Genomic DNA, 72089 nt, shown 5'->3' with positions numbered 1-72089 from the left:
CAACCCTTTCCCCCAACTCCTAGCTTCTCATCCTAGCAAAATGAATTCGGATGTTAATTAAATTCAATTCAGGACATAATAGGGAAGCTAAAAATTTGTATAAAACGATAAAAGTTCCAGTCCCGAGACCCCTCCGGATTCTTCCACCCTTCACCGTTGTTCGCAACGGCCTTGCAACTATTGTAGCGACACAATAGTTGCAACTCGGAACGGTCTCTGCTACTTCTGCAATTTGTTGTTGTTTTCCAATCACAATTCTCGTCGTTATTGCTATCGCAACTAATGTTGTTGTGTTTTATTTCGGTTCTTCCGCCAAAATGGTCGTTTCTGGCGTTTCTCAGAAATATGACGTCATAGTTCGAATATTTAAAAATTTGAAACACCAGAATATTCTAGCCTTCACCGTTAGGCTAATCGTTCCAATAACACTGCTAATCCTTCAAAACTGCTAATTCGGAAGGCTAGCTGCTAAAGTTTCGAATCTGCATTTTCGTCCATTCTGGTCGAATCTCACATAAGCAAACAATTGTCATGTGAAGAAAAAAAAACAAAACCGGGTTTTTTAACGCAGCTTAACGGACTTAGGGTTTTTGTATAAAATCTGACATAAAAAAAATCAAAAGCTTATGTAAAGCCATTTCGGCGGGCTTAAGGAAGTATGAATTTTGAAAATTGGCAAGCCATGAAAAACATCGTGGAGGATTTGGAAAAAAGCTACCTAGTTGAACCAACTAACTCAAATGGGGCAGCCCCACCCATACTTCTAAGGAAAACAGACGAATCCCACAAATTAGTAACTGATTACAGAGGACTGAACAATCAGATCGAAAAGAAAAGCTGGCCTCTACCAAGGATAAGGGATGTCATTGACTCAATGTATGGTATCATGTTCTTTTCCAACAATGATTTGACTTTTGGTTATTTTCAAATGGCCCTAGGTGACGACTCTCAAAATCTTACTGCCTTTATAATGGCGATCGGTCTCCATAAGTGGAAAAGACTACCGATGGGTCCAGCTTCAGCGCCAGAAGCGTTTCAAAACTAAATAGAGTAAATACTAATTGGTTTATTATACGAAATTGCTTTGGTGTACCTGAACGATAATATAAGATTCGGTAGAACATCGGATGAAAGAAGCTGGGTTAAAAATAAAAGGATCGAAATGCAGGTTCTTTTAAAAGAAAAAATATTTTCTTGGACATATTGTGTCAAAAAATGGCGTAGAAGTTAATCCGAAAAAGATAAAAGCAATGAAACACATGAAGAATCATCACAATATCAATTAACTGCGGGCGGTATTAAAATTCATTGGATTCTACTGAAAATTTATGGAAGGGCTAGACAAGACAGCGGAACTACTTTAGAAAATTCTTAATCAGAGCGAAAAACTCTTTGTTAATGAAACTTGCAAAAAAGCATTGAAGGATCTGAAAGAAAAAAAGCAGCAAGCACTAATACTGGGATATCCGAATGATGAAGCTATGTATACCCTGACAACCGATATTTCACTAACTGCGATAGGGTCCATATTGACACAAAGTCAGCAAGACATAGATCGAGTTATTGCGTACCCAAAACAAAGGACAATGATATTACTCCACATCCAAAAGACAACTATACGCAATCGTACATTTCACGCACTATTTCTGTAACTATGTGCCGGGTCAAAAATTCATAATAATTACTTATCACAGAGCCTTAACTTGGCTTTATAGCTTCAAGGAGCCAGACGGTGTGATAGCTAGATGGTTGGAAAAACTAGGGCAGTTTCAATTCCAAATCAAGCACGAAACGGGAAAAAACTCTTCATTCAAACTGCTGATAAATGTTTTTTTTTCATCACTGAGGATATGGATAATCAAATAGGAAAAACAACAGATACTTTGAAAAACATCTGGGAACAAGCCCTTAAAACTCCTGATTTGTAATAACAAACGGTTCAACAGAAATCTAATGAAATAAGAACAGCAAAAAGCTGGCTGCAAAACAAGAAGAGTTCAGAAAAAAGGCAAAAGAGTGGCTCCTCAAAGACTTTCTGGAAATTTTGAAAATATTTTGAAACTTTGCTAATTGAAAACGACTTACTATAAAAAAACGACCAAAAACAGTACATCGCAGTTGTGACTCCAGTGTTCATGGAATAAATCTCGTTTTGCTACATAAAGTTTGTTGTCATTTTGGTTACAGCGTACTCGAGAAAAATTTTGATAGCCTGGAATAAGTCGGGATAATAAAGATTGGGTTAATAGCTGTGAGAAACAAATAGCAAAAAAAAACCAACCAGAAACATAAACATCCACTGCTGACATGGAAACCAAGCCATCCATTTTGGTAAGTAGCGTTGGATATCATGGGTCCACTACCGAGTAGGATTCAAGTATTTTCTTTTAATCGGAGATCAATTCTAAAAGTGGTACGAAGCGGTACCACTTCAAAACCAAGAGGCAAGACAGTAACTAAGACATTGGTCGGTAGTTGCATTTCACGTTTGGGCTACCCAGCCAATCTGCACAGCGACAAGGAATCAAACTGAATATGTCTTGTCGGGGTATATGGGAGAAAACTAATATGACTTGGCCAAATATCTTCCAACAGTTATGATGGCTTATAGATCTTCAATTCATGCAGTGACAAAATACAGTCCGTATTACTTGATTTTTAATCACCATTGCTCCTTGCCAATAGGTTGCATCTACGAACCATCACAAACTAAAGTCTTTGCAAAGCCAAGCGACTACGTCAGAAACCTAAGGCAGGAACTCCAAACAAGCCACGAACTGGTGCGGGACACAATGAACGTCGCATAAGAACGTCAAAAGACATTTTACTTTAGAAAACAATGCGGAACTAAATTTATCGTGAATTACAAAGAACTACTTTTTAACCCAACCCATAGCAGGGGACAGACAAATGAATTTAGGTCGTTCTGTAACAGACCAGACGTATTCAAAGAGATTTTAGATGATCTAGTTTTTGTGATTGAAGACCAAAAAACCAAGAAACAACAAAAGTTATGATAGGTTAAAGGCTTTTCATGAAAGAAAAAAAGTGAACGCTCAGGAAGCGGGAGGAAAAATTAATCGCACCAAAAACCATGCAACAAAAGAAACAGAAGAACAAAAAAACAATTTTGTAGTTGTGGAGTTCCCTAACGCCAACTCAAAAGTAGAAGATCCTAGTTGGTCTAACCCGAGAAGAGAAGCAATTACATCAGTAAGGATAACTCCGATCAGTTCAGTACTCCGACGGAAAAACTGGACATCAAAGAGCCGATTGCCACATCAGCATTTACGGATACTCAACCTAGTAGACCCACCGACGAACCAAGGAGAAGCGTAGGAAGCCTAACCCCCAAACTATCGTTAACAGGAAAAACAAAACAGGATCAGAATAAAAAGCAGCTATCACTGTAAAGAATGTTGATAATGAAACACTGAATGGAACGGGAGGTAATAAACGGTACAATACTAGAAAACCGAGTGAGCGGTCAGCGCCTAAACTTTTTGGGGACTACTTGTTTTTATGAAAAACCATGATGATGATAATGTTTTTGTTTAGGTAATTTACTCGTGAAAACAAAATACATAATATCTTCAGGGAACAAAGAAGAGTTCTCCGGTGGTTTAATCATCATATTTTTATGCTTAGGAAAACTAAATGGCGAAACTTAAATAGCATATAATTTTGAAAACATTATTGAGACTGAAAGATTATCCTTGAGCAATCATAGTAATTGCACTCAAACAAAAGGGAAACCAGAAACGCTTAAAAGCGGGAGCTAATGATTAAACCGGCAGCATCAGAAGTACGGCTAAAGTAATGAAAGTTTTTAGCGTCCTATTCAATGACGGCACATAAGAAAAGGAGCTGGTGGGATGATGCAACATAACTGCATGAATATTTCAAGCTTATTTCTACTTTCTATCCAATGAGTGAATCAGAGTGTGAGAAACTATGGCATACAAAAAAAAAGTTTCAAATACCAGGCTTTGAAAACGAGGAAATCACTATAGCTCGCGAGAAACTGGATAATATCTTAGCATCAGAGACTTCAAAGAGTTTCAAATTAAAATTATCAAACTTTTTACGAGGAAAGGGAACAACAGAGGTGTCAAATATGTATATCCAGTAGGGTGTACTTCGCCTGCTGATAAAAAAAAAATTTTGGGCTCAGTCCTAGTCATTGGTGAACTAACCCTTAGGACCTTGCATGCACAAGTAAACATCGCAATTACTGGTAGTGTGTTGGTTTTTGAGGACCCAACAGCCAAAATGGGGTAACAGGAGTTTCAAACTTGATTCGGTAACGTAGGTGAGCGACGTGAAAACAACTGGAAGATAAGTTTTTTCACCAGCAAAAACTTCAAACTCAAGGAGCGCTTTGCTCCTGGCAACAAAAAAATTTAATTACCTATCAGCGCAAGTTGAAAGTTCCGTTAAAAAGAAGTTTTTTGATATTGAAGTTTCTGGGCTTCAAATCATAGTTCAGGGAGTACTCGAGAATAAAACGAACCACCTTTCTGTATTTTTACAGCTGAGGAAACTACGTTTGATTTGTCGGCAAGTTTTGAGGGATTATCCACTACAGAAGTAAAACAATAAGCTAGATACGTTTTTCACCTGGGACTTTTTAACAAATGAAAACACACTGCGTATTCTGGAAAAAGGCGAATGTGACACTATTTGGCGTTCAACAAAAAAACCAGAAACAGGAAATTTTTTGATGTAGAAAAAAATTGCCTCGAGGTTATCACTAGGTTATCATCAATGTGCAACAATACAGGTCGATTTTGCCAAAATATCATTCTGCACAGAAGGCGTACCGGTGGAATTTACAAATGTTGGCAGTGAGTCGCACAAAAGAATTATGGACCCTATCAGTAGAGTAATTTATCGCAATTATTCTTTCACGCTGTGCAATAGAGTCTATCTTAATGCTTTTGAATTAAATAATGGGTCCTAGGTATCATATGCAGAACAACAAAAATTGATTTGCTCGCCAAAAATAGTTAGAGAAACCGCCAAAAATATGCAACTTTGAGCTCCTTTGATAATACCGGTGGTGGATAAAGATTTGAGAGACAGTCAGTTGTTATCCCATACAGCAACTCAGGTAGCAGCTGAGAATCTCTCAAATTGAGGTTAACAACGGGATAGAGAAATTCCTGCTAATGGAGGGAGCCATTAAAGGCTACAAATTAAAAATTAAAGCTCTCGAAATAAAGAGGGAGTCACTGGAGAGCGAGTATAAGATGAAAATTTCTGAAAATCAGAGGGAGAGGAGGAAGCTTCACGCTAACTTGAAAGCAGAAATGTTCGCAAAAGAACTACTCTGGAAGAGACAGCGTCTACATGACGCACAAAGTCTTTTTCCGCCCCTCCCAGCCTCTTTGATATTTTATTGTTGCCAGAACTGGTGCCGTCTGAAACAGTGGATATGCATTTTAAGAGTCTTCGCCTTCTATGCCCGCCTAATAAAAGTCCAAAAAAAGATGTGTTGCGCCAAAAAATGGACGCTTAAACTGGAAGTTTGTCTTTTTGACAAATTGTTGATATGCTCCATAAATATAGTTCCTTATAACTTGCTAAAACTTGGTAAAATGTATCATGGGTAACTAACTGATTTGCAAAAAAAACATCATTATTGCTCCATTTTTTGTGGAACACTCCATTTTCAACGAGGGGAAGATTGTAGGGAAACGGAATTTTTCTTGTTAGCAAATTGTAAAGATCAAAACTTGAACTAGGATCATTACTAATTTATGATGTCTGAGAACTGTCAACGTATCAAATCTCTTTGACAATCACGCAAACGCTTTCACAGGCAGAAGAAAAATGCACTTTATTTAGTGTCAAATAAGGCTGAACGATGTTGCAAAAATCCGTGATCTGGGTAAAACCATATTTTACTCAGATTAACGATAGAAACGGTGCAACCCGGGAACATCAAAAACTTTGATCATTCTGAGCAATCAGTTGGTTAATAAATCCTTGCTTGATAAACCTTTTCAGTACTAAATTCTGCTAATTGTCTTATAAGTCTGCGAGATCAACTTGGAGTATAAATATTAAAACATTTATAAGTAGTTCGATCTTTCAAATTAACTCACACTCAATCCTTGGTATATTCCCAGAAATCACGTGTTGGGCTGATCCTACACCCATTTCCTCGATCAATTAGTTTCCATAACCTTATCATATTACTCCCAGTTAGATGTACTCCTAAACACTCTAAAAACAGTGACTTGGATAACCCTACGCTTGTACTGAATTGAGGGACAGCTCCTATATTTCAGTTTATTCAAAGTATTTGTTGGTTTTTGATACCATCTGCAGGTTACCCCCTTATCCTGCAACATATTTAGAGCAAAGAGAGTTGGCGGCATAGAAAACACGAGTAGTTAACTGTTCTAACAAAGTCATCCACATACCTGAGAACTAATTTTACCTGTGGAGTATTCTTCTCCTTGTTCTAAGCGCGACAGCAGCTTTCACAATAACAGACTATCTCAGTTATTGATGCGTATACGTCATCGGATGTTTTCACGCATTTAAGATGGTACCATTTTCGCTTCTCTCACATTCAACCCCTTTTGTTCGATTTTTGATTTTCGCCCATTGCTACACCATCAGATTGAACATACCGTGATTCATTACACTTGAAATATAGGATACTGACCGCCATTTTAATTGCTTCCTTCAGGGGAACACTAGAACTTTTCACATCACGAAGAGATTTTATAGTACCATCCGGATCAAGAGCAGTTTTTGGAATGTTTCTCTGACATCTTTAGTGTTAGTTCCGATGTAGGCTCTATCAACTTTGTCGAAAAACTTTGCTTGTATTTTGTTGAAATTCTTATACGAACTGCCCGGAAGCGATAAAACTGGTCGTAGGGGCGTCCCAGCCTTGTGTATCTTAACTAAATTGTACAAACGGCGGGCTGCCCCCATTGATCTCATCTCAGAGTAAAACTGATCATTTATATCATCCCTTTTGTTCCTGGCAAGAAATTCTTTGTTGAGTTCGTTTTCAATTTTTAGTATCACCTCATCAGTGGTTGCTTCTTTTTTCTAAAATTGAGAAAATTGCAACAAAAATCCCATTCAAGAGGTACAGCCAGCAACCCAATATCTCTGAGATGTTTCCTCGTTTTTTGAACGATTTTGTTTCTACAGGTTTGTCTTACTTTTTTTTCGATATGCCTTTGCCGCGGCTTCTATTTCACATAAAATATAACCCAACATTTTTTGGTTTTTCTTTTTGAGAGTAAGATGTCGATATCAGCTAAAAGTTAAATTTGTCTCTATTTGGATGCTTTGGACCCATATGCAGCTTTTCATTAACCATTCAGGCAAATTAATGTTGTCAAATACCTTAACTGATTGGTCATTTCTCCCCAATGCGGCTTATCTTGTCTATTGGACAATTTTTCTGATTTTTAAATGGGTTTCTGATCTTGTTTTTAAGATTGCATCAATTTGGCGCATCCCCAAACGGAAAAAAGGTTGCCCACAATTGTTCGAGAATTTTTTTTTCACCACCATCTTTCACCACCATCTTCTCATACCTTTTCCTGTCTTCATTAGCCCTAGACGTTTCAGTCGTTAGTAGTTTCAGTTGAAAGTTATGCATAGCTTGGTCCGAGGACCCTAAAATTCAAAAATACAGTATTATTTCGGTTTTTATACTTTCTCAGAAACTTCAGTCTATGCACAAATATTTGAGTTTTTAAATGATTTTTAAATAGTCTAAAACAGTTTTTCGATTAAGGTTTCTCTGTAAAACTTATTTGAGCCAGACAGCAGGCAAAGTTTGTGTGGTCATTGTTTTGTAGGCCATGAGTAATAAAAATCACGGGGCACAAAGCAAAACAATTCACACTCACCTCAGCCCTGTTTTCAAAGCGCAGATTCTTCCTCTGCCTTCAGCTTCAGCTCGCATCTTGCTTTTACCTTACTCCTTGTCTGTGATGATCTCTGTTGGTTGCCCCTGAAACAGTCAATCAGTCCACCAATCTTTTTTGTGCGCCTCTACCATTAGCAAAGACTTTAGCTCCATTTTTGCACTCTTATGCAGCTTCAAAAATTCCTTGAGATGATTCGAATCGTTCTCTTTGCTCCTGGAGAGAAACCGTTTTGTGGTAGGAAAAAAGAGCACTCCAGTGTCGAAAAACTGTCTATGAATATTGGGCGTTTCTTCTCGTCTGCAATAGACAACCGCGAATATCTACTATTTCTTCGACATCAAATACCCTGTCAGCTTTTTGACACAGGCTGGGCAAAATTAGTTAGTTCTGTGGCTTTTGATGGTGTTGTTCACCACGTCGTGCCACACCACTTTTTTTTGCTTTCAATGGACTCTCGTCCAGTAACCGTCAAAGGTTTGCTCTGGTTAAGTGAGTTGTTGTTGAGAAGTTAGCCAGGAATTGCTGTATCAATGCTCTTCTACTGCTTTTTCTCACTTCTATTGAAATCGTAGGTGCTCTGGAACAGGGAGCTAGCAGCTAGAATATGAAACTTTTCGGCAAGTCAAACAAAAGTCTGCCATAATCTACGAATCGATAAAAATTGCTGTAAAAAATTGCTCTTCATACAAAACCTTAAAAGTCTAAATACTGGCCCTTTACCGGGGAATTAGCTTGAAAATTAAGCTCTTCGCTGTTTGTTTTTATTTGCAATTTACAATTAAAATTGAAGGAATTTTTGATCAGCGGAAAGTTTCAACTGTTATCAGGATGTGCATCGTCAGGTAAATTTCATTTTTTTTCAGGATGTGCATCATTAGTTTTTTCAAAATAAACTAATCTAATGGACGACAAATCATCAAATAACAATTTTTTTCTCAACAATAATTAAGATAAGTCTCGATTTCAAAACGACCCCTGTTAAAAATTAGCCAATCACAGTTGAACTCTAAAATTATTGTTCAGCTAGAATACTTTCAACCTTTTAAACTAATTAAAAGATTTTAAATTTAAAATCTTTTAATTAGTTTAAAAGGTTGAAAGTATTCCACATTTGAAGCCAAAACATAACAAGCAAAAATGTTTTTGGACTGCAAAATTTTCATTCAGTTTCTGGAAAAAGAAATCATTTTGTTATTTGCTGATTAGTTAATCTCTCTGAAGCTTTCGGTTTTTTTGGCCATAACCATTTACAGCAAAAAAACCAAGTTTTTCCTAGTTTCATAAAATTTGCCACTAACGACCTAAAACGGAAAACAGTAGTCAATAATACTTAATCTCACTTCTTCATTGTTGTCCCACAGGACAATTTTTTAGGACATCTCTTTTCAACTTGTCCATTTATCATCTTAACAAGCAACTGACTAAAACCGGCCAAATATTGCACTGACAAAATTCTCTTCTATAAAATAATATATCAACGTTTTATGTTTTTTTCCAAAAGCACATATCAAAATCTTATGCTGAACAATAGAGCCTATTTTTTCAAATAGGAAACATGCTAGATGAGAAGACAAAGAACTCTATAGCTCTGGCCAGAAAAAGAAAGGCCTTTTGCTTGGCATTATTGAAGAAAGGCCTTATGTTAAAAATTTTGGAGTAATTCTAGACCAATTCTTGAAACAACAAGAGGGGTTTAAAATGATTTTGAGAAAAAGCGCTGGTTCAATAAGTTTATCATTTATATTTTTAAAAATGAGGTGGGCAATTAGGACTTTTTGCAGTGGTTGCGCAAAATTCAATGCATCTTCTGATGTAAACTTACAGCCTGAAGTTTCATACTAACAATTTTTCTTGGCCGTAACATACATATACTACTATTAGCTCTTGAGAAAACTAAATTTGAATAAAATAACAAAAACATTAATAGTAGAAAAAAAAACTATTCTTTGTCAACTACGTAAATGAGCAATACATTGATAACTTTGTAAATAAAAACAGGCACTGTTTTGGAAACGATTACATGATGATAAACTTATTTTGATGATGCCCTTACTTTTAAAAGATTAAAAATAGCATTTATAAATTCTATTGATTGAATAAAAAAATTCAACATTGGCAATCTATGGAAAAGTTTTGACGGTTTTCAAATAATTTCACGGACTTCTACAATTTTGTTTTCAAAGGCTATTTTTAGTAGTTTTTCTTGTTTTCTCATGTTTATTATTAAACACAATTCAAAAAATACAACATTACTTACCAAGGTGAACTTGTTTTCAATTGGCAAAAAAAATGTTTTTTTTTTCCTATTTTGACTAATTCAGTTTGACGACCTCTATCGAAATTGCATTTTCAAATTCTTTTTTACGCAATTAACACTACTGTCTCAAGTTAATTGGACACCTGAAAGATCAAAAAACCAGTATCATCCTCAAAAAAATTCTGCAACTCAAATAATAATACCTTAGGATACTTTTTGCATTGGTTCGCTTTTTTCACATCTTATGGCGAACCGACGCAAAATAACTGTTCTTGATGTCACCGGACAATTTTGAAAGCCCTTTTCTGAGTTTAAGAGTTCAATCTATAGCGTCTCTCATCGGACAGCTGCTTTTTCTGTTCTTAAAAGGATGAAAATCTTTAGAATTTACTATAGTATAGTTCGGTAAAAAAAACACTTTATTTGCCAGTTGAAAGAATATTTGAATGCATGTACAAGTAAAAGTCATCTTGTTATAATTTTGGTTGTCAGGTACAACAAAATATTAGAAATTTTTAGCATTTAGTCGATAGAATCATAACCTCCCGCATTTTTTTTAAAACAAATTTAAATATTTCCATAAATTTTTCCGTAAGTTGCCAACGTGGGATTTTCTTTAAGAATAAGTAATAGTTAATAGGTAAGAGTTCTTTAATAGGTAACAGCTAATACTTCTTAAACATTGTTTTTGCTTTTCTCAAGTAGGAGTAATCTTAAATTTGATCTGTCATCATTGTATCTGTTCCAAATTGTAACTGGTTTCTTAAAATTGAGTTTTCAATGTAATGCCATTGAATCTTTCGACAAAAAAACATATTTTTTGTGCCCGGGTTGACCTCAATAGACCGAAAATGCTAATTATACAATTTCATACACTTAGTCTTTGGAAAAATGCTAGTCATACAAATTTCATACATTTTTGCAAAATGAGTTTAATCGAATTTCAGGTATAGTTGTTTTGGTATAGTTCTTTTGGTATCGAAATTGGTCTCTTCATAAAAAAAAGGGAAAAAAATGGTATGAAAAAAATGCTAGTCATACAATTTCCATATTTGGAAATTGTGTGACTAGCATTTTTTTGATGACGACGACAAAAATTTTTCAAAGTATATTTGAAATTGCCCCCAAAAATTTTTTTGTGTTTTTTTTCTAACGAAAAATGATTTTCGTATTCAAACAAACATTTTTTGAAAAAAAAATTTTTGCATGCAAAATTTAATTTTTTGTGTGTATAACGTAGTCCTGGATATAATAATATTGGATTTTTTTTCTTTTTCTCTTCATAACTTTTTTCAAAAACGCTTAAAACTCCTCTTTCTTTTGTATGAAATGTTTTTGTATGCCTTGATCAATGTCTGGTAATTTAAAAATTCAAATTTTAGAAATAATCATCTTTGAAAATTATTGCCAAAATTTAAAAGTTCATTACTTTTGTTATATTATTTGTGTGAGACAGAAGTAACAAATATCAGGCTGTTTCCAATGCATTTTTAATGCGAGACGACCAAACCTTTGGTTACTACGTTTGAGTAATCAAGGTTTATGTCATTTGTGTTCGGTTACGAACACAACCAAAAAATTTTGAGAAACTAAAATGTAAAAAATCAAAATTTTTGGTTTATGGAAAAATGCTAGTCATACAATTTCCATATATGAAAAATACTAATCATAGACCTTTCATGCAATTTTCTGTACGTATGGAATTGTATGGAAAGTGTATGACTAGCATTTTTCCATATATGGAAATTGTATGACTAGTAATTTTGGTCATCCCGGGTGTTCATATTTGAGCGATTGTTCTAAAATTAATTTGTTTGTAAGCTGGTTAAAGCTAGAGGTGCTGTACATCTACAAAAACAGCAGCAACAAAAAATGTACAACAAAAAACTTTTTGATAGAGAAAAGAATCTTTAACCCTAAAAAACGAAACTATAACAAAAAAAAACATCTTTCCATGTTGGTTTTATTATTTTGTATTAGTTTTGATCAGTGCAACCAATTTCTTCGGTTTTAGGCTCATGGTGTGCAGAGACTTGAGTTGAGTCAGAAAGTTCTGGAAAGATAGGGAATGGTCTCAGTTAAATTAAATAATCTCCGTTTCTTGTCACGTTGATTAACTGCTTCTTGTTCGGTTTGTCTTTGCAGGGGAACCTTCCATTGGTCTCAAATTTGAAGGGCGAAAAGTTTCGTAGAGCAAAAAATTTTGAAATTGAAAAATTTTTGAAGGAGAAAAAGTTTTGAAGGGCAAAAACTTTTTAAGCACAATAAAATACTATTTTAAATTTTTTTCGCAAGAGTTTGCACGTCTTTAACAAATCTCTGAAAGATCCAAAGAGACTAACAAAAAAAATTTCAATCGAAAGAAAGAGCATAAAAACAGCAACTTCAAGCTTTGCTTCGACTGCGTTCGACATACGCTCTGACTAGTTCAGCACAGTCAGGCTATGTTTCGACCAGCCAGACGTGTTTCTACTGTGCAAGATATGTTTTTGACGGCAACCTGGGTCGAGGTGCTCAAAAATCGGGATGTTTCCACCATCTCGATCGAAAGTCGAGTAAGTTTCGGCCCAAAACATTAAGTCAAAACAGTCTCAAATTCGTTCGAGTTTAAAGTCGGAGTTCATCCCAACAACTTATGCTCACCTCTCGAACACTGACTTGCAGTCGCCCAATCAGCTTTCTTTTAAAGTCAAAGACGGTTTTGGCCACCAAGTTCTACGGCGACTCAATTGATTGACTTGTGAGCAACCAACCCCCTTACCCACTGAATTTGATTGTATCCGTATTAATTCCATATATGATGACCTGTATTCTTCAACTCGTCCCGTAATGGATAATATCCAGCAAGGAGTTGAACAAAAGTTTTAAAACCTGAACTCAGCTTGTTTCGGTGACTTATGTCGAGATCGTGTAAAATGTAATGACCTTTCTTTTTATTAGGGAACTATAATATATGCTCCATAACCAATATACATAAATTTACAAACTATTTATTATAGATCCAGCACTGACTATAATTCGTTATAACTCGATTGCACCATAATCTACTGAAGACAACTGCAACTAAAAATTAAGATGAAAACTAAGAATAATTCTGTTTAAAAACTGCAAACTGCATCTACTGATTACGCGTGGTGTTGTGAACTATAATTAATACGATAGTAAAGTTTATTTCAAACTAAATGGAACGAAAAAACTCATTAATATTGCTGTCCAAGAACAGCCACTTCAATGAGCTATTGATTTTTCAGTGATTTGCTCAAAACTTACAAATACAACTCATAATCAAATAACTAAGTAGTTATAAACGACAAATCATCTAAATTGTATTTTGTAATAAGTGTTTTCTATTTTTTTTTCATTTCAACAATTTTCTGTGAAAAATCGTTTTAATATGCTGTTCGTGTTTGTCACTTGTAATTGATCTTCGATATTTTGAAATACTATCAAATTATTTCTTGGCGATTGGAAAAAAGTTACCACGAATTTCAAGATTTTTCTGTTACTTTCGTTTAAATACTACATTTTTTCATGATAGCAGAAATTTAGTCATCTTGTACATTCATCTTTACTTTTGTCTCGTAGGACTTGTGCAAATAGACAGACCAGTAGATGACCATCATGGTGAAAAAAGAGAGCGGGAAAAAGTATCGAGAAAATCTGTCGATGGCCCCTACATTGAATCGTTTCTTCTCGCTTTGATTGAATATTTTGTTGGAGAGTGCCTGTTTCAGTTTGGTGTAGGGAGTGCTGCCACGTCCGGGGAAGTTGCTGTAGCTGCCGTCCAGGGCTCTGGATCGGTTGGAAGGGGCACCCGCAAGTTGCATGTGGGGGGCTTGGGCGCTGTTGGAAGGGTGCCACGAACTGGGAACTGGTGGTCCGCCCATCATGAAATCCTAAGGCAGTTACGATTTCAAGAAGTTACAATTTCAACATCGACAAGTCCAAATATTTATACTTCAATTTATAAATCGCCTAATCGGCTGTTTTGATAGCTTCTTTGATAGACAAAAATTTTAGTTATTCGAGCTCATTTTCAATTTACATTCGTGAATGTGCATTTTCATATAAAATATATAATTGAGATTAATAAAAATTAGCCGCTGTCAAAGAGATCATTTTTAGTCGAAGATGATATGTGTCACATACGGATGGTTTTACAGCAAAATAAAGCAGAATGCTATATTTTTAAATACTAATGCTTCTTCAGGACGCCAATGATAAATTTCCAGGACTAATGTTTTTTTATTCGGAAAGTTTATAAATAACCGGATTGCAAAGCTTGTGAACGAGAGCATAAAAGCACCCACCCTATGTTTCATTGAGGACTTCTTAATCTTGGGTGGGGACTGGGGCTTGTCCAGATAACACACGGCTGCGAACTCGATGAGACTGGCAAAGACGAATAAGAAGCAGGAGGCGAAGTATACGTCAATGGCCTTCATGTAGGATATCTTTGGCATGTTTGCATTCGTTGATGAGATTAGAGTGAGGAGGGTGAGGACAGTGGTGATTCCTAGGGCGGCTCTGGCGGGGACGGAGGAGCGTCCGACCCAGAAGGACACCCAGGAGACCATGACTATGAGGGTGGAGGGGATGTACATCTGGATGATAAAGTAGAGTGTGTTCCTGCCGAAGACGAACTTGGCACCCAGTGTCGACCAGTTGCCTAGAACAAGAGGAAAAAAAACTGTTCTTTTTTAGTTCCCTTCTTCGTTACAAATTTTTTTAGCTTAGTTTTGCGCAAGATATTATAGATTTTTCTGGAAGTATGCTTGATCTTGCGATGCGCGGGCTGTGGCATAATGCTGTCGTCGGACTTGCTGATTGGTGAATTTTAAGAAACACTAGGAAACGGTGCGGGGATTTTTTTATTGTTTTTTGGTGGGTAATTGATTTTCCGAGCTCTCCCACATCACTATACAGACCCTGTTTTGAACAAAATTTCTGCGCCGAAGGCAAATTTTTGAAGAAAAAGCCAAAAAAGCGTTTTAAGTCCTTTTTTTTAGTAAAGTGGAACCAGTTTAAAACTAGCATTTATATCCAATCAGGGGCGGATCTAGGTTTTTCTCGAGGGAGGGGGGCGGATTTTCAAAAATTTTGACGACCTTTTTTTAAGTCGACCAAATTGATTTTCTGAGCTCTGCCAAAGCAGTAAAAAGACGCTGTTTTGGCCAAATTTTCTGCGCCGTGGGGCAATTTTTGAAAAAAACAGGTCAACAGCGCGCGCTCCCCCTCAAAAATAGTATTTCTTGGCGCCAAAAATTTTAGGGTCGGTCGGCCAAAAATAGATTTCCTAAAAAGTACCAAAGGGGGGACCCTTTGAGTCGGCAGGGGGTCCAATCCCTGAGGAAGAGGCGTCCGACCCCTCCCCCCTAAATCCGCCCCTGTATCCAATTACTATAAAATGTAACACTTACTATAAAATGTATAGCTAAAACTATTCAAAGTTTCAGCGACAGAACAGAATAAACATAATTTAGCAAACAGTCGTTCTCCTTCAGAACAGTTCCTGATATCTTATCTCGCAAATACCAGTATACACTAGATCTATTGAGACTAGGAGATATAAGAGTAAGATTAAGATCGGTATTAGACTAAGAAGTTGAACGAATCTATCCGCCCGAAACTAAGATAGCGTGAGAAACAGACGGTGTAGCTTATCTGAAATTATACTATGAGTGAGCCACTCCGGGCATGAACTCAAAAGTTTGGATAAAAAATCCTCTACTGTATAGCCCTGTCTGTTTCACTTTCTGTGCTTTTTCGCATTTATAAGAGTACACAATGGGTAATTTTGAAACCTTTGGATTTTTATTGATCAAGTTAACTGTAAAATAAAATGAAACAAGAAAAAAGGCCAAAGCTTTGATGTTTAAACCAAGCCTACCATTGAAAGGCTATAGTAACAATGAAGATATTGAAAGCTAATTTTAAACAAGCGATTTTATTGATCTCAATTAAGCAACAAAAAGCCCCGGCAACATTTTTGATGATTATAGAGGAAAACCTATTGAGCAGAAACACAATAGAACACTTTTTAAATCCACTTTGAAAAAATTTGAGTTCTAATTAGGCTGAGGGTACCTATTTGTAATAGGAGATCCATACACTTAGACGTTTGACGAAGCGACGCAGCATTTCGTTTGACTGAAACAAGGCCGTAGCGCAATACAGGGTTTTTTCTAAGAAGAGGAATTGGAGCTCAAGCTTTAGGAAAAGCTTATTGTTACCTTAATAAGGGAACTATGGATATTTGTAAAGTACTTTGAATTGTAGTGGTTTTATAAAGCATTTTCACTCACTCTCTGAAAATGATTCTGAAAACCCCAAAATCAGTTCAATTTTTCTCGACATTGGCAAAACTTTTTCGATTTTCGAAAAAGAGTCAAATATCTTTTGGTTGATCCCCCATTCGCACGTGGAGGGATAGTTCAAAAGGTCCTTGAGACTGGTTTATAACTGGTTTAAAACCCGGGATGAAGTCACAGAGAAAATCAGTACTTTTCCAGAAATGTATTGGAAAATTATCAGTTCTGTATCAGATTGTGGCAATAGGCAATTTATCTCTGATCAGAGATAAATCGGAGAAAACACCGCAGCACTGTAACAGTACTGAATCGGTACTGCTACAGTACTGTTTTAATTCTGCTGTTTTTCTGAATTTTACAATATTTAAACAAAAAACTTGTTTCAAAATGAAAAGGTTGACCAAATTAGCTACATATTAAACTGACTTTTTCTATCTCAAATGAAAAACGCGCAATTATATACATTATTAAACTGATGCGCGAAGATATACATGGAGATACTTAGATACAGAATGGAGTAACAATTCTGTACACTTGCTTTTTGTTCCAACTTTCGTTACGAAAGAAACAGAGTATTTGTGCTCAAGAGGTTTTTTTCTTCAGACAATATTCGGCTTTTTAACCAGCCATTTTTGGCGGATTTTTTTATCATTCAAAACGAACTGTTGTCTTGAGCCTAAATTTGAAAAGATATTTTAACTGTGATCTTTTTTCGTAAAGTTATTTGGGTTTAAAGATTGCCATTTTGGCCAAATTGGGACAGTTAACGCGCGATATTTTTCGCGCTATTAACGCGCAAGCGGAGATTTAATCCGTCCTATAAATTGTTACAAACTGTTAGAAGGACGCTTATTTGCCATAGTTTATCTGTTACTTGTCACTTTGTTCTTTATATGGAGTGTAGGGGGATGATTTTCATAAAAATCCTCAAATTTTAAAAAACTTTCATTTCATTTTATTTATTACGTTTATTTTTTCATATTATTACTGCTCCAAAGACCTTAAAGGGCAGTTGGAACAATCATGGCCTCGCCCTGATACAAGCAGCCTTGTTTTAAATTACTTAAATTGTTAAAGTGTAGACATATGTTAGGCTGAATAGTCTGTTCTAGCTATCCTGATGCAGTGACTGATGATGCTGTAATGAATTTTTCTAGACTGTATCGAATGAATTGAAGTAAACTGATCACCTAAGTAGTAAATTCAAAACAAACAAGACTGCTTGTATCAAGGCGAAGCCTTAAATGTTACGACTGGCTTATAAGGTCTATGGAGCAGTATTAACATGAAAAAATTAAATACAATAAAAAAGTGAATTTTCAAAAAATTTCAGATTTTTTGTAAAAATATTTTCCCCACACGCTTTATTAAGTACATTTCGTTCCTAGTAACAAATCATTTATGGCAAATAAGCTTCCTTCAACCAATTTGGAACAATTTCTAAGACGGATTAAATCTCTGCTTTCGCGTTAATAGCGCGAAATATCGATCGCGCGTTCATTGCCCCAAATTGGCCAAAATGGCCAAAATGGCCAAAATGGCAATATTTAAAACCACATAACGTTACAAAAAATAATCACAGGTGAAATATTTTTCAATTTTAAGCTCAGGACAACAATACCTTTTGAATGATATAACAAATTTTGTCAAAAAAAAACTAGTTAAAAGGTCGAAATTTGTCAAAAGAACAAAAACCACCCCGAGCATAAATATTCCGCTACTTTCGTTACGAAAGTCGGAACAATAAAAAGTTTCAGGCGGTCAATTGAACGCGTGTTATCTACACATCAATCACGTGCTCACGTTTGATAAGGCCTTTTGATGAGATTTTGCGTTTTAGCTTGTGGGTGGGGAAGGGGGGGGGGGGGGTAGATTGCTGAATTGATATTGATTGATACAAAAATCACGACTAAATGCTTTCCCTTACTAATTTTCTTCGATGAATCAAAATCTGCTATGAAGAACTTTCCTCTGTGCCATAGATCGGTTCCTTTCCACTCTACAAGAGTTGTCGGAAGAACAATTTTGCTATTGCTCAGCTTTTTAAAATGATTGGTAGCTGATATATACTTGTGCTGGCTTACATGCCACCAATTGTACATACCAGTGGATAGAGATCTGTCCCATGAGCGACAGGTGAAGTTGATGACTCGGAAGTTGCTGAGAGTGATGTCTTGCGCGAGCACAATGGGGAAGTCGTCTGGGTCTAACTTCCACTTGTAGGTGATGTCGTCCGAAGTGTATCCCCAAGAGGCTATCCTCAACTCACACGACTGCACGTCCATAGGGAAGTAGGCCAGGTCCATCGGACAACGAGACGTCACAGTTACTCTAAAATCAAACAACAACAACAACTTCGATAATAGTTTCGAATACTAATTCAAACTGAATATTTTCAAACAGAACAGTTGAAAAAGTGCAGGTACTAAATCACATGAGCGGATTACGAGCAGCGGCAGGTAGGGGATGTGTTAGTTACAATCGACTCTTTTCACAAAACACGTTACGAGAAAAAAGTACCGAAACTTGATTTAAAAAAATATATATTTTTTATTAGTATCATGAAGGAAAACCAAAGATCGCAAGAAAAACAGGGAGTCGAAAAATTTTTCGGTAGGTATGCCTATAGATATGCCCTCCTTCAAAAACAATTAGACTCAAAAAGTATTCATAATTTCAGCAAAAATGGTTGAGCACACCTCATACTCATGAGAATATTTCCGTTTCCGTGCAGACGGAAGAACACATTCCTCTTTGTCACCTCATGCACATACGACTCAGTCTCAGTCTGGAAAAAGGAGTCCGGCAGCCACAGACTGGACAGGAGGTCCTGGCTCAGCACCAGCTTCTCACTCTCCGAGAACTCCTCCTCATTGTTGTTCATGCGCTCCTCCTTCGACTGATTCTTCTTGTAGTTCTTCAGGGAGAATTTGAGCCGGTCGTCCTTCCAGTACTGTCGGAAGTACAGACCCACTCGGAATGTCTGAAAGAAATGGGGTTAATGTCAAGCTAGGGTCATCTTCGACATTTAAATTTAATCGGCATCTTGAATTTTGCTAGAAAATAGATTCTTTCATTCGTTGTATAAAATAACTAGTGTTGCAATTAGAAGTAAATAAAGTTACCAGTATTTCTTTTATTATTTCAAATTTTTCTTGGGGTCAAATTGATAACTGTAAGCGCAAATATTAAACTGATTTTGTTTCACTAAAAATGACAATTGGTAAAAAATAAACAATTTTTAAAGTAGATTGGCTGAAGATTGCATCAAATTAGTAAAGTGACAGAAGTCTTTCAGGTCCAAAAATTGCCCGCCGTCCCCGACTTTTCAGCTGACAAGGAAGGGAGGAAGTCAAATAATCATACCATGTCCACTTCGGATACTGGGCCCAGACTGACCACGTACATAGTGGAGTTCACAATCAGGGCATCCCCTGAAACACATCAAACACAATGAATAAGCAGCAAACAGCATTCGATTTCTAACTGTACGGCTCATCAAGCCTAAAAATTAGCTTGAGCTTTGCGAGAAAAAGTTTTTGTTTTCCACTTCTTTCTATTGAAATCTGGTGTTTTTTGACATCTGCATTCAATTTTTATCTGTACTAGCATGTGTTTTTTTTGCTTCTTTTTCCAATCATTCATCATCAACCAATTAGTTGAAAACTACAAATTAAATTGACAGAATCGATTTGCTTTCGGAACGAAGCCTTGTTTCTCTCCATTCAAACACACACTGTAGAACTAATGAAAAGTGTCGGCTCAGTTCCTTCTTCACTGTTCAATCTGCAAAACTGACAGTCTTTTCCCGCCAAACAGAAAACTTCCTGGAGAAGAAGCACGATTAGAGAAATGGCTGAATTTTCTGAGAGGGGGAGGGGGGGAGAAAACGAGCGTTGCTGAGCGTTGAATAATTGAGTTAATTGAGAAGGTGTCTTAGTAGGTCTTAGTTTGGGGGAGTTTTTGCTTAAAAGCGAGTGGGTTTAATGAATTTGCATTCATCTAGCAGAGTAAAAGAGATAGACTTAGACAATGAGTGAAGGGTGGATACCTTCTATTAAAAAGGGGGAAGGGGCTGTCAGGGTTAAGCGGCTTTGATGGAGCTGATAACAAAACAGGCATTGACACCAGATTTGATCTGTCAATTTATCCATTAGCAGCAGAGACAGTTTACCCACTATGTGTCATTTGGATATCCTCTGCCCATTAAAAAGGCAGGCAGCAACCATCCTCAGTTAAATTAGGGTTCAATTTAGAGATAACACGGAAACTGTTTCCTAAGCTTAACGTCAAAAAGCCCCCGATGCGAATTCTGAAGCCAGCCCACCTATATATTTGGGTCTCTATAGATTATATGTTATTAATGAATATACTTTTAAATATTCTGAAGTGAAGCCCACTTTCCGATATTTTTGAGCCTGTTTTTTCTATCTTTTTTTTGTAGATATGTTTGAGGTGGGAATATTCTGTGAGTGTTATTTGCACAGCGACCGGGTGCTCATGTTTCCATTTGTACATAAGTCCGGGTTCAGGGCAATTAAGTACATTTCGGGATTGTTAGCGAGGGTATCGAATATCTCCATCGCTCTTCCAATCCAAACCCTGGGGATTGTTTCTCTATACTTGAGTTTACCAGTTTAGATACTTGACCCTCAATTTGTATTCTGAGAAGTAGCTGTTGAATACAATGGTTCAATTATGTATCCCGCCCATTGATGCTAAATTAATCGCAGTTTCGGTGGAAAAACAGTTACGCAGTTTGGATGAAGTGAAAAAAATAGAGCACTCCGCTGGTACCAAAAAGCCACGAATTGAGTGAAAAAATAATAAACAACTAAATTGTTCTGAACTTTTCTCCAGTTTATCCCTTTTGTGTTTTGGCAGAGGGTTAGAATGCATTTAAACTGTAGCTAACAACAGCCAAAAATCGTGAATATAACTGAACATCAAATTTGCACAAAATAGTTTAGCTGTGAAACCTCAAAAAAACATCTTCGGCTAAACCACATTCAGATAGTACTTTCGTTTGAAAAAAGGCTCTATTTTTAGCGCAATTCAGACACATGGGCACAGACACTTGGAAATAGTTTCAAGAATATTTTGACTAAAGATTAGTAGCCTCTGATTTTCGACTTAACATGAAAAAAATGAACTCACAGCAATTAAAAAAGCAATTAACACTTTATCATACTCTTTCGGTTGTATCTAGAACAGCCAAAGTGTTGCACAAGATACAAACCAGCTGATGAAATTTTGAGGTGAAAAATTGCAATAGGTGGCAGGTTTAATTTCTGGTCTTTCAGATACAAAAACATTAACACCTGGAATCGAACTCTTGTCTCTAGGTATTGAGTTAGGTGTGTCAGCCAATGTATTAACCTGCAAATTGTTCCAAAGACAATACTTTATTAGCCCTAGGTGTTTTCGTATAAGAATACTCCTTTGTTAGTAAATTATTGGTTTATGGACAATTCGCAGACAGGGCGATACATTGGTTGACACACCTAACTCAAGACCTTGAGACAAAAAATCGATTCCAGGTGTGAATGTTTTTGTATCTGAAAGACCAGAAACTAAAACCTGCAACATTTTACCCGCAAATTTTCATAAGATTTTTTGTATCTTGTGCAACAATTTTGCTCTCCTAGATATGGTAAAGACTATGGTAAAAATGTTAAATACTTTTTAAATGGCTGTGAAATCTGTTTTTTGTTTGTGTGTGTTAAATCGGGAAAACTGGTCATTAGACAGAAAATTCTCGAAGCTACTTCCAGGTGTCTCTGCTCATGAGTCTGAACAGCGCTAAAAAAAATTTGCCGAAACCATTTTCTTGAGGTTTCAGAGTTAAACTATTTTGTCCAAATTTGATACTCAGAGATTGTGTTACTCACAGTTTTAAAAACACGCATCAGCAAATTTTGTTAATTGCGTAAAATTAACGCTAGTCAGTGTATCGGACGAATCAGCTGCATCTCAGCGCAGAGACCTGGTTCAAACTCCTATGTGAACCGAATTTTTTCGTTGCTAAGTTATATTTGACTTGTGATTTCCGTCTATTGTAATAATCTAACTCACAGAGAACTATTTATTTTTATTGAAAAACGAGTTCGAAAATGATTTTTAAAATGATTAGGGTTGATTAATGACTTTTCTCTGCACGCATCTGTGCCAGGAATTCAGGAACCAACTCAGAATTTTATAGAAGAAACGTCACACTTTTTGAATGAAATTTTTTTTCAAAATTTTTGTTAGATCGACCAAATTGATGCTCCGAGCTCTACTCCAACATCATAAACACCATTTTAAATTTTTAAATGACAATTTTGAAGTATTGCAAAACAGGCCAAGAATGAGTTTAAGCGCGTTTTTTAATGTTTTATCAAAAAAGTTTTCAATTTTTTGGATGCGCCAAAAAGGATGATAATAAATTGCGTTAAAGAGGGGACCTTTTGGATTGTAGCCACGGGTCATTTCCAAGCTCTGAGATAAAATGCGCTTAAGGAGAGAGGGAGAGCCTGGAGAAGTCACGAATTGTTACAAAAAAACAAATCAAGCGATAGTTTGTCAAGCTTCATATCCGTAAATATTTACCATGCCTCAAAAAAGTCACAAAAACCTTGCTGCTAAAAGATTAATCAGAAAGTTCAAACTCAAATTTTGGAAGAAAGACCAAAAAACAATTTAAAAATCGACTTCTGAATTTGTGAACGTTTTTCAGCGAGGAAGAGGAGGAAGAAGAGGCGCTAAGATAGACATTATTACAAGTTACAATAGATATTTTACAATCACAACGTTAAGTAATCAACAAAAATTGTAATTTTTCATCCCTCCGGGCGTAGTTGAGAAGAAAATCAGAAACCATCAATTTTTTCTTCTAACTTGGCTGATAAACAAACAATTTTAAGCGGACTTTTCTTGACGCTGAGATATACATTTCAAATTTTTTCAGTTGGTTCAAGCACAATTAATTGGTGTTTATTCCGAACCCAAATTGCAAATTGGCCCCAATTTTTTTTGGTACTTGTTTACCTGGTCCGATATCAAAACAGAGAAAAAATGGTTCAAAAGTATCAAGAAATAGGTAGGAGAGTTTGTGAAGAGCTTTGAGTTTAAATTAAAAACATCTTTATAAAAGGATTCTCAAGAGGAAGACACGTTTCAAAAAAAAACTTTAACAATCTACAAACAATTTAAGGCCAGTTTGCTAAGAACTGACGTCGGAAAAAAGTGCCAAAAACAGAACTCTCTGTGTGGTCAGAAGGTCGGGTTTTTGAAAGAGGGAAATTTTGCGCACTCAACTCCGAAGAAGCAAGTTTTTGACACACCTATTTTCAAAAGTTTGTTTTTTTAGTTTAGATGAAAAATCATATAGTCAGGGCAAAAATCAAATTTTTGGACTTACGAAATAGATATAGTTTTATCATTTAGATCAATTAGTTGGTTAGCTGTCTTTGTATCATGCAAGTAAAGCAACTAAAACATCCATAGAGCTTTTTGTCAAAACAGTGGTCCTGTATAACAAAAAATCTGTAGCTCTATCTGTTTAAAAGTCAATTAAAACCAATAATTTAGGGATTAAAAAGAAAAATATTCAAATCCCATTTTTTTCTGCATTACAACAATATCGCTAGGGCGACAATTTGTAACAAGCGACAATTCATAACAAGCGACAATTCGTAACAAGCGACAATTAGTAACAAGACATTGGCAAGTAGAATAAGCTTGCTCCGCTTCAATCCGCTGCGCTTAAATCCGGCACGATAGGAATACTACGCGTGAATCAGTGCTCCCCGCTTAATCTATTGTTACAAAATGTCGCTTGTCACGCGTTGTCACTTGTGAGAGATGTCGCTTCGCAAATAATACGAAACCCAACCGCATTTTGCTAAATTCGGATCAAATATTTAACCCGAAATGAGTCATGCTCGTCTCCTGTATGACAAATATAATTACGCAAAAAGGAACGGGGTCAAAAATTATCCAAATTAAATTAAAAGGAGCCTCTTATGTAGCGCAACAAAATTTGAAAAGAGTATAACTTCCTTATAAAACCTACATTGTCGAAAAACATTTGCCAAAAAACGAAAAAATTATATCCAAACAAAATTAAAATAGTATTTCATGTAGTAAAATGACATTTTTTGACTATGCAACAAAGATGTAAACAATTACAAATTTTTTTTTTGAGATTATGCTTTTCTTTACCTATGTTCTACGTTGGGGTACTTAAGAGGCTCTATCTGATATAATTTGGTCATCAGTTGACTAAGTAGTTTTTGATGTAATTCTTATTTGAATAAAAGGGGCCAATATTAATTCATTCCTGGGGTAAACGTTTGGGTACAAATTTCGCAAAGTATATTATACCATATCAATTTTGGTAAAATTTAAGTTTTTTTGTTCTCATCACTTTTTGCTTCGAGCCAATTTAAAAAAAATGGTTTTAAAAATCCAATTTTGATCGTTTTGTCGGGATGACTTAAATTTATCGATTTAAAAGAAAATTGAAAAGTAACGAAATGCATCACTAGTAGACTGTAGACTCAACAATTGATCGAATAAACTCCAATAAAAGACGCAATTTTGGTCAAATATCCCAAAAAAGCTCGAAAGCGTGTTTTTTTTCCACCCAAGCGCTTCTGCACAGAAGACAATTTGAGGAAATGAATAGTTTACCTCCACTGTGTGGCCTAAGTCGCTTCTCGTATGAGTTGGGGTTGAGGATGTCCTTGAGCAGCTCCGACTCCTTGTCTGCACAACACCTCCTGCAGCAGTCAAAAAGATCACAACTCACAATCATGACGAATTTTGTTGCAAGAATAACCATTGCATCATCAACTGAGACCGAAAACCTATTCAACTTTTGTTTTCACGTTACAGTTACTCTTGTTTCAGGATGCTTCTCGAATCAGTTTAAAAAGGATGTCGGAAGACAATTTGAAAATTGGAAAATTGAAATTACTTCAATAATTTTGAATTTTTGTTTAATATCTATCTGTCTTTCCGAGGAATAGATCCGGCTGTATAACTTTTTTTCGAGCATAACTTTGATATTACCCCAGATTTAGACACATGCTGCCTATTCTATCTTATAAACCATGAAAGGGATGTTCCGGAGGCATTGTTCTGGCCGAGATACTTCATTGATTCTTTACGAGGTCATTAAAATCCATCTCCATTAATTATGCTAATTTATACCTCAGCAAGACCCGCCTCAAAAGCGCAGTTGGACACAAGACCTCAGGAAATATCCCGTTCCCACTACCTCGAGTTTCACTCATTAAAATTTCCAATTTAAGAGTATACTGAATTTTGGGACAAAAGATTTATAGCACAGGCAGTTAGAACTAACTTAGAAATAATTGAGGTAATAACTACCATTTTAGAGTATCTACAACGGTACACATTTATTGCTCTGAGGCGCACCGGGTTCCGAGTTGAAAAAGATTTTTGATCTTCAATTCTTTATTTGATCAGGAAAGAATGAGATTTATTTTTTACCCCAAAGAAATAGCAAGTCGATGAAAGGGTATGACTTAAAATTCACTTTTTCACGAATTACACTTTCAACTCAACAAGAGTCAGATACTCAATAAATTGTTTTTTTTTTGCCAAAGCTTTTGAATCAAATAGAAATGGGTTTTAAAATTTAGACATATTTTTCTGTTTATTTTAATATGAAATCTTTAATAGTGACAAAGATTCAGCGAGGCAAAAAATACAGGTGAATCCTCAATCATGTAACTAATATTTTGTGTCTTTTTATTTTTCAAACATTTACATTGTTAAAAATCACTTGAAATTTCACGTCTTGTATAAAGGCGTCAAAAACGTTAACTGCTGCCCAATAACGCGAAAAACAGGCGCACTTTGCGGAAGCCCTCTTTGATCTTTTAAAAATAGCCAATTGAGTCTGATATCAAAAAGCCATAAAAAGAGTGAGAGCGTGACAATAAAAGCATACTTGAAAATGTGTGACGCAACAGCCACCATCAGAAACACCTCAAAACTGTTGGCGTTCTTCATCTCCGATTTGATCCGATCTCAATCTGCTCTGTTTTGTGTCCTCCTCAAATCTTTGCTTTGAGGTCGTCGCAGAGTAGCATTTGAGTTCGATTCAGCTGCAGAGGAGAGCAGGAAAGAGGATCAACCTCAGCTGAAATGGAGATTTAGTTTACAATGGATATTAGAGGGTCCAATTGCAATTTAGATTGCATATTTCTCATCAAAACCTGATCACGCCGCACACGCCACTGAGCTAGTGCCAGTTGGTATTCAGGTCATAAAGGAAAGAGCGGTGCTTAAGTTGCTTTCAAGTGTTATTCTGGGCCGGAGGGTATGAATAAAATATAGACAGAGTCACATTTCAAAGTTGAAGGGTTGTTGAAAATAACCCGATCAAGGAGACAACGCTAAGGGTACTCGTACTATTGAAAACAAGATCTTGCAGACCACAATCAAATAGTAATGTAAAGATGTTTCAAAAGGTAAACAAGGAAACCAATTAAACCATTTAGAAAAAAATCTGCTCCTAAATTTTATGCTAGTGAAGACTGATAGAAAATGTGAATTTACAGGCAACAAAACTATAATTTTTGCATAGAACTTTCCCTAAAGAGAAAATGATGTAAATAAATTGAATGAGAATAATTTTTATTTTGTCCTTTACTCGTGTGAGCAAAGCACTGAATGTTCTGAAATTCCTATAACATAACTGATACTTTTATGAAGAAAAACTAATCACAATAGAAATTCATGCAGTAAAATAACAAGACTGGTCGTATATCAGGGCAAAGCCCTGAAAGTTCCGGCTGTCCTTAATTCTTATCGAATAGTTTTTGGGAAAAATATAGAAAACCTATCCATTTTGGACAATATCAAAGTGTAAACTTTGATTCGTACGAAATTAATACGACCAATGAGCTTCAATTCCACTTGGAACGATTTTGTTGTGCGGGATAATTTGCCACGCATAAATAATTCGCGTTACGCTCTCAGCATTATGAATAAACTCTTCGAAGCGCGCATAATTTAGTCCAGAACATGAAAAATTTGGCAATTTTCAAACCCCTAAAACTTTACAAAAAATAATCGGAGGTGAAATATCTTTTTACATTTAAACTCAGGAAGTTGATATCTTCAATGGGGTAAAAATAAATTTTGGTTGAAGGTTATTATTTCGACCGGTGACAATTGACTGAATAAAAACCACACCGAGCATAAATATTTCGTTTTCTTCGAAAGCCGGAACAATAAATTTTGCGTCCATTAATGTTATATGTGAATCATTTAGCTTGCCCAATTGTTCCGGCTTTCAAAGAAAGTGGCGGAATAATTGCGCTCATGGTGTTTTTTTTTAAGATAAATTTCTACTTTTTAACTAGCAATTGTTGTCAGAAATTTTTGTATCATCTCAAAGGTATTGATGGCGTGAGCTTAATGAAAAAAAATAATTTCACCTGAGATATTTTCTGTGAAATTATGGATTCAAAATATTCACCTTGGCCAATTAGAGACAATTAACGCGCGACATATTTCGTTTTTAAACGATTAAGTGGTGACTTAAGCAGGCACAAAAATCTTTCCAAAATAAATGAGACCTGTTATTTTGTCCTAGTAGTCCCTTACTTTAAATGAAACCTACCTTACACTTCATATGGCGTGTTTGTGAAATATTTTCAAATAAAACTCAAAAAAAAATTTTGAAGTTTTTCAATTCATCAGCTTTTTTTCGTTAAAAACCATTCAAAAAACTTAAAGGCAATCGAATTTTTCAGGACTTCAAACTGTTACAAGCATTTACTTTTTGCTCTTTTTTGCAATCATTTGAGCTTTCATGTGTAAACTTTTTGCTGCTTACGTAATTGGGAACCTTCGAGGATAATTTCACAAAAAATATTCGGAAGTATAAAACTTAATGTAGTTTTTAGGTCAAAGTATCAATATTTTAGAGTCTATATAAAAACTGCTAGTCAAAAATTTGAAAGTTTTTTGATGAAAAAAAAACCACATCGTGCTCCACATATTCCCTCCAATTTCGAAATCTGGACCAAAGTTGGTTGCATTTGTTTGAAAGGGTAAGTAAGTAATAGCCACATGATCAAATAATACTGAAGCTGATAATGATAAAAGTTTTAAATGATTTCAATCGGTTTTAAACAAGATTTTGATAACAATCAATCTTTTTTGCAGTTATTTTATAACTCTTTCATTTTTTTTGGTTTCTTCGACACCGAAAATTTTTTCGAATTTCTTTTATTGTAGCTCGAATTTTGTACAAAAGGTTTTAAATGGGTTTTTTTTCTGACCACCGTTCGTTTAGTTAGTTATTTCATTTCATAAGTAAAACAAAGACTTTTAGAATGTGGCAATCAGATTCTCTATCTTATAAACAAAGTTTTTTTTTAAAAAAATCTTGTTAGATAGCTTTGTTGAAAATTTGACTCAAACAAATTTTGAATTTATTTGAGCTTTTTATCTCTATCACACTTTAAATATTTTTTTACTGTAAGAATTTGATTCAAGTAGGCAAAAAGTTTCTCTGGTCAGTTTGCTCCGTTGCTTGATGAATTTGCGATCTTATCCAGTTGATTTTGTTATAAAGGGTTATATTCGACAAAACTCTTCTGATATTTTTGTTAAGTCATGTCTGAAACTATTTTGTTAACTATTAGTATTTTTGAGCGAATTACCCAAAAGCACCCAAATTAACTCAAAATCAAAAAAACCAATAAGTTTTTGAACAAACTGATTCAAACAAAATGCTCCGATAGTTTCTTCAAACTAACCAAGTTAAAAGTACACAACATAACATAGTGAAATATGGAGTAACACAGGGATCACTTTTAGGTTCTACAGCTTTTTTACATAAATAATCTTCATGTTTACCAAACAGAACAATGTGGTTCTTTGTTACAGATGAGATTAATGTCGTGAAGCTTCCAAAAAAATCATGATCTCGATATCAAAACTTAAATAATAAAGAATGACTTATAATGGACCAAGACAAAACAAAAGCAGATCTATTTAGCTCATAGAAAACAACATTTTGCATCAAATATCAAAGTGAGGCTATTCACTATCAGCCAAATATGGCGCTAGTAATTTAAGTCTTCAATTTATGAAGTGTTTTATTTAAAAGAAATGAACTCTTCTGGTTTAACATAAGGAAGTTTTTTTCTTTTTTTAATGTTAAACATTTTTTGCTGAAAAATATGAGATGATTCAAGGTTTTTGTCCCAATTTTCATAATCTCAAAACAAACACTGTATGAAATTGAAATCAGATGTTTGAAAAAAAGGTGCGTTTCCGTAAAAAAATATAAGCAATTTATTTGAAACCCAGTTAAAAGAACTTATACAAGTCAAGCTTACCATAGGCTGCCACATTTATAACTTTTATAGTTTTAGCAGCAAGGATTTAGCAACTTTTCATGTCAAGAAAATTCGACTGATTTTCAGACAATTGCCTGCAGGTGCGGAGCTAAGATTTTGTTGAGGTTGGGGGGGGGGGGATTTCAAAAAAAATTGTGTTTCCGAGCGATCCCAGGACACTATAAAGACATTTAAATGGAAAAAAGGTCAAAAATCTCTAAAATTTAATCTAAGAAACCGCATTTTTATGCCCCCCCCCCTCAAAATTAGTGTGTATTGGCGCCAAAGTCGCCTTACGAAAAATTTGAGGATCGGTTGGCCAAAAATGGATTTCTTAAAAAGTGCCAAAGGGGGACCCTTTGGGTCGGCAGGGGGTCGAATCCCTGAGGGAGGAAGGCATACGCCCCCTCCTCTAAATCTGCCAAATTATTTAGTATATGAGAGAAAAATCAGCCAATTTTGATCAAATTTAGAATTTAATGCGACTTGAAAGTTTGTTTGAAAAACTAGACTTTGGTCGAGTGTTTTGGTTCGACGATGTTCAGTTAAATGATGATTTGAGGAATGTAGTTTAATATTCCATAAAGGCCGGCAAAAGTTTACGTCTCATTTTTCATTAGAGGCAACGCCAGTTTGTCGTCTAGGAAGATTGTAATTATTTTTCAAGGTGATTTTTAAAGCAAGAATTCAGCAACTTTTGTCAAGAGAACTGAGTAGTTTTTAGTAATTAGCTCTGTCTTGTGTTAAAAATGACCTTCATTTTGTTTGGAGCCAGCAATTTTTCGAGTTAAGATTAACAACTGATTAACAAAAATGAGCTCTATCTTGAGTTAAAATTGACCTGCGTCAAAAAATTCCAAGCAATAGAATTATCTAGTACCTAAAAGCAAAATCTGCTGATTTTGTCAAACTTAAAATTTTAGTTGACCTTGAAACTGTTTGAAATAAATTTGCTGCAAAAAATGAAAAAAAAATCCTCCTATCAAGGCGAAGCCCTGAATGTTCCGACTGCTTTTTAAGGTCTATGGAGCAAAAAATAACATGGAAAATTTAATGTAATAAAATAAAATGATTTATAAAAATTAAAATTTGACAGTTTTTAAAAAAAATTATCCACCCACACGCCATATAAAGTACAAAGTGATAGATTTGGCTCTAGTAAAAAACCAATTATGGCAAATAAGCTTCCTTCAACCAATTTAGAACGATTTCTAAGACGGATTAAATCTCTGCTTACGCGTTTATTCGATTTAATAGATCGCGCGTTAATTGTCCCAAATTGGCCAAAATGGCAAAATTTAAATCCCTTTAAATATTTATACAAAAAAAATCACAGTTAAAATACCTTTTCAAATTTAAGTTCAAGACAACAATACCTTTTGAATGATATAAATATTTCCGTCAAAAATGGCTAGTTAAATAGTCGAAACTTGTCTGAAAAAAAAAACCCACCCGAGCTTAAATGTTCCGTTACTTTCGTTACGAAAGTCGGAACAAAAATGAAAATCAGGTGCGGGTCTTGGATTTTCTCGAGGGGGAGGCGTATTTTCAAAATTTTTTCGAAAGCACTAAAAAGACCCTGTTTTGGCCAATTTTTCTGCTCCGCAGGTAAAAATTTGAAAAAACATGCCAAAAAAAGCGTTTTGTAAAATGTTGACTAAAACATCGCATTTTTCGGCGCGCGCTTCTCCTCAAAATTAGTGTATATTGGCGCCAATTTTGATAAAATTTAAGATAAGGCACCAAAAATTTGAAAAAAACAGGCCAAAAAAAGCGTTTTTAGGCGCTTTTTGTAAAATTTTGACCAAAAAATTGCGTTTTTTCGGCGCACGCTCACCTCAAAATTAATGTATATTGGCGCCAAAGGCGACTTTAGAAAGTTTCAGGACCATCACTAAACATGGATATCTGCAGGGTCGGCAGGGGGTCGAAACCGTGAGGGAGGGAAAGAAGGCGTCTACCCATACCAGCCTTCGCCACCCAAATCGGCCTCTGATAAAAATGACTATGTGTGATTGTCAAATGTCAATTGCGACAGTGTATACTTGAAAAAAAAAATTATTGATCAAAGCCAGTGTCGGATCTAGGATTTTCTCGAGGGGGTGGGGGGTCTCGAATTTTTGAAAAAAGCGTTTTGGCACATTTTGGAAATTTTTGACCAAAAAAAATGCGTTTTTTGGCGCACCCCACCCCTCAAAATTAAAGTAATTTGGCGCCAAAGGCGCCTTTAGAAAAATAGAAAAATTTAGGGTCAGTCAGCCAAAAATGGATATCTCAAAATAGTACAAAGGGGGGACTCTTTGGGTGGGCAGGGTTGTCGAATCCCTGAGGGGGGGGGGGGGGGGAAGAAGGCCTACCCATCCCAGCCCTCGCCCCTAAATCAGCCTCTCATAAAAATGACTATGTGCATAAAAATTATTGCTCGAAGCCAGTGGCGGATCTAGGATTTTCTCGAGGGGTGTTGGGGGGTTGGACTTTCGAAAAAATTCCAAAATTTTGTCGACCTTTTGTTTTAGATCGACCGATTTGATTTTCTGAGGGGGGGGGGGGGGGGGGGGGGGGAAGAAGGCCTACCCATCCCAGCCCTCGCCCCTAAATCAGCCTCTCATAAAAATGACTATGTGCATAAAAATTATTGCTCGAAGCCAGTGGCGGATCTAGGATTTTCTCGAGGGGTGTTGGGGGGTTGGACTTTCGAAAAAATTCCAAAATTTTGTCGACCTTTTGTTTTAGATCGACCGATTTGATTTTCTGAGGTCTACCAAAGCATTAAAAAAAGCCTGATTTGACAAAACTTTCTGCGCCGCAGGCGAATTTTTGAAAAAAAAAGCGTTTTAGGCACATTTTGGAAATTTTTGACCAAAAAAATCATGTTTTGTTTGGCGCCGCCCCTCCCTCAAAATTAATGTAATTTGGCGCCAAAGGCGCCTTCAGAAAAACAGAAAAAGTTAGGGTCAATCAGCCAAAAATTGATATCTCAAAATAGTACAAAGGGGGACTCTTTGGGTAGGCAGGGGGTCGAATCGCTGAAGAAGGAAGGCGTCCGCCCCACACCTCCCCCCTCCCCTAAATCCGCTGGTGCTCAAAACATTAAAATTCCAAACCTTTTGATACGAGCGGCAATGAGATCAAATTTTTGTTCTCTAAAAATAGTTGACAAAGGCAATAAAGAAATAGCAATAAACGTCATTCAATATCTAATTTTTAGTCGACAATTTAGCGCCTTGGAAAAATGATGCGACTCAAAAGATCGAAATTCAATATCTTTAAATGTATGTATGAGAAGTGCCCGTCGACTTGGAGTCAATTTGAGAGTCAATTTTACAGTCTGGATAGCAAATACAGAATGGCGTAAATAGTCTGGCATACAGCCTGTCATTAGTTTAAGAAAAAAAAAATCGGTGTTTGTGAAAATAAAGTTTCATTTAGGTTTTGCGTTAAATGTTAATCTGCCTTGAAAAAAAAGACGTTCTGAAAACATAATAAGCATGTCGATCCGTCTGAAATTATCCAGATTAAAAAGGTAAAAATTAGCCAAATTTGACAGTAACATTCATAGTATATTACGTACCATATTCCGGAGAGAGAAAGCGAGTTGTTTTACAATGAGAGAATAAATTTTCAATTTTTTAGATTTCGACTGAAATTTGATTGAATTTATCAGCTGATCAGAGAGGATAATCTCAGTGAGGCTCTGCTGTTGGGGTCTATGAAGGTACGAGGGAGATTATAGCGATGATATGGTTGGACTGTAACTAGACTGTGCTATTTCTATTGTATAGTGAGTGACTTTTAGTTGGTCAAGCGGATAGAGCAGATTAAAGGCTTTGAGGGCTGAACAAATGGTCCGAGGGAAAGAAACCTGATCAATGAAAAACTCTTTTTGCTATCATTAGGCGCAATTAAATTACGAAATTGAAAAAACCTTATCTTCGTTCAGCAAAAAATTAGAAGCCCCTTTGAACGCAGCCTTTCCTGGAACGTGAATAAAAACGTTTAAATTGATTGGGTAAGGCAAAAGACGGTACCATATGCAGGCAAACACTGTTGCTCAAAATGTTCTTCAATAAATTGAGGTTCGTTGACTATATACTTTTTCACAATGAATTTAATTTTCAATTTTCAAAAACCAGTTCGTCGATTGCTCTGTGAAACCTTAACTAACAAGCAATCTTTCTGAAACAGTGGATGTTTCTGGATACTATGGGAGTGTCTGTCAATAAATAAATCATTTCGATAGTGACAACTTCAAAATATTTTGCAGCCTCTAAAACGATATCGCTAGTTAGACACAATCTCACACCTTTTTGTATAGTTAGAAGACACCTAGCAAGAAGTTGCGCCTAGAAATCTTATGTCATGCAATGTCTCTATTGCATTGAAAAGTAAAAGAGGCGTGTTTTTGAGGAGGGGGTGGGGGAGCTCTGTGAAATCTTTGGTCGCAGATAGGAGTAATTGTTCTGAAGGTGATTCCTAGTTCGCCCTACCTTCAAAGAAGCCACGAGAATTGGAAAAGATTAAAAAGAACAATGGGCCAGTAGGTAAATGCAGATGCCTTTGTAGACACGAGGCATCCTCTTGAACAAACAGAGGTAAATAATGTAAACAATTTCATTTTTATCTCGCAAATGGATAAAGTAAGTGCGAAAACAATGCACGCGTATGCCAGTTTTTTTGCTCCGGATGCATTATTTAATGAGCTACGCTCAAAAATTTCTATTCAGTCATCGCTCGACCACCCCTGCCATGGTGGGATGGTTCAAACATCCGATAGTGCGAAAATCAGAAGATGGCACGACATTAATTATGCAATATCATTACGCACTTTCAGAAAAATGAAACATGTATATATTTTCCAGAATTCTCGAATGGGAAACAAAAATTAGAGCGAAATAATTCCCAGTCGTTTCAACAAACAACGTATCAAACGCAACGAGATATAGTTATGTTGTACTACTTGAAGTTTTCAGCGCACGTACAGCGCAAGTGTTTGCAGTGGGCGTTTGATTGAACTTTGCAACATAGTCAGAACTTTCGGCCGTTGTTTGTGTCGGATAATTGGTCAGGGTTGTCTGTGTATTTACCCTCTCTCTCAGCTCAAATTCTTCTAATGGGGCGGTGTAAAAGATGCTGGTAATGATGACAGGACGACGGAGGGGAGGATGTTTTTAAGAAGTATTATTATTATTACATACTAGCTACACCAGCGTTACCTTTGGTGCTTGGGTGCTAATAAATTATGACCATGCCTGCATAAATTATCGTCTTCAGCTTGTAGTAGCAGAGTGGTAAATGCTAAATGGTCAAGTCAAGGTGGTTTCACAATAGGGTTACTACTGTTTTTGTTGCTTCATATAGTTATTTGAGGCTGTGCTTATAAAAATTTTGCACTTCTGTTTAGTTTAGAGAGTAGACAAGAAAAAAGAACACTTGGCTGATTTTGAAATTGCGTGATTCAATTCCCCAAGGAACAAAATCTTACCGGGCAGTCATTTTCAAGGCGCAATATGGTCGCGAACAGAAATGGTCACCAAATCTAGACAAGGGTTGTTGCCAAAAAGGTACTTTTACAGCCGCGTGGTGTTGAATTTTTGAGTTAAGCTTAATTACGACTGAAAATAAGTGAATATAAACGGTTTCAGTCTAAACACTGTAACAGCATAAAAATACCTGCCATTTCAATAACAAGCTAAATTGTTTTTTTTCCTGAATCAAATCGAACAAAATTAAGACGCTGACAATATGTTTACCAAGTTACAATGTACAATGTTTTTTTTTGTTGCCTTTCCCTTCGTAGAATGGCTCCATAGAAAAAAAATGAAAATGAGCATATTGCGAGTTTTCAATAAAAAACTATTTAGCGAGCACAAAGACCTGCCAGGTTTCATTTAACTTCTGCATTGTTTTTGAGTGAAGAATGGGGAAATTATTTTGGCCCAGCACAGGTCATAAATTGAGAGAACACACATCATAAAACGATCAGTGTTGTCACTTAATATTCCCGAGCACACCTTCAAGTCAAATTTAAATCACAAACCAGGGCATACTGTACAGTTGATGGAGTATTATGGTCTTAAATTATAAAGCCAATGGTGTAAAACAGTCACTCTACCGCACCTGCGTATAAAAACACAAAATTTTGAATGTTATGTGTTGTGAAAAGTCGCTCAATTAAGCGATTATTTCTAGTTTCAGCCATTTTTCAAAGAAGCCATGGTGATAATTTTTGAAACGAATTAAACGAATAAGACTTCTGAGATATACAAAAAAAACCTTTAAAATGATTATTTTCATTGATCTGAACCAATCGCTCATCACGTGGGAAGGAGCTATTGCCTAGAATGAATTCTATTGCACAAGATAGCAGTTTTCCCAAAAATCTAGCTAACGCTCATAAAATTGAAAAATTTCAACTGATTTATCAATCTTTTTATTGTAATTTTTGATATCAATTATCATAAAAATTGTTTTTCAGACAAAAACTAAGCAAACACTTCAGTTAATGAAAAAAAAAATAAATTAGATTGTATATTATGCAAGAAAAAACAGGTTAAAACAAAACGGAAAGAACCGACAGCAAAGAAAAACAAAAAAAAAACTAGGAAAGATCAGAGATGTAGCGCTTCAAAAATGTGGGCTGACGCCAATTATTTCAAAGCGAGTTTCATCTGTCAAAAAAATGAAAAATTTTGGACGGTAATTTTTAACAAAGCTCAGCATCATACGTTGCTTGGAAATAATTGTATATGTATAGTTTTTTTGCACATATACTGCAACTTTACGAGCTTGATAACGAACTCCCCTGCTTTTTTATTTAGTTTCGTTTGCGAAATTGTATGAAGCATGAATTGGAAGAATTTTTTTTCTAAACCTTTGATATCGTGTTCGACAACTTTTCAAAATGAAGTGCTTTTGCCGAAAAAAGTTTCTTTTACATTCCAAGATCTGTAATGGATTGATATTTACGGATTCATTACATGGCAGTGAACAATCGCTATAGTGTTTTGTCCAGGATGCACATTAATTTCAAAGGCAGTTTGCACATAATTTCAAAACTTTTAGATTGCTACATCGTAGACAACAAAGAACTAGCTAGAAAAACATATCTTTGATCTTCCCCAGTGTTCTACGTTTTCGCATTTTGTTCTTGTTTTGTTTTTCTGTCTTGGTTCGACATTTTGCTTACAATTTTATGAATGAAGTTACAAACTTATGTTTATAAAAGAACGTCAGGAACGGAAAACAGATGCGTAGACCCAATGAATATATAAATAAATATAAATCAAGAATATATTGTCGAGTTTTATCGAAAAGGCAAAATATGAAAAATTTCATTTTTTAGTTGATTTTTATTTAAGGTGGGCATTGGTGATGAGTGTGATAGATTGATTATGCAGGAGTTCTTGATATCTAAATTACATGGCCTGCAGGCCTAACTGTCTGAAAAGACGGTCTAAGTAGGTGTTTGGTAGATATAGTAGACTGATTTGAGATTTGTATTCAGAAAAAAAATACGTAATTTGTTGGAAAAGTTCGGTAGATTTTTTTGGAGAAGAATAACACCATAACGTGGAGCCTGTAGAAAAATTGATTCTGCTTTTTTTTTGACAAACTAAGCCGTTGCAAATATTGATGTATCCCTGATTAGAGCAGTGTTTAATCATAAGTAAGCTCTCGAAACATCAGATTGATTGGTTTCTAAACAGCTTTGCAAAAGCAAAAAGCAGACTATCAAAATTTGGCCTTAAGGTATTTGTACATTATTTTGAAATACATGTAGTTGGAAAAAAATATTTATCCAAAACGCACTGTTTGTACACACTACGTTTTTGACTTGTTTTGGATCGGGAACTGATTATATTCCCACGCAAATCTTTCTGAACATCTTAGAGATTCCTTGTTTCCAAGATTTTTTTTTACTATAAGTGAGACAAGGGTTCCCGTGGCGGTAACTAGAAGCTATTTTTTTGCCATTTATAGTAAATTTACGCTGACTTAGTAGAATTGTTTGAAGGATACCTACCTATGGTACTTTGAAGGTAGGTAGATGCGACAACTGGAAAAGTTTATACCGCAAGTCACAGATTTTAATTATTACTTGACAAGATATATCCACAACAATCAAATGTTTGCGATAGCAACAATCGGTTTCGCTGTTGCTAAGATTATTATAATATGTCTGATATGTGTTTCCTATAGTAGTCTCAAAAGAATATTTTCGTGACATGGGAAGAAAGTACAATATGAGTAGTTTTTCAAGATATTCTAAATCCGATTCTGCTTTTCAAAGTGGATACATGTCTCAATAGCTACTCGAATGTTGATCTTGCTGGCAACGACTTTCGTCTTCAGTTTTTTTTTTCATTTATATGTTGGTGCTCCCCCTCAGTATGGTCCCGCAAGGATTGAGAGCTTTGAGCTGTCTCAGATTTCTGGAGAATTAGTGGAAAGTGCAGTCGAGGTTTTCCATTCTCCATGCGTCGGTCTTGAGTCTGGTTGCCTCAATTTTAGTTTGTAAAGTTGACATACGGTAGTAAATCATGTTTCAATAATGCAAAAAAGGCGTTCGCATTCTGTTTTTAAGAAAATCCTACTCATACAATTTCATAGTATAGAAAAAATGCCTATATTGAAAGGTAATAGTAAGGAAAAATACTTCTTACACAATTTGATAGTATGGAAAATGCTTAACAAGAAAAAACGCCGGGCAGTGCTAGTTTAGCGCTGAAGTTTGCTTCCTAGGTAATTTTTTAACGTTAATTCAGAGATGGCAATTACTTTTTTTTTAAACAAATTTCATCGCAAACTCAACCCGGACTGGTGGTTAAACTGAACTAAAGTGGTCTTTTTTGTAGAATGTAGAAGCAATATAACAGTTATTTAACTCGTTAACGGCTTTGTAAATTATATTTGCACCGTTTGAGTATTTTTTAAACTTTACTGGGCTAGAGGAAGTGTGTGTGTGAGTGTGCGTGTGTGTGCAGGTGTGTATGAATGAGTGTGTGTGCCTATGAATATTTTCAACATCTTTTGTATAAAAATAAACAAGTATAATCGGTTGCTCTGCCAGTAGCATAAAATGTTCCGAGTATAATGATCAAAAATAAAATTTTCCAAAAAGCAGAAAATCAAAAAGAATAGCAGAATATTTTATATAAAAGAAAATCAAACACTTTGTACTAAAAACCGTATGCAAACAAAAATTAGAAGCTTCGAAAAACAGTTTAAATAAAGGTAATAAAAAGAAATAAGGATACTATAAACAAGACTGCTCGTAACAGGGTTCGTATCCAACTGCCTGTAAGATCTAGTGTTTGCTTTCAAAAATGTGATTAAACTTTTTAAAAAAAATGAAAATTTCTAAACGAGAAATTTTGAAAATCATCTCGACCACACAAAAATAGTCTTGAACAGACAAATTTCGCGTGAGAGAAGACCTTTTACCAAACCAATTCCTACCAGAAAGAAAAAGAAAACACTGACCTTTTACCAGAATCGATAAAAAATTGATTGACAGATTTAGTAGAAAATGGCTTCACGGTTTCTCAGTAAGGTTTTGTTTGTTGTAACCGCTTCCTTTTCAAATTTTAGAACAATTTCGAATCATCTTACTTGAATCATTGCATTGTGATCTGATAAAATTTCAGTCGGGTGAAAAATCTGGCTGATAAAAGACCAGCCTCATTTCGCTTATAGCAATTAAAAAATAGACCGAAAAACATGCCTCAATTCATTTGCAACCGTTTATATGACGGATTAAATTTCCGCCTACACGCACCTAGCTCAAAAATTATTGCGCGCTATTTGCTTCAAATTGCCAATTATCAATAATTAAACTCCCATAATTTTACCTAAACAATTCACAGGTGATTTTGATTGTAAAAGTTGAGATCATGACAGCAAAATTTTTTGAATGATATAAAAGAGTGCCGAAAAAAATTGCTGATAAAAAAAGCCAAATTTCCGTTAATTTCATCGAAAAATCTAACTTCTTTCTGTCGCTCTCTCTCTCACTCGCACTCTCTCTCTCTCTCTCTCTCTCTCTTTCTCTCCCTCAAAAGAAAAAAATACAGTAAGCAGAAATTTAATGACGAAAAAATTTTGATTCGATTAAAAAAAAGAGCAACAACTCAAATTTTAAAAATTTCCATGCTATTTTATATCTTTCAAAGTTTGTTGATTTTTATACAATGCAATTATTTAGCTCGGAATCAGAGTTTCTTGAACTGAAAGGACAAAAATTACATAAAATTAGTAGAAAAAAAACAGAAAAAAGGAGAGCTGGTTGATGTGCAGGCAGCATAAAATGTTCCGACCATAATAAAAAAATTGTCATTATTGAAAGAAACTACAAAAACTTATTAGATAAAAATGATTGAAATAACATTGAAAATTTTCACAGGCAAAGAACTTTTTTGATTTTTTGTTTATGGAAAAAGTATACATATGATAACACACTTGACCCCTTACGAGCTTTCTTTGATGTAGTCAAAAAGAATCCAACCCTAAAAGTATTCAATCAAAGCTAAACCAAATCCTTTTGAAGAAAAAATGAAACCTAATAGCGATTTTTACATCAGGGGCAGATCTAGAATTTTTGCCACAAGTTTCCATAATTTTTTTGAATTTTTCTCTTTTTCTTAAAAAAAAATTCGTAAATTCTTAAATTTATTCAGAAGTCATAGAGTGTATATAAATATTATTTAAAGAATTAAAAAGTACGTGTGCGTTTTTTCAAATTGTTTTCTGGATGTTAGTTTTTTTGCTAAACTTACGTGGAAGACGATGTCCGCTTCGATCTACTGCAACTTTCGGCTTCCCCGTTTGAGATGTGTTCATCTAGCTACACTGAACTACTTCGCAAACTGGTATTTGTTATCTTTTTTTAATTGGGCAAAAAAGTGTTCAAGTAGAAATCTGTAATGGCCAATGGTAGAAACCAGACTATATAGCAGAAAGGAGAAACCAATGAGATTTGAAATTTAATTGGATAAGAGCAGCGAACAAAAAGAGACATTTCAAATACACTTCCCTGGTTTTAAACGTATTTCTCTTGTCTTGATGGTGTCTTGACAGTTTGAAAAATTTTAAATTAAGAGAAAAAGCAAAAGAACAAAGAGCTTTCTATAAATTCAAGATCAAGAAATAAAAAAGACGACATTTTTAGCAGGATGCGCCAAGCCAGTTCATTCATCGACATTTATTTTACTATTATCTCTACAAAGATAAGCCTCTTTCAGCCCTGTAACCATCCCATGCTCGATTAAAATCAATTCCCAGAGTAAAATTAATCTTCATTGCTCATTGCTACGAACGGAAGAACCCACGCATGTAACCATAAATAACAGTTTATAAATATGTTACTAAGCAAAATGGCCTGGTCGTTTTTATTGGGCTAAATTTCGAATAACTTAGTTTGTTGTCGTTAAAATGGTAATATCTAAGAGGGAAGTATCTAATAAAGGGTTGGGCATTAGACACAGCTGGAGGCAAACTTGGACCCCAATTCCCGCCACGATCCTGTTGTTGCCCACCAAATGAAACACAGCGGGTTTATCCTGCCTCCGTTATGCAGTGAGAAACAAGAGAACGTGTTTCAATTGCTGTCTCAAGTACCAATCAGGATTATCATGGGGTTGGAAAAAGGCCAGATCACAGGGTAGATAGATAGTTTGGCTACATGTTCATTAGGCCGGCGTTTCAGTTTACTTATCAGATCAGATAACCGAGTACGGTATCAATTAGTTCAACTGGTTCTTCTAAGGATTATAAAATTGATCTTTCCTGAGCTAGAACAATTAGGTTAGGATAGTTTTTCATATCATTTTTAACTTCTTTTCTTTTTTTTTGTTTTCGAAAAAAATATATCATATTGAACAAATCTGACTACTCAATTCAAGTGATAATGAAGGCCAAAGAGGCAACAATTACGCTTTTTTGGTCATCTGGCCTGGTCCGCTCGTTCTGGGCAAGTGATGTATCTTTTAACAGTGCCATATATTTAACATCAATTTTGTTATTATGATTATTATGATTAGTATTATGATTATTATTAATAATACTACATGGTATATATATATATATATATATATATATATATATATATATATATATATATATAAAGTATATGTCGGATTCAAAAATTCCGGGGAGGACCGTCTCCACAGTCTTTGTTCCGCTTTTCATTCCATTCTGCTCGCTTGCTGGAATGGATACGTTCATCCAATTTTTTTTCATTTTTTTCTGCCAAAGCCAAATAGAGAGATTCTGCATCTCTGTCGAGTTTTTCCAATTTATTAACGCCACAAAATTTACCCCACAAAAAATAATAACGTTCCAACATTTTCAGCTTGGCGTACTGAGGTTGAAAAACCTACTATAATCGGTTCACAATGAACTGTACTAGGTTTAACAAGCTCCACTTCATACAAGTTTTTTGCTCCAAAATTTAAATTATTACGGAACTATTTGTTAATTTTATGGATTTGTTTGTCTCAGATATACTTTGTCATTGTATGTTTTTACCTGTCCATTAATTGATAGCCATAGAAACTATTTCGTAACAATTTCATTGGTTCGGCTACTAAGCCATACAACAGGTTCTCATCAACATTGCGCCTAACATAACAGCAGATTGAACAAATCTGTTGAAAATTTAGCGCAGTGTGTAGTGTACAAATAGCAGAATTTTTGTACACAGTACCCCAAGATCCAAAATAAATTTGAAAAAACCATGTTATAAGTGTTCCATTGATTAAATTGAAGTCGATTTCAACCTTCATTGCGGTTGTTTAAAAAGATGAATCGTTTCAGCATATACTTTCATGTATATCACATTATTGTTTTTATTAACATCAAATATTTGACAATTAGGGGAAGTTTGAACAATTTTTGCTTTTAATTCATCTGGGACACTAAAATCGCATTGCACATAAGAAAATATTGTTTCATCTCAAATGTTTTGCAATAGTGAAAAGGAAGAAAAAGATCTTTTGAAGGAGTTTTTTTTGTTCTACTCTGATTTGTCACATCTACGTTTTTTTTTGAACTGATTCCTCCAACTATACCTCCATATTTCTTTGATGGAGTATAATTTTTCTCGATAGTAACCTTTTCTCGTCTATTTTTCTTTTTTTTTGTAGTTACTCGTTTGATTTCATCATCAGTATGATAGGTCTAGCTTCTTGACATGGACAGAAATAAACTAACATCTTCTTGCTTCAAAAACCGCCTCACAATTGTTGCAATAAACATGAACACTGAAGCAATCATTTTTTTTCTGTGCTCCTGAAAAGTAATAGCTCTCAATTCTACCTTCAGGTCTGGTTGCTTGAAAAAATGAGGAAACATATTTTCAAAATTGAGAACTCGATTTTATTTCTTCATTGTAGTCCCATATCGTATACAAGCCTGTGGGCATTACCCTGACACATGGAATAAGGATAGAGCTGACTGGCATCAATCTCAACGATTTATTTACACAAAATGTTTGGTTTTTGAATAATTTCTCGTTTGCTACTGTTTTCCTTGCGAAAACCATTGAGGGACCACCGGTCATATCTTCTCTTCTTTTCAAACAAGTCCTTAGCACTCGAGAAGAATGGGTACAATTTTTAATTGGTTCCTTTGTGCAGACAGATATTCGCTAGATTTGGTAGTGTGCAGCAGAGTTTTAACCAGTCCGTCCCTTTGTCATGATAAAACTCAATCATGTTCTGCAAATCTTCAAGTGTAGGAAAAGCACCTGTGTTGTTATACCTTGGTAAAAAATTGGAAGTGTAGTCATCTTTTCCTGCTCCTAGATGGATATTAAGTAGATGTAGTTTTCCAACCTCTCAGGTGGTTTATTTTTTAATTCAAAATTTTCTCATTGCTTGCTTTTCAGTTAACCCAGTGTTGAGAAATTTCTCAAAATTGTCAAACTCTTTATCGAGGAGGCTTCCATTCTGCAGCTTGCTGTAGAAGTCATCCCACAGCGGTAGTTGTTGTTACATGAGCTTGTTGGAAGAATCAAAACACTCGTATGGAAACTATCCTTACAGCTCACTGGCTTTGTAAAATAAGTGAAAAGAGTCTTAAGTAGTAGCTCAACCCAAAAACTTCCTTATTTCTAACGTTTGAAGGTCTCCAAGTTTGAAGGAAACAAATTCGTTGCCTTTCATGATAAGTGATGGTTCATTTTGATTTTCATTGATTATTTAGGTGATGAGATAAACCTCAAAGAGGTTTATATCATACCTATCACTGTTGAAACCAAACACTCGTAGAGCATTCGTGTATTTATCGAGATGGTGCATCAAGTCAATCAATTGAGTTTTTTAACCCTGAGAAATTGAGTGGATTGGTCTGTTCTTTCCTCGTCCTCGATACAATGGATTTGGTATTCTCTAACTTCCTTTTTATCGAAATTGCCTTGTTCCTTAAGGATGCTGAAAATTGTATAAAGTCAAATTTCGATGCTAGTTTCAAATTCTAGCAAACTCAATAATGAGTGATTGTTAACTTCTTCCACACAAAATTTTGGTTCATGAATCAAATTGAAAGAAACTGATTGCAAAATGGGTTCATTCTCACCAATCCAAGTTATTTTTTCTGTCGGTTTCAGCTATTCTGAAGTTACACAAATTGATTCAAAGCCAAAATTTGCAAAATGTTTGGATAATGTCTAATCTTTGGTATACTCAGTATTAAACATGTCCAATTTTTCAAATATTGTTCCTCGTAAAGCGTTAAAATTTATCGGATAAATGTTTTTGACTCTATCTTTGCATAGTAAAATATGCTTGTTAACAAATTGGGTTAAAATTAAAATTGAACGCATGTTGGGCAGCTGAAGCATATGAAGAAATTTTCGACACATTTGACACAGATAATATGGTTGTTCTATCTTAGAAGATTGACATATATGCTCGTATCTAGAGACGCTTCTCCGAGCAATAAAACTTAGTTAAGAACTCTCTCTCTCTCTCTCTCTCTCTCTGTGTGTGTGTGTGTGTGCTTCTGTGTGCTTCTTGCTCAAAATTCGGCTAATTACGTATGATACAAAAAAGTCTTTCGTTGATGTAATATTTGAGTTCTCCGAGGCTTAATTGTGGGTGCTGAACATCAAGCCGACTGGACTTTGAGCCAAATGAAAAAATAGGGTACTTCAAGCCAAGTATTTTCTCAGATAATCATAGATGTTGACTAATTGGACTACTCTTTCAAAGAAGTACTCAATTTTATTATCTTTCTTTACGAGTTTTGTGGTTTTTATAAGTTTTAAGCCTCTGATTGATGTTCAGAAAAGCTAGAACTTATCACCTTGATGAAGTCGTTTTTCATTTTTTTTATTTTATGCCTTTAAGCTCCGGCTGATTAAACTACCTGGCCATTCCTAAGTGGTGCATTATCAAGAATAGCGCTTAATATGATCTAAATTTATCTAAACTTTTCAAAGCTAACACATTACAAACGGAAATGTATTGTTTAAAGGTGCCTGTAAAGTTCAAATTTTGGCAAAAAGTCATTTCGGCTCGAAGTCATCTCGGCCTGTTGTCCTAGTCCCCTTGACTGGAATGCACAAAATCACGTCACTCGTTGAATTTCTTTGACAAAATTAATTTTTTTATTCGTTCGAGTTTTGGCACATTTTGCGGTCGGGTCGACTTAAAGAGTTGTCTTTCCTATGCACAACCCAATAAAAGGCTATTGATTCGAACGAATCAATTAGTGCTCTCGTCTGAGTTACAAGAACTTAGCGTACAGGTTTTCACGATTGGTTCACGATATGCCCAGACTGGAGCAGTGGAATATGTAATCACAACTTTTGGCCAATCCAGTCCTTCATTTTTTTCATATACTTGTTTAGGGACGTAATTTGGAGCTCTGACTGGCTGTCACTGTTATAACTTTCGGTCATTTAGGGATTACCCAAAGTAAACAGTTTATAGAAAAATAACCAGAAAATATGAATGCAACTGATTTAGCAGTGAAAAATCCGATGGTCGCAATAGTTTAAAAATTGAATCCGAATTTTTATCTTATACACTTTAATTATTGTTCCATTTCTTCGGATATTAAAAATATCCAAGAGGAGCATTAAATATAAAAGTTTCCGGATTCTGTTGTCTGCTTCGGAATATAAATCCAAAAAAGTAACAACATTAATAGAGAACTTTGAGCAGTTTTCTTAAAATATCTTTACTTTATGGGGCAATATCGAACTTAATGATCCCATTGCAGGAAATTAAGTAGTCGAAGCTATTCTATAAAAAACTCAAAAAAAAATCCAGCATAGAAAAATGAATGCGTTCAATCAAATGTTTGTTCTGAAAACAAATATTCTTTTTTGAGAAATCTCCAGCTTTTTGAAATGTAGTTTGGAGAGAATATAACATAGTTTCAGGAGAAAATGTCAGCAGTTTGATTGGGTATGGAAAATATAAAAATTACTCCTTACGAGGTTAAACTGTGTGTTTTTGATGTGTGTAGATTCATTAACAAGGCTAGACAAATATCTCTTGTGGAATCCGCAACAAGGCTTTTTTGATCTTTTTACTGAAATGAAAAACAAAGACAAAATGCTCGCCCAATACAAAATTTGCAAAGAGTTGGTGGAGCCCATAGGCAAATAATCATACATGTGTGTTGTGAGTTGCGCTGTTGCAGAACCGTCATTTTGTCCGCGGAATAGTGTAATGATTCAGTATATATTTATAACCACTATGACTTGAGCCCAGTATGAGTTAACAGAAGAGAATAACAACTAACAAGATAAACAAAAAATCGTGATTAGCGGGCGTTTTTTATCAAATGATGAGAACAAAATGATGGGTGTTTTTTCTCGATTGCGGTTAGTATAATTGCAATTTATCTTAAACGCTAATTTGAATCACTCCAGATAGAAGTATATGTTGGGACAAAATCGGGTGGGGGCTGTGGACCCCATGCTTTAAGATAGGCTATAGAGTATCCAGTGCGCAACCTATGTATTAACACAGGGAATAGTTTTCCCATGTATTAAGGTTATAGGTTTCAGAGTTTCAGATGATAAGATGGTAAGTTTCGAGAAAAATTTTGGGTTGTAAAAAACTTTTGGCACCAGATCCTGCCGATACAGTAATATTTCAGATTCTAAACAGTTTTTTAATCAAAAAACAATATATTTGATTAACCCAAACGTAGCTTTTAAAAAGAATTGTTGAAAGAATAGATTAATTACAAAGAAGATGTTTTAGTTTACAGCATCGTATAAACTTTTACTACAAAATCTCTTACAAATTTAGAGGTTTAGTATGTATTCCATCACATTCAACTTCCCGCATAGGGTTAAAATAGCTCAGTCTTTTTTAAGTTTGTTCATAAGTGGTAACTGCATGGATAATCGTTTTTCTTCTATTAATTGACTCCAAATTCACAGCTTCAACCAGTACTTGTCGATACTTTGCCATCCGACCATCTCCAGAGTCTTCTAATGCGCGTTTGTTCAGCCCTTTAATGTAAAACTAAATTTTTTACTTTTATTATCGTAACAGCATTAAGTTTTACTGCACAGGCACAGCATTTTGGTGCATCTGAACTCCTCCTTGAACCATTCCGGTTCTCTCTTGTCATGTTTCTTATCTTTAGAGCAGCAAGTATGGGGAAAAAAGTTGTTTTTCGCATATGCTCTAAAATTGTCTCGACAGTCTTTGCTTCGCTTTTCACTCATGCTGCTTGCTTGCTGGATAGGATATTTTCTTGTAAATTTTCTTCTGCCGAAGCCAAATAGAAGGAATCTGAATTCATTTCGAGTTCTTCAATTTTTTGAGTTCTTCAAACTTGTTGACATCGCAAAATTAATCAAAAAACGATAATACAGCTCCAACTATCTCAACTCAACACTCTATAGTACACAAAACCCTGCTCTAAAAGGCTCTGTAGTAGATTTAACAAGCTCCATTTCACGCAAATCTTTAGCTACGATATGAAGTCACATTAAGATCTTGTTATTGAAAGCTTTATGGGTTTTTCTTCTCCAAGAAAACTTATCAATTTTTGTTTTGATCTGTCCATTGCTTGACAGCTGTAGGAGCTATTTCTTAGCAATTTCCTTGTTTCGGCTACATCACCAGAAATTGGATTTTCATCAACGGCTCGCCTAGCATCAACAACAAACTGAACGAAACTGTTGAATACTTTGCGTGGTGCGTTATGTAGCAACCGATGAAATTTTGTACACTGTAGCCCAAGATCCAAAAAGAATTGAAAACTGGTATTCTAAGAGTTCCGTTGGTTAGACTGAAGCTCGATATAAGCTGCGGTTATTTTACCAAACTACTTTTTTTTCCGCATACGTCTTCATATATTCCCCAATATTGTTTCTGGTAACATCGATATTTTTGAAAATAGGGGGGAAATTAGAGAACTACGCTTATAGTTCATTTGGAACAATCAAACCCCATTGCACGTAGCCAAATTTTGTTTCATCGCGAATGGTTTGCAATAGTGAATTGGAAAAGAGAGTTTTTTTGGAAGGAAATTGAGTTGTAACGTGATTTTTACCGTCTACGTTGTTTTTAAACTGATCCCACCAGATACACTCCCACATTTCTTCAATAGAGTATCCTTTATCTCGAATGTAATTGTTTCGAAGCTCATCCAGTTCGGTTGAACACAAAACGGTTTCGGATTACGTCCTTATTTTCAAGAAAATCATTAGAGATCTTGAAGGTGGATGTCTCAAGATTAGTTGTTCCATGCAAATGAACTGCAAGTAAGGCTATGTCTAGCTTCTTGATGAGGACATAAATTAAAACAACATTTCATTGCTCCAAAAACCCCCTTACAATGGTTGCAAGAATTATCAACAGTTAAGCAATTAATTTTTTTCTCTGTTCCTGAAGTGTAGTAGCTCTCAATTTTAAATTCAGTTCTGGTTGCTTGAAAATATGAGATGACCACATTTTCAAAGATACAAACTCGATTTTGACTTGTCTCCCTTTTTTCTTTTTCTTCATTGTAGTCCCAACTTGTATACCGTATACTTTGCGTATACTTTGCGTGGTGCGTTATGTAGCAACCGATGAAATTTTGTACACTGTAGCACAAGATCCAAAAAAAATTGAAAACTGGTATTCTAAGAGTTCCGTTGGTTAGACTGAAGCTCGATATAAGCTGCGGTTATTTTACCAAACTACTTTTTTTTCCGCATACGTCTTCATATATTCCCCAATATTGTTTCTGGTAACATCGATATTTTTGAAAATAGGGGGGAAATTAGAGAACTACGCTTATAGTTCATTTGGAACAATCAAACCCCATTGCACGTAGCCAAATTTTGTTTCATCGCGAATGGTTTGCAATAGTGAATTGGAAAAGAGAGTTTTTTTGGAAGGAAATTGAGTTGTAACGTGATTTTTACCGTCTACGTTGTTTTTAAACTGATCCCACCAGATACACTCCCACATTTCTTCAATAGAGTATCCTTTATCTCGAATGTAATTGTTTCGAAGCTCATCCAGTTCGGTTGAACACAAAACGGTTTCGGATTACGTCCTTATTTTCAAGAAAATCATTAGAGATCTTGAAGGTGGATGTCTCAAGATTAGTTGTTCCATGCAAATGAACTGCAAGTAAGGCTACGTCTAGCTTCTTGATGAGGACATAAATTAAAACAACATTTCATTGCTCCAAAAACCCCCTTACAATGGTTGCAAGAATTATCAACAGTTAAGCAATTAATTTTTTTCTCTGTTCCTGAAGTGTAGTAGCTCTCAATTTTAAATTCAGTTCTGGTTGCTTGAAAATATGAGATGACCACATTTTCAAAGATACAAACTCGATTTTGACTTGTCTCCCTTTTTTCTTTTTCTTCATTGTAGTCCCAACTTGTATACCGTATACACGCCTGTGGGCATATCCTGACACATTGAATGAGGATAGAGTTGACTGGCATCAACCCTAACGATTGATTAACACAAGTTATGTGATTTTCAAATAAACGTCACGTTTGCTACTGCTTTCCTTTTGAAAACTTTTTAGGTTTCTTCCCGTATTTTTCGAGGAAGTTGTTATCATTCGAGAAGAATGGGTAAAACTTGTTATCGGTTACTTGTGCAGACAGATATTTGCTAGATTCGGTAGTGTGCAGCCAAGTTTTAACTTGTTTATCCCTTTGTCATAATAAAATTCAATCAATTGCTGCATAGCTTCGAGTGTAGGAACAACAACTTTGTTGTTATACCAATGTATAAAGTAGCTAACTTTTGATAAATTTTCCGGTTCCCAGATGGATTTCAGGTGGTTGTAATTTTTTCAGTCCAGTAGATGGTTTTTAATTGATTTGTTTGATGAGGACATAAAAGAAAAACCCATTTCATTGCTCCAAAAACCGCCTTACAATGGTTGCAATAATCATCAACACTTAAGCAATTAATTTTTTTCTCTGTTGCTGAAGTGTAGTAGCTCTCAATCTTAAATTCAGTTCTGGTTGCTTGAAAATATGAGATGACCATATTTTCAAAGATACGAACTCGATTTTGACTTGTCTCGCTTTTTTCCCTTTTTCATTGTAGTCCATCTTGTATACCGTATACAAGCCTGTGGGCAAATCCTAACTTATGGAATGAGGATAGAGTTGACTGGCATCAACCCCAACGATTGATTAACTCAAGTTATGTGATTTTCGAATAAACGTCTCGTTTGCTACTGCTTTCCTTGTGAAAACATTTTAGGGACCACCGGTCATATCTTCCCGTATTTTTTCGAGGAAGTTGTAATCACTCGAGAAGAATGTGTAAAACTTATAATCGGTTACTTGTGCAGACAGATATTTGCTAGATTTGTTAGTGTGCAGCCAAGTTTTATCATGTTTATTCCATTGTCCTGATAAAATTCAATCAAATGCTGCATAGCTTCGTGTGCAGGAACAACATCTCTGTTGTTATACAAAGTTTAAAGTAGCTAAATTTTGATAAACTTTCCGGTTCCCAGATAGATTTGAGGTGGTTGTAGTTTTTCCAGTCCCGTATATGGTTTTTTTATTCGAGCTTTATCACTGCGTGCTCTTTAATTAACCCACTATTAAAAAGCGTCTGAAGTTGTCATACTCTTTATCGAGAGCGCTATCGACAGGGCTTTTCAACTTAGGTAGTTTTTTATTGATTATGTTAAGAGTATCAAACCACTCGTATGGAAAGTGATCTTCCACCTCACTCTTCTTCCATGTTTGAGTCTAGTAGCACCACCCAAAAACTTCATAATCATCTCCAGAAATTGAATGACTCCAAATTTTAACGAAGCAAATTCGTTCGCTTTCTTGCTGATTTAAGGTTCGATTTCCTTCTCGTTGATAAGGTAGGGGATATGGTATGATTTAACGAGGTTCATATAACACCGACGCTATTGAATCTATATCCTGGTAGAGTTTCTGTGTTTCATTCTAGATGTTGCCTTAGGTCAATCAATTGAGTTTTTTTAACCTTGAGAATTATAGTGGACGCGTCTGTTCTTTCCTCGTCTTCAATAAAAATGGATTTTGTGTTCTCTTTTTTCCTGTTTATCGAAACAGCCTTGAAAGAAAAGGATGCTGAAAATCGTATGGAGTCAATTTTTGATGTTGGTTTCAACTTCTAGCAAAATTAATTGCATCCTCGCTTTATTTTTTTTTCCGCCAACTGTTTTTTTTAGCCAAAAACAATGATGAGTAACAAATTGATGTTTCTGAATCTTGAGGAACTTGGTGGATGCTTTTGTTTCTTCCTTATCCTCGATACATTCGTCTTCCTACTCTCTTGCTTCACTTCATTGAAGGTACTTTGCTCATTAAGGACGCTTGAAATTGCGTATAGCCGCTTTTTGATGTTATTTTTAAAATCCAGAATTTTCGATCGCGTCCTAGTTTTTTCCGCCAACGATTCCAAGTTTGCCATCAATTCAATTATGAGGGATTGTTGATCTTTTTCACACGGAAAATCAGTTTGTCAAGCAAATTAGATGAGATTGACACTGATATGGGTACATGCTTATTGATCCAAGTTATTGTTTTGGATAGTTTTAGTTCTTAAGATAGCACGCAAATGGATTCAAAGTCAAAAATGGCGACCTTTTTGAAAAAAGTTTTTCTCTTTGGTATACTCAATATTGAAGCCATTCAGTTTTCCAAATAAGATCTCAAGTAGAGTCTAAACATTTTTAGTATAAAATATTTGACTCAATTTTTTATCATAAAAGATACTTTTTGAAGTGATCTGTTTCGTGGAGAAACATATCTTGATTGGAGATTGAAGTATTTTTTCAATTTTTGGCAGATTATCAATCGATAATCTACAAAATGGTTTCGTATCACGTCCTGATTTTCAAGAAAATCATTAGAGATCTTGAAGGTGGATGTCTCAAGATTATTTGTTACATGCAAATGAACTGCAAGTTTTCGAAACAAACACAAACACTCATTGTATGGTTACTTCCTCGTTTCCGAAATCAAACAGTTTACTTGATGGTTTCTCAGAAGTGGTTCGGGAATCAATGAATCTCGACACCGCTTGGGTATGTTTTTGAGTAAGGCGGCAAAAGTTGTTACATCAGTGATCATCTCGAATAGAACTAATGTTTTTTATCTCTCCTGTGTACAGACTTTTTTGATATCTTGCATATTGAGCTTGTTCTAAATGGTCGACTAATCTGCTTTAACACAAATCAGCAAAGATCTATCAAAGTGTGTATTGTTTTCATGAGCGCAGAATTAACGATATTCATCAATTTTTATATTACGTAACACAAATCCCATTGCAATTTTAATTTCGCTGCGCAATCAAGTTTTTCAAAGACTTGATCCCGTTTCTCATTAACTAGATTGGTATCTAGTTGGGAAAGTTGAAAATCGAATACTTTGTGGCGTCCATTTTCTATCTCAGTATCCACTGACAGGCTTTCAACTCATCGCGTAGCCATCACTATCCTCCTGTTTTTTTGATTTTTTACTCAAATTAGCAACAAAATCACTCGTTTTCCTCGTTTTCAACCCGTGATCTTTCTTGCGATGTTGTTGAAATGAATAACAGCTTGGGAATTTTTTCTCACACGATCCAAACTTTGTTGACTTTGGGGTTGCCTTCACGTGCTTCTTGCTCGTATGGAAACTCATTTCTTGCTGGTTTTAAGTACAATAATTCATTCTGGACAATAAATAATTCCTCGCACGCAACTTTCGCCATGTCGGGCTGCATCGGCCCTCCTTTATTCTTCGTCACAGCCTTAAAACTTCAAATTCCTATTGAGTGAAGATATCTGAAAAAAATTGGAGATTTACTTTGTACCAAAATTAAAAATTAGTTTACGGTACCTACAAAACTGGGAGATTTGAATAGTCCCAGAACAGTTAACAGATTAGTTTTTTTTTTACTTTTTTTGAATTGTGCAAAGTAGTGTTTAAAACTTCCTTATGGAGCTGAAATGTGATTGGACACAACTACAGACCAAACAAGGAAAAGCAGTTTTGATTGGTTAAACCCACACATTTGAGTTGAACTTATCCCTCAGTCATCACTCAAAATGTCCAACTTTTCATTTTCAACTTAACTGCCGTCAACTACCTCCTTTCTCAGCTCTAAACATTTCATTTCCAACTTAACTACCGTCAACTACCTCCTTTATTAGCTCTAACAAAGTTTTTATTCTTGCTTTTACTCTGTATCTGTTTCTCAACTTATTGCTCAAAATGATCTTCTCAGTACAAAACGGTTGAATTGTTGCTTGATCTAGAACAAATTAATTTGCGAGAAACCGTTTCTGGAGTAATTTTGGCACGAATGGACATCCGAATTCAAGTCTGGCACATGAAGAAGGTGAAACAGCTTTTCAACAAGCATCATATCAAGCAAGTAACTATCACAGAGAACCAACTATGAACAATGCAAATGATGGAGGAAGTGTCTAAGCATGTGGAGATGAAATACCCTAAGATTTCAGACTCTAGTTATAAGTTTCAACCAGTCAACGATTTCCTTTTTTCTTTGGGAGGAGGAGATGGGATCAGCCGAAAACCTCATTGCAATAGACAAGGATCAGGGGTTCTCTGAAGAAACGCCTCAAAATCCCCCACTGCAAAAACCTCCAGTGATGGGACCTCGACCAGCTCTGCAATCTATAGAGAACCTCCAGAACTCTCGACAGCGCTACGATTATTAAATTTTTTAAATAATGGTTGCTTGGCAATTATTTCACTTTTTTGTAGTTATCATGATTTTTTTAAAATTCGTTTTAATTGTGAGGATACATGGGTAGTTCAGGGTAATCACACCAAATGATTGAAAACAATTAGAACACAAAATAAATTAGCGATACAACGTTTGCACACATATAAAAAAATTTCTATACACATGTTTGGGAAAACATTAAATTTTTGCACAAAAAAAATAAACACTTTAAAATTTTTTGGCGTCTTGTCAAAAAAACTGAAAGACATTTCGCACCTTTCAAAAAAAATTAAACACTTTTGCATCTTGTCAAAAATATGAAACTTTTTGGCATCTTCTCAGAAAATGAAACAATTTTCATGATTGTAGAAAAACTGAAACGCTTTTAGCGTTTGGACATTAAAAGGAAGATTTTTCGCATTTTGTTGAAAACACTAAAATAATTTTCGTAACTTGTTAAAAAAATTGAAACATGTTTTGCAAATTAATGGAAATCAGAAGAAAATATTGCACTATTTGTATAAAACTGAAGAAGTTTTTGCATACCCATTGAAAATCGGGCCAATTAATCCTTTTTCTCGGATACTTTTAGTAATTTTGTTGAAAAAATGGACATAATCACTTTTCCATAACCATCAATTAAACAGTCACTTTTTTTAAACAAATTACTTTTCTACAAACATGAAAGTTATTTTTGAACTCTGCTTCCAACTATTCCAGAAAAATGAGTTCGGGCAACTAGTAAAAAGACAATAAGTCCATCTCGTGAAATAGAAGGAGAAGCAACATCAGCAATTAGAAATACTGTTATTCGCGTTGTTGAAAACCTTGGACCCGTTACTTTATTGGAATTGACTTCTGAAAATAAGTTAATTATAGATCAGAAGCTTGCCAACTGCAATAAAGTGTATGATATATCAACATACATTAGAAGACAAGTTTGCGTTACGATCAAGAGTAACAATGTTAACAAGCCTTCCTACATACAAATTCGACTGTTCACTGCAAAAGAGAATGAAGCACTGAAACAAGTTGCCTATGTCAATCATACTTCACAGAATTGTCCCAAATTATGCGAGACTTCATGTTTGTCGAGAACTGTAATTTACAGTAAATGTTGTTACTTTTGTTCTTTTTCTTTTAGTCTAATAGTTTATCCTCCAAAATCATTTTTCATCTAGTGTTCGAGTTAAAAATATGAGTTAGAATTTTGATTTTTCAAGGAATTTAATTTTAATTTTTTTGGGATTTTCTCATATTGCTCTACAAGAAAAGTCCCAACAAATTTCGCTAACTGTTAGAGTATCACAAAACTTACCAAACTTGCAGAATTTGGATGTAGATTCACAAATATTTCATTCTGGGTGGGCTTTGCATAATGGTAGAAGGAAAATTTTCACAGGACACCGATACGATACCAAGAATAGGTCTTATAGAATATCGTAGAATTGAATTCAATGCAAAAATAATCAATCTGTACAACTAGAAAGGGAAGAATATGATAAATTGCTTGATATACTTCGATCATTACTAGGTTATGTAAAGACATTCAAAAAATTTTATATTTATTGAAAAATGCACTGTAGAAAATGAACGTGCAGAAATTGAAAAAAAATCTTCGATTTTTTGTGATTATAAAGCATGATTTTTCGTCAAAAACAAAAAAAATTTTCCTTTGTACCTGTTTGGTTTTGGATCAGGACATAAAATTAAAAGAATTGGAACTAAAATTTTTTTGAGGGTGTAAATGGATACGTAAGTTACAGTATGGTTTATTTTTTGCAAACTACAAAATCTTTAGTGAAATCTTTAGATCAGTGAAATCTTCTACGAAAAAGAAGGACCTGGATATTGTTATGCTTCACTTATTTTTCTCTGTTCATATTTTATTGTTCATGCGACTGGATTACTTTTCTATTTATATATGTGAAAATATTTGCTTCATCCTTACATGAACTTTCGAGTGTTAGTCATTCTAACCAAAAAACTCTAGAGGAAACAGTAGGCATAATGGGTCTTGTTGATTTGGATATTCAATGTAAAAAAAGAATTAGGAGTTTATCTGTATTAAGTCTGGACAAACTGTAGGATATTCTTTTCTTCCTCCCAAAAAATTTAAAGCAAATTCCCAATCTACTTGGTGTACCAAGTATCTCCATGCAATCATTTGGAGCAGCAGTTGGGAAAAATATACAAAACTTGAAAAAAAAAATTTTAAATCTTGTAACATCAGAAACAGATTTTTTCGCAAAAATTATGAAAATTGTAAAATTCTGTCAGAAACTCTGGAAACAATGTTAAAAAATTGGATGAACACACATTTCCAAAAGTACAAAATACATTTGTTTTTCAAAATTGAAGATTACGATTGGAGTTGTAGAAACTACCCATTTCGTCATGCAAAAACTCTTCACTGAGCAGAAAAAAATGCATTTGCATACGGAACATGGACGTGATTTTTAAACAAATTATAAACCATAATAATCGTTTTGTAATATCAATTTTGAAAATTAATTAAATGTTTTTGCCACCTGCTTTTTTCTGGAGTTAAGATGGTCGATCAATGTGACAAGCTCGTAATTTTTTTTTGTTTTTGACGAAGAAAATCTTGAACGAAAACCTTGGAAGTTATTCCCTAGTTGGTCCAAGTGGATCTAGAAACTCTCATTTTATTTTTGATTGGTTGAAACTTGGTACTTTTCAACCATCATTTGGCAAGATTTTCTACTTTTAGTATCATTTCAAACTCTTTGTACTCAAATGCAAACAAAAATCCTTAAGAATTTGAGAATATCCAAAAAGAATTTGACTTGTTTAAAAATCTTCCTAAAAATGGAACTAAGTATCTGCTTATTTTTGATGTTTCTTGTGAAGAAATTTCAAACTCCAAACATTTTGTAAAAGCAGCCATTGCTGGAAGACCCATGGGTCTAAATACAATATACATCAAACACTATTTATTTCGTCACAGCAAATTGTTTGGTGTGATGAAATAAATAGTGTTTGATGTATAAAAAGAGATGTAGAATAACAAAACACGCACCTTGTCTTGTTCAAATCACAGAGATGTTCAAATCAAAATAATAAGTCAACAAATTTTATTAGAATCTCAATTGAAACAGTGGTATCAAGATGCAAGATCAGTTCATTATGGACATTTACTTATTGATTTACTTAGATATTGCTCTAATAGTGGTTCTGTTCCTTTAAACTTCTATTTACCAGCCGGAACAGAGACATAGTTTCTGGACGATGAGTACACAGTACAACTCTGTTCTACCAAAATTACAGATATTTTCCAGAAAACTTCGGAAACAGTTCATTCTCAATTGTCCAAAATATATCATCAGGATTCTGAGCGAGTGTTTGGTAAATTTATTAAGAGGAGAGCTTCAAGACCTTTGGAAAGAACACATAGTAAAAGATCGAAAAGAAACTTCAGAACTAAAGCAAAAAACAACTCGTCTACAAAAGAAGAACTAATTTGAGTTCAAATAATGGGTTACAATTGATATATATTATCACCTCATTTGTCATTGTTTGAAATTTGTACTCGTTTTATTAATCACAAAGAACACTTCCGAGAAAACAAAAATTGGAACAAAAGCGGAAAAAGAGCAGATTTTACCAAAAACTTTGAATCAATTTAAAGGGTAATAATTGCAAGGGTGAAAACGAGTAACAAAACACACGTTTTTGAATTTATTTTGATTTTTCCAAGAATTAAACTGAGCCAGCCGGAAAACATTAAAAAGATAACTGAGATTCGAAAGAATCTATTGTAGATTTTAGTTTGCACTGAAAAGTTTTTTCAGATAATCATTTTACCATTTTGGAAGCTTCTCAAATTCCAAAAATTTGGTCCACTAGTAAGACGTTCACAAAGACTTCAAGCTTTTTGTCAAACTTATCAATGAAATCTGGTGTACGGACATGGCTTTTGTAGTCAAGTTAGCTAATCAAAACAATGGAGTTAAGTATTTAATAATTGCTGTAGACATTTTTTCGACCTTCGTCATAGTTCAAAAATTGAGAACAAAGTATGCCAACGACAGTTTGCAAGCTTTCAAAAAACGATTCCTTGAAAAAAAAAAACATTCCTGAAAAGCTTTCGGTTGATAAAGAAACATAGTATAAGGGAAATTTCAAAAAACTTTGCAAGAAGAAAGAAATTGAAATTTTCTCAACTATGAGTGAAACGAAATCTGCATTTGCAAAGAGGGCAACCCAGTCTTCAAACTATATAATATATTGTTTCATTGAAGGTCATGGAAAAACACGGTTTTTAATTTGCAAAAAAATGTGATGTGAAAAACTATGAGATAGGAAAAACTATGACTTTCTATCAATTTTGTATAACAAATATAACAAATCTTTCATGAAATGAACTAAACCAGAATTGAAAAAAGATATTCCCTTCTGGAAAGGATACAAGCCACTTTTCACCGAAACAAATTTGAAATATCATCAAAACAATCAAAGAAACTGGCAACATATATCATTAAACATCTTCAAAAAGAAGAAATTGTAGGCCAGATTGATGAAAAATAGCTGAGGAAGTGTTCAGATTAAGGTTAAATCATTTTAAAATTACATTTCTATTGATCAGTAGTCATGGTTTTTTCTACGTTTGAGCTAGTTTCTGCTGCTCTTTTAATTGTTATCTAAAAATTAGTCTTAGTTTTTTTTTAAATTTTTTACTGGAACAAACACATCCTAAAGGAGAATGAGAGGTTGCTATTCCAGAAATATCGTACCCTTCATCGTACCCTTCATTGATTTCGGATAAACATTTTCAATTTATTCTTGATACGAAAAAATTGCTCAAAGTTCAGCTAATTTTCCCATTTTTCGATGACATGCAAGACAGTGTGGTAGAGGTTTTGGCGCCCTTGCACAAACCCTTAAGAGAACTGCCATCACTCTTATTAAGAAATATATAGTTCCAGCTACAAAATGAACTGGAGCAGGTTTATTTGAAATTGCAGCACCAGAGATTGGAGAAGTCGTTAGTCGACGAAAAAACTCAAAACATTTGCAAAAGATGTTGGAACAAGAACAGTTCGAAAATAGTTAGGAGGTGGAAAAAATAAATCCAAGCGTAAAAATACTGGAACCAATTCTCGAAAAGGAAGATCAAAAACCAGTCGCTCTCGCAAAGACTATGACAAAATATAATGAATATAATTCAAAGTGTTGATTTTGGTACGGAGCTTTTACAAGTTCTTCTTTGTAAATTTTTCGTAAAGTTTCAGTTTTGGAAACAAATACACACAAAAATTATTTCTTAGTACTTCTCTGGATAAAAGCAGTATTGAATTTGAATTTGAGACTGATCGTAATCTTTGTTTGGATATGCGTGATACCAGCCTCAGCTTAAAGCTTGAATTATTCGAAGAAAAGTGGTTTGATGATTTCAAAAAAGAAAAACCGGAAGATGAAGCAAAACCAGATGATAACTCAGATGAGGAATTAGAACCTTACTTAACCTTTGTAAACAATCTACTTCGAATTCTAATCTTCAACGGCACAATTGATTTCAACATTTCAATGGCTTACAACGCCAATGGCTTATATCCTCTTAAAGCACAAGCATCGAACGATTCTATTTCGTCTTCAGTGCGAAATGAAGGAATACTTGCTTGTCATGGATATAGTTTTGAAGAGTTTCCGGAAGAAGCGTTTGATTTGTATCCGTTCACTGATAGAGCAAATTTTTTAGGAACAGGGGCAATTTTTTCACTCAATGGGAGGTTTGCCTTCGATTTTTTTTACTTGTGAAAAATCATTACTACCAAAAACCAAATTTCGAACTAAACTATTTCGAGCTAGACTTGGTTTTTACACACTGTCTGAAAATCTAACAGATAACATGAAAATTGTTGATTGTTCGCTGTTTACTAGAAGAATTTCATTTGCTGAGCTTAATCATTAGGGCTTGCATTGGAATCTGGAAAGGGAACCTGCTCATTATGATTACTTGGTAACTATAGCAAAAAACATTATCGTTCCATCTCGTCAAAATTAGTTTAATCAAGAAAATGTTTTTTGAATAATGCTCCATTAAGAAGAATAGCTGTTGCATTGAGAACAACATCAGCTGTTGCGGGATCTTTTCATGAAAATCATTACAGCTATAAAAAATTCCAATTGAGAGAGCTTAGATTTATTTGGATTGGAAGAGCAATTGTTTCATTAGATACAACTTCTCCGTGTCGCCCTTTTTTGCAACAATGAATGCAAGGCATTTTAAAAAAGAGCTTTTAGCTCTTCCTGTCGAAGAGTTTCAAAGTCACTATATTTCTGTTTTTGACTTGACTCCACTACAAGATGTACAAGATGCAGTTGAACAGTTGCATTATCAAGAACTTAGTAGAAAAAACGTGAGTTAGAAACGTTTTCCAATTTCCCATGGAGCAGTAACGGAAGTGATAGTCTTGGGAGAAAAATTATCAAAAGTTTAAACTGACAATTTCGGAACAGTCGCTAAAAACGGTTTAGTTTTCAGGATACTATAATATTGTTGTAAATTTTTGGAAATTTTCATTGTAATTGTTTCTGTACTATATATTTTTTTTCAGACGTAAATCTCCAGTACAAAGAGACAATGAATGTTGCCCAAGTAAAAACTCGAGCTTTTTTTCCAGCCTAGACTCCTAAACAGTGTTGAAAATCCTTTGTCTAGCACCTTAAACTTGTGTATGGGACTTTGTTGATACCTCAAACAGTACCTAGATGTTAGTAAGTCATCAATATTACAATTGTACAATCAAACTATCAATGTCTTTGTTTTTAGATGTAAATCCTCAAACAATTGCAAAGATGGATCATTTTTCACTTCTGCAAATTATCGAAAGAACTCCTGAGCTCAGGTTCAATTATATAGGCCTTAATCCTAATAAAATTCTTCGACTAAAAAAATACTCTTTTGCAATAATTAATTCAGCTCCAAGCAATGATAAAGGTGATTTCTGGATTATGATTGCTCGATTGGATAAGATTTATTACTTTGCTTATTCTTTGGGAAGAAAACGTTTCAACTATTCCGTTTTAAAAAAAAAAATTACCAGCGCATGCTTCAAAGGAAAAATAAAAAACTAGTAAATTGTGTGGTTTTACGCATTTTTTTCAGCATTTTTTCTTTCAAAACTCTACCAGAAGATTATGATTAATCATGATGTTTTGTTTCGAAATTTATTAGTAATTATATGTAAGAACGCATTATGTTATTTTTTTCATGAATTCATATTGATGCCAGAAAAATTATATATGATGAGGTGATTTCTACTGTAATTGTATTTTGCCATTTTCTTTTTGTGTTTGTAATTAAATCTTTTTTCAAAAAAAGAAACTTACCATTTGCAGAAGTCCAATTAAAAAAATCTGGGAATACTTTGCAAAACTTTGAGAAAATGATTATTTTTGAATACTAGGAGCAACAAATTTAATACAAACTGAATAAGTAAACTGAATATGACTACTTATAACATTAATTCGGAATAAGAAGTTTTTACCGATAATTTCTTTTTGCTTCAACACTAATTTTTTTTTTAAAGTTTACACTGAGAAATATGTATCAACTACAAATTTTTAAGATCCACAGATTAAATTTTTTTATGATCTTTGTCAGAGTAAACTTTAAAGATATTTAGTTTCACGCTTGAGAAAACAAAAGTAATATTTTGAGAAAATTTATTTTTGTTAACCGGCGTCCCTGCTCACCGTGGGGGGTAACATCTGGTATGGCAATTTTGACATATTTTCCTGAGAAAATATTTGTTTACGACAACTACTTCGCTTAAATAAACAAACATCAATTTTTGTACATACTTCAATGTCCTCACTCACCGCTCCACCTGAAGTAAAATCTGTTGTTGCAAATTTAACAAATTCTTCTGAGAAAAAGTTTGTTTATGTACACTACTTTGCTTAAATAATAAAATATGAAATTTTGACTGCAAAAAATTTGATTTTTTTTTGAAAATTACCGACTGAAGCTTGCCATCAAGAACAATATCACATGATACAACATAAAGTTTTAAGCGTTCCCGTTTCGATTCTTAAACATTGCTGTGTCTGCAAATCGGGCGCCAAAATTTTTTGAATTTCAAAATGTATCTCAAATGTTACCATCTTACTATCTGAAACTCTGAAACCTATAACCTTAATACGTGGTAAATTTTTTCCCTATGTTAGTAAATAGGTTGCGTACCGATTTTGCCTCAACATGTCTACTTCAGATTATCTTAAGCGCTGATCTGTTGATCTGTATCTTAAGCGATGATCTCTGTCGTTCTATTTTCTTAAATGCTAAAGTGTATCACTTAACTTGAAAAACTTGACAAAAGAGTACGTGCACTGATTTTTTAAAGTTTTTATCATGGGCATATTTATCAAGGGCAATTTTTTTTCAGAATGAAAGGCGGATTTTCAAAAAATTGTCTAAGGTTTTGTCGAGTTTTTTTAGGTCGATCAATCTGATTTTCGGAGCACTCTCAGAGCACTAATATGGCTCTGTTTTTGCCAAAATTTCTGCGGCGCAAGAAAAATTCAAAACAAAACAAGCCAAAAAAGGCATTTTTAGTAAATTTTGGGAAAATTTGACCGAAAAATTGCGTGTTTTTGGCGCGCGCTCCCCCTCAAAATTTGCAGATATTGGCGCCCAAGGCGCCTTTAGAAAGTTTTTAGGGTCCGTCACCAAATATGAATATCTCAAAACAGTACAAACAGTACAAAAAAAAACGTCCACCACAAACCACCCCCCCCCCCCCCCAGCCGCCCTCCCCCTAAATCCGCCCCTGCTTAATCCATTTAGAATTAAAGGAGCCACTGACAAACACGGATTCTGCTAACACTAGTGGAATTGGAGAACTTTTGGAGAACCCACGAACAATGCGGAAATGACTGACTCCAATCTGTAACTGTTTTGTATATTCGCTCGACGCAGTCCGCGGCATAAATAAACTGCCCAAAATATTATAGTCCAAACTTTTAATTGAGGATTCCACAACAAACAGCTTGGTGAATATTTTCTACAGTTTTGAAAAATGTAAGACCTTGCATTCGGATTCCAGGGACTAACACTCACTGATCAGTGCGCTTTATGAGAAAACAATTTGGCCTCGTAATTGCTTTTTAAGTCAATTAGCTACAAAAATTTCACCGCAAAAATTGTTTCCCATAAAAACATTAAGAAATTTCAAAAACAGGCAGATTGCTTCATTTTTTGACAATTTAAAATAACCAACAGAAATCACATATCTATCTTCCAAACATTATAAGGCTTTTTTTTTTAAAACTTCGGTAAAAGAGCAAGGGTAATTTTTTTGTAAAAAATTGTATTTTAAATACAATGTTAATAATTTAGTTTTGTGCTTTCATCCTAACAATCTTAACATAGAAGCAAAAAAGCAAGGATACAAGCAAAAAAATCAAGAAACAGCAAAACAAGTCAAAAACGTGTTGAAAAGTTATATCAAATGGTCAATTTCTTAAGAAACTTGAGTTCTTTTGACTTCGAGAAGTCAAAAACTCTGGAAAAAAAATGAAAAAGAGACAAAATCAAATTTTTTCCTATTTTTTTGCAGTGAAAAAAGGCATAGAAAAACTATAATCAATTAGAAATCAATCATATACTTTTTTGTAACATGAAATAACTTTTACAAAACCATACCACTTTTATTCTTCCAACTTATTTTAAATATATAATTGTAGGAGGAAAAAAATTTACAAGTCCTACTGACATAGACGTAGCATAAACCTAATATACCAATAAAGTGAATCTACGTGAGAAAAAAACATAACTTTGACAAAAGTAAAACTTACATAATAAGAAAAAAGAATGCTCTTATATCAGGGCAAGACTGCTCGTATATCAGGCCTGAATGTTTCCGGCTGTCCCTTAATTTATATCGAATTGTTGTTGGGAAAAAATATTGAAAACCTGTAAAATTTTGACAAAATCAAAGTGTAAAATTTTGAGTCGTATGAAAGTAATACGACTAATTATCTAGCCTCAATTCAATTTGGAACAATTTTGTTGAGCGGGTTAGTTCACCACGCATAAGTGATTCGCGTTACGCTCTGAGCATTATGAATAAATTTGTACGTGCCTGCTCAGATTTATAAGCATTATGAATCTGAGCATAATATTGTCCAGAACATGACCAATTTGGCAGTTTCAGACCCCCAAAACAAAAATTAATCGGAGGTAAAATATCATTTTAAATTTGAACTCAAGAGGTCGATATCTTCAATGGGATATGGAAAATTTTTGTTCAAAACTATTACTTTGATCCTTATTATCTTTTTCTTCAGACAAATTTGTGTTACTAGGAGCAAAATCTATCACTTTTTACGTGCCATATAACGTACAATGTGATAGATTTTGCTCCTAGTAACACAAATTTGTCTGAAGAAAAAAAAGTAATAGTGGGGGGATGATGTTAGTGTGGGGGGATGATTTTTACAGAAATCTCAATTTAAAAAAAATTTATTACATAATTTTGTTTCATGTTATTACTGCTCAATTTGGTTTACGTACACTACTTTGCTGTAATAAACAAATATAAAATTTTGACGGCAAAAAAAAAAGATTTTTTTTTGAGATTTACCATCTGAAGCTTGCCATCAAAAACAATATCACATCATACAGCATAAAATTTTAAATGTTCCCGTATCGGTTCTTAAACATTGTTGTGTCGGCAAATCGGGCACCAAAATTTTTTGAAACCCAAAAATTATCTCGAAACTTACCATCTTACTATCGATATCTTCAATGGGATATGAAAACTTTTTGTTGAAAACTATTACTTCGATCACTATGGTTTTTTTTCTTCAGACAAATTTGTGCTACTAGGAGCAAAATCTATCACTTTGTACATTATATGGCGTGTGAGGGGATGATTTTTGCAGAAATCTCAATTTAAAATTTTTTTTTTATTGCATTTAATTTGTTTCTGATGAAAAGTTAATATTTTTCATCAAAACCAGTTCTAAATCAAAAGCTTCACAAAGAATTCAGTACACAAACAAATTGAAACAAAACTGCTCGAAACAAGACTGCTCGCGTCCGCTAACACCCCCCCCCCCCCAACCCCCTAAAACTGCCCTGGATGAAATTTTCATTTTGACGGGCGAAAATTGATTGAATAAGAAAAAACTATGCCGAGCATAAATATTCCATTTTCTTCGAAAGTCAGCAAATAATTTAAACACCTAGTTCTAAATATTTTTCATTTGGGCAAAATCCAAATCCAAAAACTACAGAAACAACTTTTTTTGATAGTTTAATGTTTCGTTTCTTAAAAATGTGAGGTGTATACATGCTTGTGTTGTTTTTTTTGTTTTCAGACCAAATTTACTGAGAAAACTGTCAGCGCCCAGAGTTGGATCCTTAATTTTTCAGATTGCCAAACTGTAGTACTTCCAAAAGCCCAATTCTGGATGGTAATCACGCGGGGTAAATTAGAGACTTTCAATACGTAATCCATACGTAATTATATCCCGCACTTATAAATGCTTCAAAATGATTTGAGATAAGCTAATATGCCATATTAGTTCGTCTCAAAATTTACGAGAAAATATTTGATATGTGGCAGACCAAAATTTTAGTTTAAGTTTGATGTAAAAACTATTCGAGGACGGTTGAAGCGCTTTGCTCTGATTTAAAAGGAATCTTTTAATAACTAAGTTAAAATTTCGGTTAGATCCTGCTACTTTTTTTCGTTAATTTAATATAAGAAATTTAGATATTTTTTTTCTAATAAGTTTTTAAATATGAATTGTATCATGATTTTATCTAAAGTTTCATTGGAAAAGCCACAAAAAGTTATGTCTTTAGTTATATTGTTAGAAAATTAGTCAAAAGACATTAGTATTTACAAAACTTAAATACGTTGAAATGATATTTTAAAAAAACAGTAAAAATTTGAAAATTACAAAATCCTTACAAACGCAGGTTAGCAAAAAGCGCAAAACAATTTTTAAAATATTAGCTTGACCTGAAAGAATTCGGAATTTAAAAAAATTTGCATTTAGTTTTTAAAAAAATCATAAAATAAAAAATACAGAAAAAATCAGGAAATAGAATTTAATTAACTCCAAAATGCTTGTTATTGAAAGTGCAAGCTTCAAAAAAATTTGAGACGTTTTAAAGATTATTTTGCCTTATTTTGCTAATGAATTGTATGAAGTAACGCATTGTTTGCTTAACTCCGATTTTTTTAATAAGTTACTTTTGAAATATAATAACTATAAAAAAAAACATTTTTTTTTTCGTTTGTAAGAAATTTTTTATCATTTTATTTGCAAGAACAAGGGTACCTAATATCGCAAAATTTTTCCTTAAATAATTTTTTTCTAAAATTCTACGAAATTTTTTCCTTAAACATTTTTCTACATTTCTATAATTCTACGAAATTAGTTTGCTTTCAGTATCAGCAAATTTCACACTCTTTTGGTCTAAATTCAAAATATAAGACTTGGTAAACTTATTTCTGGTGATTGTATCAAAGCGTTTTTTTTTCAGATTATAAATTGGGTTTCAAATAAATTGGTAAGAATTTAAATTTTCGGAGCCTCGTTTGTCTGCTTGATTTTTATCTTTTCAATTTAAGTTCTAAAGCATGCGCTTTCTTTAAAGATCAAGGAGTTTTCACCATTGAAGTGTGTCGTGCATAGAAATTGTAAAGACGCAATTAGTTGATTTTGTTCTAATAATTTAGCTTTAAAAAATCTTTGGCTTAATTAGTTTTGCTGTTTGTAATATTGGTTTAAATGCTGCACAAAATAGATTTATTAAATGGCAAAAAACGATGAGCTTTAGTGTTTTAACGTAAAAACCTGTTTTTAAACTTTTTGAAATTTTTTTGCAGCTTATAGTTTTTTATTTCAATTTTTTGGCTCAAAAAACAACTATTTAAAGGTTGTCTGTCTAATGATAACAGGGTAAAAATTGTCTTAATTCGAATTCAACGCCAAGCATTGTTTTGTTGACTTGTTTTTGGGTGATATATTACAATAGGTGGTAGGTTCCATTTCAATAGTTTGATGGCTTTTCGTTATACTTCGCACAAAATTTTTACTTTGCTTCAAAATCCAAATTTTTTAAGCAAAAAAAGTACGAATTTTGCATCTTTGAATAGCATTTCACTTTACAGAGTAATGTATTTACAAAACTATCTTACGAGTAGTATAATTGATTGAAAATGAAATGACTATATTATGCATTATAGTTCTGAAATTTAATACATGCACTATACTCAACATTACCACCTATTGTAACATATCACCGTTTTTGTTCAAATTGAACAACATTTGAGACTTAAAAAGTTTTGAACGACCTGTTTTTTCTCGTTTTTCGAAAACGGATTTTTGACTTCATGGCGTCCTTCTCAACTTCTATCCTCTAGCCTGCAATATGTGTATGTGTTGTATGTCAACTGCTGTAAAGATTGACAAATACAGATTGGTAACAAATATACCTAAAAATATGGCATTTTCACGAGTTATTGCACGGTTTTTTTTCAAGGTAGTTCTGTTAAAGGCAACGACTATTCACAACATCCCAGAAAGCGCTTTTTTAAAATAAGTAAAATAAGATGTAAGACTATAACAAGAAAAGATGTTTTAAAAAGCGCAAGCAAATGGATTTTTGATTTTTTAAATAAAGCTGATCAGTGATTATTACCAAAGTGACCCAAATTGACTCATGAAAAAATTAAATCAGTAATATCAAGCAAAAACAATTAATATGAAGAACGAGGCAAAATTTAGTAGTACTTTTTACATATAAGTAGTAGTATGAAATTTAGATACTTTATTATGGCTAAAGTATCTTAGTAGTAAGTATCTGATTCGTTAAAATCAGATAGTTGTGTCTTTTTTGGAAAGGTTTGACAAAAGTTAAAAAAAAACTTTTAAAAACAGATCAAAGAATCATCTCATTTCACTGAGTAATAAATAAAGAAATTTTTAAACGACCAAAAACGAACATTTAAAAGGGCACATTTTGTCTTTTTTCTTAAAAAAAACTACTATTTTCTTTTGGATATGTATTTTTTTCTCGAGTTTAGGACAGCAATTTTTGATATTGATTATGTAACTCCCTAAAAACTGATGAACTATTTAGAAGAATAAAACGCTGTTATTGAAGAGCAGCTAATGCGTACTTGGTAAAAGTTTCTACTATTGAAAATTTCAACATTTTTCAAGAAAATCATTTCCTAAAACATTTCTACAAACTTTTTTAATTAAAATGAGTTCCGAAACTTGTAAGCATCCATGTTTCTTTTTTGAGGTTCAATTGCTTTACATTGCTTCAAATGCTTCAAATGTTTTGATGAGATTAGTCATTGATAAATTTCTGAGTTTTTTATACTTAAACTTTTTTTGCTATATGAACTACGTGAACAAAGTTCGGAATGTAGAAAATATCAGATATGGGGAAGGAAGCATTCCTGGTATGGATACTGCAGACATTTATACCACAAAACTGGCTTTTTGGGCTAGTTTCTTTGTATTTAAATGTTTTAAAAGTAAGCACACTTTGTCAAATTTGTCCATTTTTTCAAAGCAGACAATTACCACGATTAAAAGGTGGTCAAACAATTTGTCATAATATATCCTTTTCAAGTCAATTCAATCGATGCTTAAAGTTTTTCATAAATGAAAAAAACCGTTTCAAAACTTTTTGTTTAAGTCCACATTACAGCAAGTAAAGCTAGAGCGAGTAAGATAATTCAAGCAATTTTATAAACATTTTTTTTTCTATTAGACGGCAAATTTTTGGAGCTTCAGTTAGCGTTTTTCAAGAACATTTCAAAAAAAATTTGCTAAAAAAAAGTTTTCACTTTTGGAATGTACTGTACTGTCAACTAGGCTATGATTCAGGGGCGGGCTTAGGCGAGTGTGGGGGAGGGGAGCAGACGCCTCTCCTCAAGAATTCGACCCCTTGCCGACCCAGATGGTCTCTCCTTTGGTAATTTTTAAGAAATCCATTTTTGGCGCACCGACACTAAAAAACTTCTAAAGGCGCCTTTGGCGCCAAAATATACTAAATTTTAGGGGGGAGCATGCGCCAAAAAACGCAATTGTTTTGGTCAATATTTTGAAAAATTACCTAAAACCGCCTTTTTTGACCAGTTTTATCAAAAATTTGCCTGCGGCGCCCAAAATTAATCTAAATTGGGTCTTCAATGCGTTCTGGGACCACTCGGAAACTGAATTTGGTCTACCTAAAAAAAGGTCGACAAAAGTTTTTTAAAAATCCGCCCCCTCCTCGAGAAAATCCTAGATCCGCCCATGTTATGTTTTATGTTTCCGATCGTAGTTTTCGATCTCTCTTTTTTAATACAAACACCATTCACATACACGCATACAAACTACATAAATATATATTTGATTTTTTAATTACTGTGGCTGGAACATCCTGTGCTATTTACGCAGTAAACTGCTACTCAGTTTTTTTTAAACAAAGTGCCCAACCCAAAAATTGTGCTTACTCTATCGCACAAAACTGAGGCACGGTCTTGACATCGGGCAAACTTCATAGTCTATTAGGAAGCAGTATTCTTGTTTAAAATTTCATATATGTGAAAATCATGTAGGGAGTGTCCGCCAGTATTCTCGGCATTTGACTTTTAAAAATTTGATTGAAATTAAATATTTATTTTTTGGTTCACATGAACTAATGGAATTGTAACATTTAAGCTTAAATGACAACGTTCAAGTATTCAAAACATTTTATTTGCAAATGTTATGGTGAATGTGGTTAACCGAGAGTTCGCTGGTCTATAGTTCTGTTGAAGCCATTTGGTTTTCAATCTTAATATCATGAAGTCAGTTATTTCCCTTCTCTATTTTTCAACATTGTTGTTTCTGGTTTCTGGCTCATCACTGGCTTGTATAAGTCCAGATGCGTCTCGTTTGCCCTTCCACAAGCCCGAATATGTGGAAGGCCACTGGAAGATTGGAAGCAGTTCGGAGAAACGCTGGGGGCCTCTGCGGTCGGCAAAATTAACAGTCGAAGTTGAAATCAATGATATGGGTAAGAAAATGCTATGGAACACTCTATAAATGTTTCGGGGGGGGGGGAGATTTTCAAGAAGGGTTAAACTTTTTACATTATATTAAGCGTTTCATGAGGTCTGCTTACCACTTTTGTCGAATTTTTGAGTTTAAGCATATAGTTGTACAGAGGCAGTGAAATTCGGAACTGCCAGCCGCAGGGTATTTGCGCTAAATGCACATCTAAATGCAAATCTTTTCAAAAAAATATATACATTTTTTGTCGATCGGACAGAGGGAAAAAACCTCCTTTCTGGTTGCTAATATTTTCCAAAAAGTCCCGCCTCCTTTGATACTATTTTACAACAGCCATACTATGACTTAATGGCCATTCTAGGATTTTATGGTCTTTTGAAGGTTTTCTGGTCATTCTTGTGTTTCGGTAGAGCTCGACAAGTTCCAAAAGGCCGACCTAAAAAAAGGTTGGCACACTTTTGCAAATCCTCCTCAAAATAATTATGCGCAAGCCTCTGTTTTTACTGTACTTGTGTCAAACCTATCACTCTCTAAAGCAGTGCAAAGCATTTAGAGCAAAGAGTAAAAAACAATTCTAAATTTGTGAAAGTCTTGATTGTTTATCAAAAGAACCATTGTGTTTTCCCGAAAATATAAAAAAAACTGATAAAAATTTTTTTTTGCTTTTTTTAAACAAAAATAGCTGTTATGGAAAATAGTTATGGCGGGATAACTCTGTTCTATTTGATTACTCTTGTTTTTTTTAGATTCATTTAGTTTTATTGTAAACTCTTATAGATAATCTAATTTCTGAAATCTTGTAATACTTCAGGTGTGCTGAAACTGCGTCCAGTAGAAGAGAAAACATCACTACACCCGTCGCAAATTGTTCGCTTTGAAGAATTGAGTTCCATCAATAATTTTACAGTACACTTCTTGAACTCGGAGCAAAGCCAAGTTCTTTTGCGTGCATGCATTGGAGCTGACAAATTCCGTCGGAGTGTTCTCCTGAGGCTTGACCGAGAGCTTCAATCTGAGCAAACTAAGTTGCCAAATGTCCATAGAAAAGACCATGATAACAAACCTAAGAAAAAAGATGCCGAGCCAAACTATGAAAAAGGCCATGATACCAAACCCGAGATAAAGGAAGAGCAAGCAAACTCTGAAAAAAGCCATGAAGAAAATCCCAAGCAACCAAAAGCGGAATCAAGCCATCGAAAAGGCCATGACGAAAATGACAGAGAACGTGATGATGAAATCCATAGAAAAGGCCATGACGAATACCATAGAAAAGACCATGACGAAAACCTTAGAAAAGGCGAGGACGGAAATCATAGAAAAGACCATGGCAAAAATGACAGAGAACGTGATGACGAAAATAATAGGAAAAGCCATGACGAAAATGGCAAAGAACGTGATGACGAAAACCATAGAAAATTCCACGACGAATACCATAGAAAAGACCATGACGAAAACCATAGAAAAGGTGAGGACGGAAATAATAGAAAAAGCCATGACGAAAATGACAGAGAACGTGATGACGTAAATCATAGAAAAGGCCATGACAAAAACCATCGAAAAGGCGAAGACGGAAATCATAGACAAGGTCATGACGAAAATGACAGAGAACGTGATGAAGAAAATCATAGAGAAGGCCATGACGAAAATGACAGAAAACGTGATGACGAAAGCCATAGAAAATTCCATGACGAATACCATAGAAAAGGCCATGAAGCAAACCATAGAAAAGGCGAGGACGGAAATCATAGAAAAGGCCATGACGAAAATGACAGAGAACGTGATGAAGTAAATCATAGAAAAGGCCAAGACGAAAACCATAGAAATTTCCACGATGAAAACCATAGAAAAGGCCATGACGAAAACCATAGAAAAAGCGAGGAGGGAAACCATAAAAAAGGCCGTGATGAAGATCACACTCAGGAAAAAACATCAGAAGACCACAATAAACAAGGCCACGAAGAAAGCTCCAATGAAACACATAGAAATGCCAAAAAAGAGAAACCCGGTTTCATGGCCAGACTGTTTCCCTCGCAAAT

The 72089-nt window shown here is 34.5% G+C and overlaps 2 protein-coding genes across 4 annotated transcripts in view; one reads left to right on the top strand and one right to left on the bottom strand.

The window, feature by feature from the left end:
* Positions 1-13094: 13094 nt before the first annotated feature.
* Positions 13095-41310, bottom strand: LOC134839456 (gamma-aminobutyric acid receptor subunit beta-like). 3 transcript variants are annotated; one of them, XM_063855007.1, is made up of 9 exons: positions 34339-35744; positions 33423-33713; positions 26443-26634; positions 25155-25243; positions 19845-19912; positions 19178-19461; positions 18583-18809; positions 14478-14836; positions 13095-14063 (listed from the first exon to the last, which is right to left on the bottom strand). In XM_063855007.1, the coding sequence occupies exons 3-9, from the start codon at positions 26502-26504 to the stop codon at positions 13713-13715; spliced, it is 1440 nt and encodes a 479-aa protein (XP_063711077.1). In that variant the 5' UTR covers positions 26505-26634; positions 33423-33713; positions 34339-35744; the 3' UTR covers positions 13095-13712. The 3 variants fall into 3 exon arrangements, with proteins under 3 accessions (XP_063711077.1, XP_063711075.1, XP_063711076.1); XM_063855005.1 differs by lacking the exons at positions 33423-33713; positions 34339-35744 and adding an exon at positions 40627-41310; XM_063855006.1 differs by lacking the exon at positions 34339-35744 and having other exon boundaries at positions 33423-34080.
* A 28462-nt stretch (positions 41311-69772) lies between these two features.
* LOC134839161 (uncharacterized protein DDB_G0290685-like) overlaps positions 69773-72089 on the top strand; it is a 2433-nt gene continuing 116 nt past the window's right edge. The window contains exons 1-2 of the mRNA XM_063854619.1: positions 69773-70057; positions 70865-72089. The exon at positions 70865-72089 is cut by the window's right edge and continues 116 nt beyond it. Of these exons, the coding sequence (XP_063710689.1) occupies positions 69844-70057; positions 70865-72089 (1439 nt within the window). The 5' untranslated portion in view covers positions 69773-69843. The remainder of the gene's footprint in view (positions 70058-70864) is intronic.

This window comes from Symsagittifera roscoffensis, chromosome 2 (genome assembly GCF_963678635.1).
Source record: "Symsagittifera roscoffensis chromosome 2, txSymRosc1.1, whole genome shotgun sequence".
Taxonomy (NCBI): domain Eukaryota; kingdom Metazoa; phylum Xenacoelomorpha; order Acoela; family Convolutidae; genus Symsagittifera; species Symsagittifera roscoffensis.
This window is presented reverse-complemented; position numbering and strand designations above follow the sequence as displayed.

What these genes read in the sequence shown, in the direction of transcription:
- LOC134839456 (XM_063855005.1), bottom strand. Translation starts at nt 26,504, where the DNA reads ATGAAGAACGCCAACAGTTTTGAGGTGTTTCTGATGGTGGCTGTTGCG. An exon ending in GTTGCGTCACACATTTTCAA is followed by an intron (nt 25,244 to 26,442) that starts GTATGCTTTTAT and finishes TGACTGCTGCAG; the next exon opens with GAGGTGTTGTGCAGACAAGG. An exon ending in GGACAGATCTCTATCCACTG is followed by an intron (nt 14,837 to 18,582) that starts GTATGTACAATT and finishes CTCTTGTTCTAG; the next exon opens with GCAACTGGTCGACACTGGGT.